General features: G+C 40.1%; 5 protein-coding genes across 7 annotated transcripts; 3 read left to right on the forward strand and 2 right to left on the reverse strand.

Annotated features, from left to right (window-relative positions):
* The first annotated feature begins 230 nt into the window (after nucleotides 1–230).
* On the forward strand, nucleotides 231–3,220 carry LOC107187853 (ribosome biogenesis protein WDR12 homolog). The gene is made up of 9 exons (XM_015576035.1): nucleotides 231–387; nucleotides 782–867; nucleotides 938–1,148; nucleotides 1,228–1,368; nucleotides 1,436–1,611; nucleotides 1,847–1,917; nucleotides 2,136–2,382; nucleotides 2,639–2,771; nucleotides 2,848–3,220. Exons 1-9 carry the CDS (start codon nucleotides 320–322, stop codon nucleotides 2,984–2,986), a joined length of 1,272 nt encoding a protein of 423 aa, XP_015431521.1. The 5' UTR covers nucleotides 231–319; the 3' UTR covers nucleotides 2,987–3,220.
* Nucleotides 3,221–9,470: 6,250 nt separating this feature from the next.
* Nucleotides 9,471–45,851, reverse strand: LOC107187910 (protein alan shepard-like). 3 transcript variants are annotated; one of them, XM_015576109.1, is made up of 12 exons: nucleotides 44,071–45,851; nucleotides 18,703–19,125; nucleotides 17,027–17,241; nucleotides 16,871–16,929; nucleotides 16,621–16,712; nucleotides 14,065–14,070; nucleotides 12,201–12,358; nucleotides 11,756–11,909; nucleotides 11,477–11,671; nucleotides 10,832–10,924; nucleotides 10,579–10,742; nucleotides 9,471–10,451 (listed from the first exon to the last, which is right to left on the reverse strand). In XM_015576109.1, exons 1-11 carry the CDS (start codon nucleotides 44,125–44,127, stop codon nucleotides 10,593–10,595), a joined length of 1,602 nt encoding a protein of 533 aa, XP_015431595.1. In that variant the 5' UTR covers nucleotides 44,128–45,851; the 3' UTR covers nucleotides 9,471–10,451; nucleotides 10,579–10,592. The 3 variants fall into 3 exon arrangements, with proteins under 3 accessions (XP_015431595.1, XP_015431596.1, XP_015431594.1); XM_015576110.1 differs by lacking the exon at nucleotides 14,065–14,070; XM_015576108.1 differs by lacking the exon at nucleotides 14,065–14,070 and having other exon boundaries at nucleotides 16,588–16,712.
* An 11,318-nt stretch (nucleotides 45,852–57,169) lies between these two features.
* LOC107187872 (methyltransferase-like protein 2) lies at nucleotides 57,170–58,583 on the forward strand. Its single transcript, XM_015576060.1, has 4 exons — nucleotides 57,170–57,279; nucleotides 57,619–57,771; nucleotides 57,857–58,285; nucleotides 58,368–58,583. The coding sequence occupies exons 1-4, from the start codon at nucleotides 57,170–57,172 to the stop codon at nucleotides 58,564–58,566; spliced, it is 891 nt and encodes a 296-aa protein (XP_015431546.1). The 3' UTR covers nucleotides 58,567–58,583.
* Nucleotides 58,584–59,182: 599 nt separating this feature from the next.
* Nucleotides 59,183–62,709, forward strand: LOC107187861 (protein HID1). Its single transcript, XM_015576047.1, has 12 exons — nucleotides 59,183–59,257; nucleotides 59,552–59,911; nucleotides 60,003–60,056; nucleotides 60,124–60,347; nucleotides 60,437–60,678; nucleotides 60,759–60,989; nucleotides 61,067–61,192; nucleotides 61,255–61,511; nucleotides 61,596–61,839; nucleotides 62,011–62,150; nucleotides 62,236–62,402; nucleotides 62,487–62,709. Exons 1-12 carry the CDS (start codon nucleotides 59,192–59,194, stop codon nucleotides 62,707–62,709), a joined length of 2,334 nt encoding a protein of 777 aa, XP_015431533.1. The 5' UTR covers nucleotides 59,183–59,191.
* Nucleotides 62,710–65,408: 2,699 nt separating this feature from the next.
* Nucleotides 65,409–67,682, reverse strand: LOC107187889. The gene is made up of 4 exons (XM_015576075.1): nucleotides 67,457–67,682; nucleotides 66,421–66,628; nucleotides 66,017–66,212; nucleotides 65,409–65,717 (listed from the first exon to the last, which is right to left on the reverse strand). The coding sequence occupies exons 1-4, from the start codon at nucleotides 67,545–67,547 to the stop codon at nucleotides 65,409–65,411; spliced, it is 804 nt and encodes a 267-aa protein (XP_015431561.1). The 5' UTR covers nucleotides 67,548–67,682.
* Between the last annotated feature and the right edge of the window lie 4,407 nt (nucleotides 67,683–72,089).

Consider the following 72,089-nt stretch of genomic DNA (forward strand, 5'->3'; position numbering starts at 1 on the left):
CAACTGTAGCAACTGAGCGCAGACCAGACTGACTAAAACTTCTGGGCTGAATAGATTTTATCCAAACGAGGTTCCGTTCATTGGCGTACGAATCGAATATCCCTAGATAAACTACGCTGCGCACATGTACTGTAGTGACACCGACTAGAATTTAAAATAAAACACGCTCTGAGTGTTACTAATCGATTGTAGTGTCGATTGTCGATTAGTTGCGATCAGTGTCGATCAAACTAAGTAGTTTAAATACACGTGTGATGATTGTAGCTTGTAGTTTACGTAAAAACAACGTAAATAGAGTGTAATTAATAAAATAGCTACGATGGCTAATACTATTGTAAACAACAATGCTCCACAAGTACAAATAAGATTCGTTACCAAGCAAGAACAGTAAGTACGTTTTTTGGTTATTTCTCATGACAAGGACCGCGAGGTTAAAGTATTTTACTAAACAGGCAATATACTTTATTATGAACATTACTTTTTCAAATAATCGTTTCTTGAATTACTCTTAAATTGTCATTCAATCTCTTAAATTGAATTTCTGATGGAGTTAAAATTATTCCCCTGTTTCACATGGACTTGTTATTTCACTGTACACCTATTTTTAAAACGCTTATTGTCTGTGGACCTGACAGGTTCTTCCCTCTTTCAAATACGTCATATGAACGTATTCCCTTTTAACTATCAAATGACACAAAAATCAGAAAATAAACAAAAATGGACTCATTATGTTTTTTCCATATGGTCTCCATACATATTCAATGTATTTCTTAAATTTCAGATATGCTGTTCCAGACTTTCCATTATCTGTACATACGGCTATTACACCAAATGAATTGAATACTCTAGTGAATGAGCTCTTAAAAGGTATACCAACATTGTCTAGAATATTAATTTCCATGTATCACCTGATTCATGCAAATTGTTTTAATTCTAGAATCGACTGATACAAAAAATGATGTAGAATTTGATTTTCTGGTGTGCTCTCAGTTTCTACGTACTTCATTATTGGATCACATAACAGAGAAGAATATTTCTACCGAGGAGGTTATAATAGTAGAATATGTAGAAAAGTATCCACCTCCAGAGCCACAGGACTGTCTTATACATGACGATTGGGTATCCACAGTTGCAGTTTGTGAAAAATGGTTATTTTTCATTTTGTTTGTTTGCTACAGACTATTTCATTTCTGAGTGATATTTTGTATTGAACAATGTATTTAATAGGATACTGACTGGATGTTACGACAATACGTTACATATCTGGACATCAAAAGGGAAACATCACCTTGTAATTCCTGGTCACACATCACCCGTTAAAGCAGTGGCATGGATATCCTTGAATGATGACACTGCAAGTTTTGTTAGGTAAATTATAAAAAATGACACATGACTTCTTTGGTGATCTCTACATATTGTTAAAATGTATCTACAGTGCATCTCAAGATCAAACAGCTATAATATGGGTCTGGAACATTTCGGAGAATTCTGTAGACTGCATACACGTATGCAGGGGTCATGAACGTGGACTCGAAGCTGTTAGTGTAAACTATGACCATACCATGATGGCAACTGGTGCTTGGGATACAATGCTTAAAATTTGGTCCACATGTGAGTACCAAACGGTACTGTAATACCTTGTAAAACGCGGTTGATTGGTATATCGAGAAAGTCTCACGGTAATCGATACGTTGTTTGCATACATTGGATTATTTTATTTTCAAATCATCAATGGATCATTGTGCCCAAGTCGACATTAATCAAATCCGCAATATGTGATGTATTCCCGTCTTTAAAGGAGTAAGTAACAATTAAAATATGCGTAATCTTTTGTTGGTCTTTGTAGCTAATCAAGACGAAAATGAAGATGGTGAATCTACGTCGAAAAGATTGAAGTCAGAGCATGGTAAAACAAGGGTAAGTTGAATACAGTATTACCTCCCTATAATTGCACCATGAGGTACCAGTGACGAGTTCATATCTAGAGAGCAGTGGATATAATTTTATGATTATTTCATTGGCTGGTGACTCGTCTCCGTCCGTGATTATAGGGAGGAAACACTGTATGTACAAATACGGAAAAAGTAAGTGTTATGTGATTCATGAATTTACTATAGTGTGTACAATTTACATAGACTCCCAAAAGAACGATGAAAGGTCATAAAGAAGCTATCAGCGGTATAGTCTGGTCAGATAAAACGGAAGTCATAACATGTGCATGGGACCACACGATAAAACTATGGGATACGGAATTAGGAGGCATTAAACATGAACTTGCTGGCAATAAAAGTTTCTTTGACATTGATTATTCTCCTTTGTCGCGTGCTGTTATAACAGCATCTGCTGATAGGCACATCAGGTTATATGATCCAAGATCTATAGGTATTTTTTAAGACTTCTATTCTGTATTACTACGAACCCTCTTAATACCCAGTATCGGTTTATAGGACATTATAGGGGACGCTAAAATTACCTCCACAATTCCAGACTGATGTCTAGATATTGTTTTTTTATTGAATATTTTTTACAGTTGAAAAATATATGATGATTTCTGTTCCCCAACAAGCCGATATATCGATTAATTTGTATTAAAAAGGTTAATTATTGTAAATCTTATAGTAATTGTAATTATTTTTAGAGGGAACGCTTGTGAAAACAATATTCACATCTCACACACAATGGGTACAATCTGTAAGATGGTCGACTATGGATGAAAATCTGTTTATTTCAGGGGCGTATGATAATAACATGAAACTTTGGGATACCAGAAGGTATAATAAATAAATCCAATCGTGTCTAAGTTGTGTAACAAAATACACAGTTTGTAAAAATAATGTTTGATTGCAGCCCCAAAGCGCCATTATTTGATCTATCCGGGCACGAAGACAAAGTATTATGCTGCAACTGGTCGAATCCTAAGTTCATAGTGTCTGGAGGTGCAGATAACACTGTAAGAATATTTAAATCGAAACATATTGTCCGTTAATGACAAACTAGCAGCATTGTAACAATTACATATAACAGGACAAACAAAATATCATCTAAATAGTGCAAATTTAATATTTATTTTACTCTAAATTAAACAATGTAATCGTCTAAATGAAATAGAGTTCAGTATTTTTGCCGCCATGACACGTACTGATCAGAAAATCTTGTAATCGATGTAAAACAAACGAATGATTCACGCTCGCGATTGCATCGTCGCGTTCCAAATAAACCATTAACTCAAAGGAAATGAACGATTGTACATATCTAAGCAGTTGCAGTTATTTTCGCATAAATAAACGAATTAACAAAGTTACTAAAAAAAAAAATGTAAAAACACGTATCCCTGACAAAAAGTATTTAATATGGCCTAAGAAAAAGCTCTTAGCGTCAAAATCAAAATTTCCACTTTTATTTCAATAAGTTCTTTCGCAATGTGTTCAAGTTTTTCATTTACCCTCGTATTTTACATCATTATAAAACCACCACTTAATTGACAAAATAGGAGATTTAGTAATCGTTCGTACATTGCCAGACCCTAGATGTTTTTCTTTTCTTTTTCTTTTTTTTCAAAGGATGTCCAATTTATTGCGCACAAATCAAGAACGTTTACTCAAAATAGTACAAATTCGCATCAGCGTAAGGTATGTTCAAAAGTACCTAAGAAAAAGACACGTTCTTTATGTTCTACCGTCGTGTTGCCAAAAATCGAACGTTGGCATGGTAATTCTCCGTGGTCTTCTGGGTCTCACAAAAAACAATCACTACCCGTCGGTTATAATAGAGGCGAACGCTGGATGTATTACACAATTCACGTTAGGATAATGTGGGGGGGACTTACGATTTTTAACATTTACTTACAAAGGACAATGTCGTTCAGTCTATTGCACATGTTCTGTACTGGTGCTACACGTTAGTATACACGAAAGTAACGGTTAGACTGCGGATGTATATGCAAACTCCCGTTTGTAAATACATACTTATTTCATTGAAATCAAGATCAATGAAAAATTAACATCTAGTTTATACGAATGTTTCAACAGTGTCAATATACAAGCATATTTACATAAATTTGTTTCAATAATAAAATATATAATCGTTCAATAGTGTACTTGATAATTTCATGCGTGAAAGTAATAGTAAAATAAGTACAGTAGTTTCACATACTTGCATATTCTATACGTGCATAAAATCCGCAGTCTAATAACCGTGTTTTCTTTTTTGCATAAACCGTTGCTTATTGAAGAAGAACCGTGTTTCTCTTTTCTCTCGTTTAATTCGTTAAGCTTTCTTTCTCTCGCTCTATCTCTCGCTCTCAGTCCTAAAGAATACCAGAGAAACGTGTTAGGGCTTCGTTATTTTCTGTTCCGAAAAGGCATATTTCAGTGTGAAGTCATGTATAAATACAGTCACTGATTTTTGTACGACAGTAAGATTTTATTTTACAGACTTTTACATTTTCATTTATCCCTTCCTCGCAGTCTATATTAGGTCCGAGTGTGGCAAAAAAATTTCAAGAGTAAACATAGAACTATCATTGGAAATTCGTTAAATGAAATCTCTGATACAGATGAAAGATGTGAGTCAAGAAAGAAAAAGAAATGTTATTGGGGACTCATCTTCGTGCACGAAGAGAAGTGTCAGGGGGCCCTCAAGCGGGTCACAGTGAAAACAGATCTGGACACGCATTATGTAATATGTAACACTTGTTCACCTGAAAGTCTATTAACCCCTGGACGTACCATTTAGCCCGACGAAATCCGGGCCAAAGTAATGTGCGGAAGTGTTAAGTTTTCTGTTTAGGTTCGTTACTGTCGAGGCTGTTTAGATTTCAGACCACGAGGACTGACTCGTGATATTCATATTTGGCCCAAAATTCTGATCCCGAGTCAGACTCGTCAAAGTACGACAAGGGTTTAATAGGCTTTTTGGCGGTAATGCTTACCGAGAAGGAAGTCTATCGATTTTCCGTTAAACAAGAATAAAAAACGAAATTATTATGTTATATACTTAAAAATAATATTAAATAACCCCCAGTAGGTACAGTGTTCATAATATCGAATTGAATTGTACATTATAAAAATGAATCGAAAGAAAGTGACTCTATATAACGAAATATTCTTCATATTCGAAATGAAATAATAAAAACGGAAAATTCTTTATCTGAGGTTCGGTGTTTCTGTAATACGAATAATTTTCATTCAACAATGCCCGGGATCTGACCGAAACTCAGGAAAGGAAAAGAAAATCATTCGAATAAATCCCCAAAACAGATCGTTTATTGATCAAAAAATAAGGGACGATAATAATTAAGAATTTGATTCTTTTTCACTTTGAAATATACCAAACCATACTTGTAAGTAACTCTAAAACTGTTCGGTGCACGCTCCTAGTACATACAAAGGTGTAGGCAGGAGGGGGGAGGGAGTGACGTTTTCGGAGCGTGCACACGCAGTGTGCAATTTATAGTAACAGTGTGTCTGCAGTCTGTGTCGTGTAATAGGCAGATGATTTCTTTTTTTTAAAGTACGCATTTATAAATTATGCATACACCTACACACAACATGCTCTATCTCTCACATTTTTTCTTTCTTTCTCTCTCTCATTGGTATCATACCATCATTTTCTCCCACTTTCGCGCGATTTCTCTCTCTCTCTCTCTCTCTCTCTCTCTCTCTCTCTCTCTCTCTCTTTCTCTCTCTCTTTTTTATCTGTTTTCATCTGTATCGTACGTTTTTGCTCTTTTTTTCCATTTTTATTTTTTAGAAGACCCTATCTAACCCCCACATTATCTCACACAAAGACTAGCGTTTTTAAACGATCCAAAATAAACTAAGGGCACTTTTAGTGGCGTATGCCCTGTTCTTACACGTCGAGTTTCATGAAAAATCTAATTCTGACCGTTGTTCAACTTTGTTGTTGGTTTTCTTCGTCGTTTCTTCATCGTGTTTTTTCCATTTTTTTTATTACAGCACCTATCGACTTCTAAGAGTCCCTATATCTTAACTAGCTATGACACACTTGCCTTAATCTAGAATTTTCATTACGTGCTATGCCTCGCCATCTTAAAGTATCCGAACCCTAGGTATTTTTTTCTTACTTCTTCGTCGCCATTTTCATTTTTTTTTCTCTCTCTCTCTCTCACACACACACAAACACACACACACACACACACATACTCTATCTTTCTCTCATTTTTAAATCAATCCTCGTTACGGGGATGCGGAACTCGACCTCACCTTGGTGTGACACATTTCGAGAACTCTTTGGCTCTCCTTTCGTATTCTCTCGATTGTTGGTCGCACACACCGCGTAACAATATTTGTGAGACGAAACGAAAAAAACAAAAAAATTAAGCAGACGGTACGGGTATTGTTTTTCTTATTTTTGTTTTTTTTTTGGAGAATTACGTGTTCTCTCGTCTCGAGACGCGAAAGAATACGAATCTATTTAGACCAGGGTGTAGTAGACTAAGGAGGGGAAGAGAAGTTCGCGCAAGAGCTGACGTTTGAAAAAAAAAACAGCAAAAATAAGAAGTGGTCAACGTGGAAAAAATCTCTCGTTACAGCTAGTAAGAAAGAAATAAAAAGAGAGAAAAACCTATCGCTTAACAATGTAAAACAACATGACTTAAGACTCGACGAACCTAGGGGGACTCTGTACACACAAGTCGAAGTATGATGATGTGTCGCGACATCATCAAAAGTCCAACTGGGGACTCGCTCTTCGCTTAAGCCGATTTTTTTCTCGACTAACAAGTTACTTTTTTTTCCTTTTACTTAAAAAACACCCTAAGTTTTTTTCATTTTATTCTCATCTTTCTACAATCAGCCTACAACTACGTGTCCTAATGTGTGTGTGTGTGTGTGTGTGTGTGTGTGTGGTGTGGTGTGGTGTCGTGTATGTATGGTGTGTGTGACTCTCTGTCCCGTGTATGTTTTTCTGTGTGTGTAATTCTATATCTAAAAAGAGGCTACCGCTAGAATTCTAGTTGAAAGCTTACGGAAAGCAGCATTGCTTTGGAAACAGAAGGTTTCCAAAATGGTATTTTATTTTTTTTTTCTTCGTAAATCCACGCCCGGTCAGCCCAAGCACCCGACCCGCGGTGCGCAGCAAGCAGTCCTTACTATTTATATTACAGTAGATAATATGTTGTAGAATAATATAATATTTATTATTAATATGAATAGCCAGTCAGTCTTGACGGGTGCGAGGTGCATAGGCTGAACGGTGCCTCTCGTCATTCGATGCGCGTTCAAACGCACGCGCGCACATACAGAGAGGCAGTTGTAACCTAACTATCGGCTAACTATCTACCTAAACTTAATCACTTAATCGATTACTTCCTATCCAAAATCGTGCCTAACCTATTTCTCATAGTCAACACTAACTACACAACATCTTCTCGCTGTGTCCTTCTTCACGTTCTATACAAATAGTTACGCGCGCTCGCTCGCTCTTATCTTCACTTTCACTTTTTTCTTTCTTTCTTCTCTTTCTCTCTCTTCCTTTAACCTCTCAGTCTATCCTTCATACATTTAGTTTTGCACCTTTCACTCTCTCACTTTCATTCGATCATTCTCTTTATTCCCTCTCAAATCGTTATCCACCTTAGATTCTTGATTCACTTCTCTCTTTCTCTTGCTTTCCTTTCGTTCTTTCTCCGTTCTCTGCCCGCTCTCCAGTGCGGCTCCGTATCTGCGGTGGGGAGCTGGCGTTTTCCTTTAGTCGGCCGAACCCGATTGTGTTCTTTCGCTCGGTCAGCAGCTATAAATGCTGCTCTCATTTCGTTTGGTCGTCACAATAATTAATTAGTTATTTAGTACAAGTCTATTAGTAAAATTCTTCAAAATTCACTATTAAATCACATGTGATTTTTGTTGTCAGTCGTGAGTGACAATCCGCTTGTGCAAACAATTTACACGCTCGCAAATAGGTTCTCCCTTTCGCCTCTATTTCTCTTTCTCTCTCTCTCTCTCTCTTTCTCTCTATCATCCTTTCTCTCTTTAAATCTCCCTCAATGCATGGACTCAAATCGAGTAATAATCGGTCTCTTAAAAAATAGCTCATACCACTTTTTTCATCTTTTATCTCTTGTCATCAAATCGTGATGTACCAAAATAAACTAAATATATTATTTACTTCAAGTCTCAACAGTGTAAAAATCTTTCATACTTTAGATGACGTCAATAATAGTAATCGTTAATTATAATAATACAGCATTATTATTGTAATATTATAATAATAGCTACGATCGCCTCTAACTCTATCTAACTACCTGCCCGCCACTTCGAGCCCGGAGCTCGCAATATTTGGTAGAAAGCTTTCTTGCTAATCGTTCCCCTTTTGACTCGATCTAAAAGTCAGACAACGGTGAAAAACTGTTGTGCCGGATGTAGAAAAAAAAACGGGCTTAGAGGAACGCCAGGAGAGGAGGGTTTTTTGTTCTCGTTTCCCTTCTTTTATACATCTCATTGCTCGTTTCGTTTCTCCCTAGAGACACCCCCGCACACGCGTGTGTAGATAGAAAATCCTCGATTTCATAAGTTTCGTCCTTTTATTTTTCGCTGTTCTTTCTCTCTCTTTTTTGTTCGTTCCTCTCGCTTATCGTTCTCCTCCAGTCCCATTGTCTACTCGTCGTTTTTCATTTTTCTTCCCTTTCCATTTAGTAACACGTTATTCGTTTCGTTTCGATATAATAAATTAATTTACACTCTATCTATTTCGTATCCCGTCGTGTAACAAGCTCCTACTCGTTTACTCGCTCCTTACGTTCTCTCTTTCTCTCTCTCTCTCTCTCTCTCTCGCTCATGCTCTTCCTTCTCGCGCGGGCGGTCTCTCTGTGTATGTGTGTGTGTGTGTGTTTTTTTTCTTTTTTATTAAATCTTGGTTTACAATGAACCCGCCGTTTGATTTCTTTTAATATTATTATTTTTTTTTCTTGTTCCTAAGACTCCGCACACGAGCCGCACAGTGTGGTTTTTTCGGCCCGTTTCCCAATCCCGTTAGTGGCAACTATACACATACAAAATCTATTCGAAATCCGAATAACCGAAAAACAAACGCAGTGATATTTAAACTGGCTACAACGCAAAAACAATTATATTTCTCTTAACTAGAAGATCAAAATTTGGCTCGAGTTTCGCAATATTACATACCGACGTAAAAATATATTATAATTATTTTTTCCAGCATATCCCTTGTCTAGTGGATTTGTCTGAAAAAGGCACAATTCTAAAAAAAATATCTGTATTCACTGTACAATTAAAACTGATATTCGATTCGTAGTAACTGTACTCATAAATATAAATCCTCTAAAAAGTACTATGTTCCTTTCGTTCATTGTTACAATAATTACATATTATCCTGAAAAGGTTTTGTTTCCTTTTTAGAAATAAAGCTTCTCATTTCTATTTTATTTTCACTTCTCAATTGTTTTTTTTTTTGTTCCTTTTGTTAATCTTGCTTCCTTTAATGTTCGCGTCTTTTTTGCGTTTACTTTTAAAATATTCGTCCGTGATTTAAAAAAAAAATAAAAAAAAAGGAAAAGAGAATCGCGAAGTGTACTCGTAAAAAGTAGATAAAAATCTCCGCGTGGCAATACATACATACAATATATGTGCCTGGCTTGGAATGTCTGAACAAAAACAGAAGAAAACAAAAAGAAATAATTATTGTGTGATGAGAGTGCAGTTCATGGATGGGGTGGTGTGCGCTGTTAAGGAAGAGTTTGTCCTCAGCATCTTCGCGGAGGGGTGGGGAAAAAAACACTGATCGATGCCCTCTTCTTTTGCAGCTCAGCCACCGGCCAGCCAGCTGGCACAAGTCCGGTAGGTACTGATTACAATCAACTGAATCTGAATGCTTTTTTTTTGTTTTCTTTATCAACTCTAGCATTTGGAAGTGCTTTTGTTTCTCTGTATATTATTATTATTATTATTTCTTGGGAAGAATTCTCCTTTGTATATTTCTGAGCAGCGTTTCTTTTATAGTTTACAGTATTTTTTTTTTGTTAAAATATTTATTCACACTCTCAAGCGTTCAGCTTCGACTTATCGTCTCCTTAGTAAATGTAATACCTAAAGTTAATCCTGGAAGCCTATCAGCTTGACACTAAACTGTCCGTCGCAGAATATCAATTTTTTTTTGTCACTGTCGTAATGATGTGTTGGCGGTTACAGCGTATGGAGCCGTGCTGGTGCCGAACAATGTAGATGACACGAGCACTCGTACCCCCTTTCTTATGACAACATTCATTCTCTAACCGTTGGAAAATATTAACTACTTTCACCTATTTATCTGGTGGATAAAATGTATAAAAGATGGCTGGCAAGTCAATTATCATGAGGAAGAATCTTATCTGACTTTATGTAATGTATTTAGTCTCATCTATTCTTCATTAATATAATCCTTCGTATCAACAGGTGTGGCTCTCCTAACTCACATAACCCTCGGTGTAATCGTATCTGAAATACCACAATTCCAAATTTATATAACATTTTTCCGAACGTTCGTATTCTTTTTTTTTTATCTCAGACTTATCGGTGTACAGGCGCACTGACACTTCGAATGGTTAATGAATATTGTTCATACCTAAAAACCATAGCCTACTTAGGCTGCTGAGCTTGGTATTGTTGATAGGAGTCATCAGGAGATGCCGCGTTACTTGTCTGTTCAGAATCACCCAATGGCATGGTATGAATAATGCTAGGAGGGTAAGTAGTGTAAGGATAGGGATGCGGGCTTGCTGCTATGTACTGGAAAACGCAATATTTAAAGAGATATTGATTTGAAGCGACAAATGACGTCTAGATGCAAAACACGTCGGAGAAAGGGTGATACTTACGGAACCAGTGCCAAGATGTAATGTAGACATTTGTGTAGTAAGTTGAGGAATCATACTGTACTGCGGGTTGCTAGGATCAGCTGATGGCATCATCTGTAAAATTGCGTTCACATTAAGTTCCTATGTTTGAATATGTTTGTCGTCCGTATTACTATCAGTATTAACCCTCTAGTCTCGGGGGACCATATTCGGGACGTAAAGTTCGTGGTGAAGTCTACGAGACTCCTGAACTTTTAGATTATATATATATATAGTGATTATATATATATAATCACAATATATACAACACATTATATACAAGATTCTTGACAATTCTCTTTCCTGTTTCAATTTAGGTATCCATTTTCTTAATAAATACCACAGAGTAAAGAGGTGCGTTGTATTAATTTCTTACATTTAATTGAAACTGATGCAACTACAGAAAAGAAAAGAGTAAGACAAATAGAACGTATACATTTACAAAATAAATCTTTGTAAAGAAAAGTTGCAAATGCAAACATAAAGTTTCTATAAAGGAAAACAGCATTTATGAAGTACGACGGAAGAATGATACACCGCTTCGAATAAATGAGAAATATAAAAATATGCTAACTAAGCAGATAGAGGAAAAAGAAAACAACAACAAAAATTTGTACAAAAACTCACGTCGACCTGTTGCATGTGTGGAGGGGCAGTCTGCACCAAATATGGAGTGACCCATGGGGTTCCTGGTACACTGTAGCCAGGTAAAGCTTGGCCATAATGACGACTATATTGTGTTAAAGTAGCTGCAGGTAGCATATGAGTCGTTGCAACCCCATTTTGACCAACGCCACTTGTATCGTAATTCAGTGTCATGTTCTATAAAAGTACACATTACAACTAGTAAGACTATGTAATATGTATTATATACGATCCTACATTTCCTGTAACAAAGTCAATTACCTCTCCAGTTTCTCTCCATATTGTACTTTTGTATAATGATTTTTTCTTGTTACCACCATCAGCAAATTTCACCAATAGAGGGTCTTTAGCCCCTTGCAGTGCTTTTCCATTAAACATCTGGATTATCTGTTCACATTTTTCTTTGGACTCCATTCTGGGGAGGAAATATAAGTTACTTGAAACGTCAAATATTCGAGATGTAACTGTGTCTAGACTGCGGATTTTATGCATTTATAGCACACACACACGAGTGTCAAATATAATAAAAAAAAACTGGTGAATATTTTATTAAATTTTAATACAAATCGACAATGTAAATATTCAGTCAGCTCTGGCGATATTATAAAAGGATCTTTAAAAAAATATCTCAATTCGCATAAACATCCGTAGCCTATTAATATCAGTAATCAGTGCAATACTAGTAACAAATGCAAACAATGCTAACCTTGCAAATCCAACACCTTTACTTTGTCCAGCAGTATCACGTAATATACGCGTTGAAATGACTTGCCCATACTGAGCGAGTAAAGTCTCAACATCACTTTCTTTGAAGCTCAGTGGTAGGTTTGCAATATATAAATTGGTGGGGTCCTGCTCCTGTTGCTGAGAAGAGAGTAAAAATACTATGCAACTTATTGTAATACATTCCCTCGATGTGTATATATGTATTCATATAAATATAAATTTCAAAAAAGTCATATCTATCATTTTAACATTCATGACTGAGATATAGATAATATTTGCATGTTTCTGCGTAACTATGAATGAAGACGAACGAATGCACAGACGATACCACTACAATGATAAATTAGTAAATATCACAAGAAGTTTTTTTAATGTTTCAATTACAAGATAAACCATCGGTATTATGTCACACTTTTATATGTTTATCATACGATTCAAACTAATTGGATTCGAATGTTAATTAGAGTCCCTTACGTGCCATAAATCCACTACGAATGTTAAAATGATAACTCAAAATTAAATTTTTAGACCAATACTATAAAATGCAAGAAATTTGGAAAACTAAAATTTACATAGTATTTAAAACAAATCTCTCATTAATACTTTCTGATTGTCAAAAAATTACGTATATCTCTACAAGGTACTACTCAAAGGACCATTGAACTATGACGATTATTTTAATCTAATTTTGAGTATACCAATGGACAAATATTGAAAAAGATTTATTATGAATCAAGATAATAATATTGTTCTTAATATTGAGAGGCGTCATGCTTCAGGGCATTACGTTACCACATACTGGTGGTTCTCCAAATCTGCTTTGTGGATGCTTGTGATTTAGTCAAATTTAAATGTATCCTGCGTTTATGTGCAAAGCATGCTCACACGTAAAATACACTGTGTTTTTCGTAAAACTTCTTTTACCAAATCAAACAAAATCATTAATTATGATCTACATGTGTCTATAACATTCACTATTCAACAGTACATGTTACTGATTCAAAAACAATAATTGACAAACAAGTAATAAATCTACAAAAAGTCATGGTAGTGAATATCGCCTGTGCAATCATTCCTTATTCAATGCGAATAATAAAATAAAAGATATATATTATAATAAGAGCGTCAGGTATAGACTTCTTTCTGTGGAGTGTAATTAAATATATTTGTAAGTTTAAATCTTCTTTCTCACAATTGACGTAATACAAAAATTTCAGGAAGGAACATTCACAATTTTTTGCACTTGTACTGTTTCTTTAGGATTCTCTGTGTTTATTTTAACGATCATATATATGCTTATGTCACAAATCACAAGTACGTAACGCAAACCATCTAATCACGTTTTACTAGACAATATCGAGAGTAACCATTCAAAGCGGTAATATAGTTCCAATCACATATGACACGTCATTGGATACAAGCATGATAAAAAGCACAGGCATGTTCACATATATACAGTTATATCATAAGACAGAAAATTAAAGTGAGCTACATTATCTCACAATATCGCAGAAAACACATTGTATGTAAGATATATGCACATACATATACATGTGTTCATGCTTAAGTTCTCTTTGCTTAATGATTCTCATACATAAAGAACAAAAAGGAAAAGATACATATATATATATACATACATACATACGTATATGTATATATATGTATATTATATATATATACATACATACATACGTATATGTATATATATATACACATTAAACTTAACTCTAACTTGAATTCAATATTTATGCACCCTCAAGCATATTTTGAGATCCACCATTTCTCTCAAAAAATCAATCAACTCTACAGTTACTTGAATATACTTATACTTTACGACAATTTACTTCAATCTTGCGAATGCATTAAAACAAAAACATAAATAATGAAAATATTATGATATAAGCCAAGCTGATGGCATTATATATGTATATATATATTTATTAAAATATTATATACATATGCACACATATATGTACACATATGAATATATATACATATGTGTGTGTGTGTCTTTTTCGTGTGATAAAACCATAATATATCTTAATGACTTTATATTCTTAATAAAATGATTCACATCTTGATCAAGTGCGAATGTGTATAAAGGATTTTACGTTGCATCTGTTTATGAATATTCTCAAATACGTTAACAAGTACATGACAGGAAATTGTAAAGTATAGTAGCAAATGAAATTATTTATAACTGTTCATATCTACCACTAAAGTGCTACAACCACTGCAAACTGAAAACTTTCCGAAACTCCCAAATACACATCCAACTTTGCTTTGGTGTGCTGGTTAAACTTTATTATTTAAGCCAAGTGTGTCAATCAGAGCCAACCAACACCCCACGAATAAGATAGCACCTGATCTTCACATAGCACCACTAACTGGTAAGTAAGTACCATGTACCCTGAGGACAGTTAATAACGGGTACATTATTTAGTTGTATCATATCACATGCGACTGACATCATCACAGCTGCTGATGGCACCCCGTGCTTTTACCGCGGCCAGATTAGAAGAACCATTCCAAGTTAGTTTTCTGGATAATAAATGTAGGCAGGAGCCAATCATTTCTTTTTGCAGTATGCGTATGTAGGTATAAAAAAAAAAAAAAAAAAAAAAAAAAAAAGTAACAGTCAAATGAGATTCCAACAAATAAAGGTAAGCCATCCTTTGTGATATTTATTATACCACGACATAGGGCACACAACCTATACTGTATTTATACGCGAACGTTTACTACTACTGTCATATCTCAAAGCGATCGATTTTAATAATATACTCTGCGGAATTTTGATAGTATGACAATGAACTGCCAAATTCTTTTACACAGGACATAGACACAGATATGTGAGTACATTAGATCGTTTGCTAAAGGCTTCAATTAGTGCTGAAATGAATGCATTTTTTTCAAACATGAATTATAAATGTGTTGACACAGCAGTATCAGCAATTTGTGGCCGAGGTATAGCAACAAGCGTCAATAGTTTGGTAGATACGTAAGACAGAATGATAGACAGAACTGGTGAATACTAGAGATTGTCAGACAAGTGAGACAGGTTCCAAAAGGAAAAGTTTCATATTGTTTCATTCAAAGAGGTCTTTCTTATTGTACCTATTTTAAACGGTGCATAATTGCCTGTCACTATATTTTCACTGTTAGTAAAATATTTCACTTAAGTGTAGTATAAATTCACGTCCGAAATGACACTTTAAAAATATAAATACTTACGTTATAAAACTATATCTGAGATATTAAATTCTAATCTATTTAATTTTTATTATCAATGAAAATATAGTTTCTACTCGAAACCACCCCTCTAGTAATAGTACTTTTCCTTTTTAAAGGGACTCTATTATTTAATTGGTTTATTACATTCGTAATTAGCCTTTCTCACTTGTCGTTACATCCAAATACTTCCAATTTTTTAAATAATCTTTACGAAACTGGTAATCTTGCTTTAATCAGATATCACTATACTAAAAACAGATTTCCTACATAACGCAATAGTTATGAAATACTAAGTTTTTGTCCAGATATAAATTCTAAGCATGTCTAGAGGGGCTGAGAGCAGAGCAATGATGCCATTGGGATGATGCCATGCTTGTCTTTTTTTAACTTTACTTGAAAGCGGATAATCTAACAGATTTTTTACGCTTTTTTATGGTAGCCTGATTTGTTGGAACTGACTTTTGTTTTTACAGTGATTACAGAATAATCATATGTAACTATATTTCGTTATGTAATTATTCAAGCTAATTGAAATTGTATATTATTACTTTCGTATTTAACATTTTATAAGATTCTATTCTACCATAAAATGCTATGAATTGCTACATTACTGTTTCGCCGAAAATATACTTGAGAAGTGAATTAAAGAAACTGGGGCAACACGACTGATAATTGTTCTTTTTCTTTAGAACTGCGAGTAGATAATAGAAGACAACCATGGCATCCACTGTGATTGAACTTTCAGTACTTTCTTATCCAACGTTGTATGATAAATAGTCTATCGAAATACTGTATATACGTCTGTATGTCACAGTAGTACTGGAATAAGAATTTCTCTCACATTAATGGCATTTAATAATCATGTATCGATGGGGGTGTAAAGGGTATGTGAAAGTATGCGAAAACAGGAGGAGCACAGATGGACACAGAACAGGGTTAGAAGACTTAAGAGAAGAGAAACGAAGTAAAAAAAAACAGAAAACAAAAGAATGTGGAAAGAAAGAAACAGAGAGAGAAACAGAGAGAAAGAGAAAGAGAGGAGAGACAGAAAGAAAGGGGAAACAGAAAGAGAAAGAGAAGAAAGGTTTACTGTTACTCTGGTATTACTGTACTTGCATGCACAACCAACGTACACTGGGCAGTCTACGGAGCAACCAGATACCCACTTTCGCCATCTGCGCTTGGATGCCCTTGGCGACCAGTGCTTTCACAGCACCCTCTGCCGCCACTGGTGACTCAAAGTCTACAAATCCATAACCTGCAACACACAATTGAAATGCACATTAAGAGACGTGATTATTACTTATTAGACGTGAAACATAAAGGTATAACTGACAGTTATATCCCTATGTAAAACTGTGTCATCGAACCTGAACTTTACAAAGCAAAAACACAGTGCAAAGTTTGAAAAAGTACCTTTACATTTATTCGTGTTTTTATCCAAAATTGCCTTTGTAGAGGTGATTGTTCCATATCTGCAAAAACACAATGTATTAGAAACATTATTCTCCCTCTATGTTGGAAAGAACTTGTAATTCCTCTTGTATGTTTTGTGTTACACGAGTGACTTACTGAGAACACATGTTAACGAGGTCCTTGTCAGTTGTATTTTGGTTGAGGCCACGGATATACAAATTTGTTTTCGACAGTTGTTCTGCCTGCTGTCCTTGTATAGCATTATTGCTAAGACTTGTGCTCATTGTCCCACTTTGGCTACCAGTAGCACTGCTACAACTACTGTTGGTGTTAGCTGGGGAAGAGGCTGCAGGCACCCGCTGTCCTCCATACTGTAAAATACAAAAAATATTAAATGTATACGTGACTTTACAATTGTTTATAATAAACATTGTATTTTTGTCAAGCCAGCTTTGATAGAAAATTTTCTTTAGTAGTAGTATTTACAATAAATAAACAATTACTAATTAACTTCAATTAATTGATAAGCAATTTTAAAGCATGGTTATTACATTTGTTAATTAATTAATATACTACAAAAATCGATAGGTTGGACTTCTGAAGGTAAAAACACACCCACCCATGTGTCACAAGATGTATAGTTAGTACTAGCCCCGCCCGAAAACAGGGGTTAAAATCATCATGGTATAATACGCGACGATCTCCCTTTATTTATCATTCCTTCTAAATGAGCATACTGTTATGATATGACATTACTATCAAAATAATATTCGACCAGTCAGCAATAATCTATCCTCTACGTTCGAGCCGGCCAATTCGAATAACGAAGATGAGCAAATGGATAAGTATGTTCTGTTTCGTTTCATTTAAAACAGACATGTACTCCCACAGATCAATAAGGAAGCTTCGTGTCAAATCAAGGGGACATAGAATCCTCCATAAAAGATCAAGTGGGAAGAGAACTTTAACAAGATCGCGCATCGTGCGTGAACAGTATGCCGCGTTGTCATGGCCCCACCCGATTCGCGAAGAAGGGGGGCTTAACCCTCTCGTTGCGCAAAATCTACCGAGCTTTTTCACTGATTATCTACTTCTAACAAAACTACAATTCTCCCGTCAAACCTGTAATCGTTCCCATCATAAATTACATAAACTCGAAAGAATAGGTACTTTAAAATGTCCTATTGTTTGTCTCCAGTATTTCATATGGGTATATTTCTCGTGCCTTTCAAAACAATAATTAATATGGTCCACGATTGTCTATACTGCAACGTACACATAGATAGTATAACAAATACAGTGACCTCCTTGAGACCCATTCGAGTGACCGGTTAACGCCACTACAATTCCCGGTATATTTCAACCAATCAAGCCCTCGTTGTCGTAAAAATATCTCCAACTTATAGAAACGTACATTTTCTAAACATATAAAGCAATAACCTCATTAGAGCCAACTCATTATATGCGTTCCATAGCTTTCAAAAATGGGTCCGCTGTCTAAACATAAAACTACCATCTATCGTCAGCCCATCAGGAATAGCCAAACCCACCACCAGATTAACCATAGTCGTTCAACTGTTGACATTCTAAAAAAAACACTCAAGATCTTTATCGCCCACCACCTTACGTTTCACAAATTCACGCACATTCGTCCCAGCGACAATACATTACCGGTATACGTACGTCACTTATGAGACAGTCATGGGACTTCAATGATGTTTCAGTTTTAAAAGGTTTAAACCGTTCGAAAGTACCAGACGAAACTGAATCTGAACCCCGCGGATTCGTTTCGCGGACCAACACGAAAAAACGAGATAGAAAAGACGACTTACCGACGCGTGTTGTGCGTAGGTGGCGGTGGCGTAAGGATTCGCCGCAGGCGGTAGTTGCTGTGCTCCGACGGGCATCTGGCCGGCCGCCGCAGCCGCGGCCGCTGCGCTTGGGTACCGCGTGTACGGCGGATATGCGGCTGCCGCCGCCGCCGCGGCCGCAGCCGCGTGAGAGGGTGGCCCCGCGCCCCAGGCGGCGGCACCGCTCGCACGATACTGTACCGGGTTCCCGCCTCGTGGACCGCCGCCGGTATTCCCCTTCAATCCGTGCCCGCCACCGCCGCCACCTCCGCCGCCGCCACTCGTTGGACCGACGCCGACGCCACCGCCACCGCCGCCGCCTCCGCCGCCGCCGCCGCCACCCCCGGCGCCACCGGCGTTACCATTGTTAGCACCCACGTACGTTGGTCTCGGACCGTTCGTACCCTGAAATATCAAAAGAGTAAACGTGTTATTTCATCGTTCGGATCGGCACGAAACGACGCGGTATTACGTTATACATGCTACATATTGAAAACGTTAATTCAGTAAATGTATATGTATATATTTCCTAGTAATGAATACATTTACTAGAAACAGTATACGTTCTTATATTCGGGTTAAACTTCTAAAATCGTACGTGACGTAATGCATACGTTCACTACTATGTGTATACATTTAATAAACTTCACGGTTTTACTGTGACATACACACACGCCAAACGAACAAATCACAGAAACGCGAAGGGGTGTTTTTAAAAAGTGTTCTACCACTTGGTAAATTTATTCCAAATAGTGAAATAAATGTTAAATCAAATGTTAATTTGGCATACATTTCAGTAATTCCAAATAACAAGTGGTAGAAGGCTCTTCTCCTACGCCACTTTTTCTCCTAGTGGAAGCCGAGTTTGCTCAATGAGGGAACATAGCCAAACGGACCTTTATTCCCTACTAATCAAACAATATTAGGAAAACAAAGTTACAATCTGGTTATATCGAGATTTCGATCGCAATACTATGTGTAAATCACTTTATGTAGCACAAATTAGGCAGTCTAAATTTAGCAAGTGTATACCGACTGCAGTGCAGTTAATTGAATGTGCAGTCACGCGAAGTACAACATTTCCCAACGCGACGGAGACCAGCGACGACGTGACGAGACGTATATATACAATTCGTCCAGAGGAACGATGAGTAACCAAGCGATAAACCGTATGAGGCGTTCGGGGACAATTTATATTGCCTTGAGAACTTCTGGGCCAGGACGAATGGCCGTACGGCCATGACAAAAGAAACGAAAACGATGACAGTTTCCAATGTTAATCATCACCTAATCTACAGGGTGATACGCATAACTTCCCCAGCACCGATAAATTCATAGAAATGTGATTGTACACTGACGAGCAAACTCGGCTTCCGCCAGTAATATAATTGAATATCGAACCACTTCCCGCCCTTTTTCAACGAGGACCAATATTATCGAATTACTTTTAATAAACATTGACAACAAATATCATTATTGCCACACCAAATATATTCGAAACATTAAATCCGTCTTACCCTTCACAAAAAATAATCAGAGTCCCCGAATACGAGATTGAGTAATCTGTTATGTCAAGTAAATAATCTTATCGGTAATTACCGAAAGTTCCACCAAGACTGACACTGAACTTCAAACGGAATTCAATATTATTTTTAGGCGAGACTTGCAAGATACCGAGTGTTCCCTTATCGAAAATTTCACCTTGATTGTATCGACGCCCGGATAAAAAGAGAGGGTCAATTCGTTATCAGGGGAGAGAATCATCGAAGTCTATCGCTCGACGTTCCTCGCGTTCTAATAATAATTATATTCATAAATCCACGGGAAGACGGCGTTCCGTTGCATCAACACGAAATATATTCTTGAAATAATAATCGTCCGGGGGAGACTCGACGCAGTTTATCGAACTTTTTTTCGTTGGCTATCTTCAAAGATACCTATATGTATGGTCCCGCGGAGAAGACGCAGCCAGTCGCTGAAATTATGATGCATAGACACGCGATATACGCGATATACGTAAGGGGATGGGGGTGGGGGGACAATAATTTTCTTGTCAGAATAATCAAAGAGTCACGGGACTCATCCTGTGGTCGGGTTGATTGCCGTGCAAAAAAAAGAATAAATCCGCGACGAACGCTTCCCTCGTGATCCCCGCGAAAGGACTTTCTCGTGTCGGCCGCCTCTGCATCGGACGTCGTGGCTCTCGCAGGACAAGACGCCTTTTCCAGGACTTTTCAGCGGTTGCACATTCCGTGCCACTTTAGAAAGGCCCGCCGCCGCCTTCCTCCCCACCCCTTTCGTCGATTTGCATTTTTGGCATAACTGTGATAACGCTGTTTACCGTTTGCCGAGAGAAAGAGAGAGACAGATGGCGTCCGAAGCGCAGAGGCAAAAGGAAGACAGAAAGAGAGAGTAGCCCTCCACCCCCCCACCACCCTATGGCGGCGGTTGATTCTGAAAGTCACGACTGTTAATCACGTATCACACGGATACTCGAACCTTGTCACTTCCTGCACACCAGTTTTCGATCTACTTCTTTCCTTGATAACCAGGGGAGAAGGAGGACTAAGAAGGATTTGGTTTTGTCGCCTGCATCGAATGTATACTACATTGAATTGTATAATATAGTAATAAACGTGATACCACAGACGAGGTATAGGAGTAGACATTTCATTTTCTGGGGTTACGTACCCCATTTCCATTTTAGTGTCACTACCCATCGCAGATTCACAAATTGATCCTCTATCGATCTATGATACAAAGAATAGGTCATTCCGTTAAAAAAAATCACGATGACCTTGAGATCTCAGAAATGCCTTTACCCACAAAAAAGCGCGTACCTTATAAGATGTGCCAAAATTTCCATAAAATGTACCCCGCTAAGTCATTATTCGAGGTGATCAAGTTAGTTGATACACCCTGTATATGTACTGAACGTTCATACAGAGGTGCATCAAAGTACGCAGCAGAAACCTTATCTCTGTATGCCCTTGAACTTGCAAACAGAAAATGATGAATAACACTAATTCTTACGGGCCTGGAACGTTATCAGTCCGAGGTCCCGTGACTCATAGGGCCAACAAGAATCGTGGCACGTCCAACAGAAACACGCAGCAAAACACGATCCGACACGGGGATTTCCACCCGAGGCTTTCGAATCGTCTTATTCCCATCGCTAGATACGGTGCACGTTACAATGATGCGCAGACGTGGTAAGCAGGAAGTGGCATCCGGTCGGTACATCACGATACCCATTTCACACGTCGTTCTCTATTTCGCAGTGACCAACGGCCATACGTTGTCTGCATGCCGTTCAATTGAACCGGCGCGGCGGCTGGCGGCGTCTACGGTCAAATCGTTCGACTCGTTATTGTGCCGTTAGGAGCTTCTGCGACACGTCAGCCCCCTTATTGTGCCTGACCGATGATGCCGATTCTCCTGTCTTAAGGAGGTAGGGGAGACCGGGGTAGATTGTAACAAAAAAAGTTTTCAAAAGTTTTGTACAGCTGGAATGACAATCCTAGGCTGTCTTTTACACCTTGGATGCTGAACACCTGACAACATTTATCTAAAGATAAATAGAATTGAATTTGGAAGCATGTATCTTTGGAGATATCTTAAAAGTTACCTTGTCCCAACCGTTGTTCCGTCAGGCTCGAAAAGGTTAAAGGACAAATGGCGCGATGAAGATAGAAACCCCTGTAATTTACATACAATTACAAAGCAGATCACGCCGTACCATCAGAGATTCAACGTGACCTTGATCCTGTAATCGTTGGACCAAACACCCGTTGTACACGTAATTATTAACGAGGCAAAAATACAGTACAGGTTACAAGAACCACCCACTGAGTCTCGATTTAATATCGAAGTACAGAGGAACTTCGTGACTGACGTAACGAGTCTATAAACAGACGAACTTACCGGAAATCTTAACGAGACTGCAATGTACCGAGGCGGATAATTACGTTCTAAGGTCCTGTGATTTTAGCGACCTCTATGTTATGAAAACGGTAAATCTACGGGGTGGGTAGTGACACTAAAATGGAAATGGAGCGCAGGGCCACCGAAAAGTGGGCCGAAAAAATACATTAAATTAAATGTCTACTCCTATACATCGTCTATGATTTTACCAACTGGTGAACAGAGACGTTACGACGTCCGTCGACGTCGGAACATCTCGTGGAGTTTTAGCCCGGGTCAAGGGAAATGGCTCGTTAGACGTTCCTACTAGTCGAGAGCGCACATTATCGTAAATTTTCCGTGGAGTTCGCGGGGACCACTTCGAGACGAGCCGCGCGCCGAGTGCTTTCTTCGACTCGAGGAGAGGGATTATGTAGTGGTTTCGTCCCAGAGTGCCGCCGCTTTTCCCCTGGCATCCGGCTACCGGCCATCCACTGGCCACGGGAATAGTCCGTAGCTACCTATACCTACAACGTTGACTAGCTTCACGTCGAAATCAAATGGCAGGGGTCATAGAACCATACATATACGATCGTAGTAAAACTGGTTCGGTAAAATAAGAATTATTACTGCCAATTTTTGCATCGATAAATCGCAAAATATCCGATAACAGGAGCTCATGAAAGTACGAATGTACCCTCACGAGTAAACTCGACTTCCGGTAGGGACAAAAGTGACGTAGAAGAAAAGTCTCCCAGCACTTACTAAATTTATATCAAGTACAGAAATAAATGTTAAACCTAATATTAATTTGGCATATGGTTCAGTAACTCCCAAAACTAAATGGTACGAGGTCTTTCCCTTAGATCACTTTTTCCCCTAGCGGAAGCCAAGTTTACTCGGGAGGGTATTTACCCCCGATGTTATCTCTTTTGAACACCGATGGTTACGTTACACAAGATGTTTCAATAACGGAAGAAGTTCGAAACATAAAGCTACGGGGTGGTATAAAGAAAAAAATAAGTATTCGTGAATTCAGGTATTCCCTAATAAATCATGTTGCATAAAATATGAATATGCAATGGGGAAAACATAAAATGTTCGGGATAAGAAAAGATAAAAATCTATTTCGTCGGTTTTTAATCGATTAAACGTGGATATTCCAATTAATAAAATAATATCTTCGTCTTGAATTAGTGGACCACTTGACAGACAATTATGTAATCTCACTAACTGTTTATAGATTAGGATGGCACGCTTTGAAATGCTGGTGCTTTACACTATGTACTATTTTCGAATAAAATTCTACTTAACTCTGAATGTACAGGTGAAATTACCCACCGTATGTCCCCTCGGCGTTATGCAACACTCTATGACACGAAATAAAATGTATTTCGAGAGTACATCTGAAGTTTATTCGAACTTTCACCGATGTGTAGAGCAACGGGTATCTTTTTTCGTATAAATTTACAGGAACGTAAGAGTTCTCTAGTGCACCGACGACCGGACAAAAATAAAGGGTGAAGAGGCATTACACGCGCGCGCAGGGATCGGTGTGATTCTTTCTTGTTATCAGAGAGGCGTGACCGCGCGAGGTCACTGATAAACGATAACGGTGGGGGGGCCCTCTTTATCGAGGCGTCCAGCATACGTAAAACTACCAGCCGACTCTCGTAATCGCTTTCTAAAATGGAGTATGTTTTACCTTTTTATTTTTCTTCGCAAGTTTTATCACGTCCGATTTTTTTTACCGATTCCTCTGGGGCGATCGAATTGCACTTAACGCGCCGAGAAACGTTTCAGGGAACCGTACACTATGGAGAGCAACTGATATACAGGGTGTCTCGAAACTGTACTTACGAATTTAATCGGAGGAATTGTAATCTACACTGACGAAAGGTATCCAGAATGATTGCTACTGACGATACACATATGCAATAATTAATTACGTACTTGTCGATGAAGAACTTCCGACTAATTAGAATTCGAAGGTTCATCGATCCAGCGATCTGCGAATCCGGAAACTGGTTAGACGTTTGCCCATGAAATACGCGTGTTTCTTTGTGGTAATTTTAACAGAAAAACTGATCGATCCGAGTTTCACCGTTCTGCGCGTAAACACACACCGTATGCTTTTCAAAAGATTTCCGCCACTTGGATTTCTCAACATTCTTCTGTAATAATATTTGTCGTGATTAGAATTCCCGAGAATTACTTGGAGAGCAACTTAAACATTTCTGAAGAACTCTCTCGATGCCACACGGCTGCAATTCGAGACAATTTGCAAGATACTCCTCTCCGGCTAACCAGCGTGTATCAATGTGTAGGCCACACATGTTCGCAATGTATCAATACTGTCTAATGATGCCTTGTTATTCGGAGTACCACTGGCGTGTCCAGTTTTCAAACCGGTGCGGTGGTTTGGATCACGCTAATATCGTGTTTCGTCGGGCGGACACGTTTCCATACGATTCTATGAGTTTCGCGAGTTCTTTCACCTTCTGGCGATACCTCGGACTGTAGATATGCACGTCTTGAGTACTGGAATAAAGCCCTGGAAATCCACAATATCAAGCACACTCGAGCAGAAAATCGAGTACTTTCAACGTTCCAGGATAAAACTAACCTCCCGTAAGTAACTACAACGTTGACTACTCGAAGCGATCATTGAAATTGTCGAGTACTGTGAGTACCAAAACGAGGGAGCGAATTTTAAAATACACACCGGTAATATCTAGTACCTTGAATTCTCGGCTATTTAGTATTTCGATAGAACGATGAATACAGAGTACTTTGAAAAGATCGACGAGAACGCTGAGTACTCGAAGACAGAAAACTCAGTTCATATTTCAAATACATAGGGGACACAGTCTGTACACTTCGAGAAGTGACTATTAGCCGCGCAGGATGCGGTTTGGACCGGCGAGCGCGCTTTCTTTTATGTTAATGCATCCTAAAGCAGGACCTGACAGGGATCAGAATGCCCCACATACCACGCCAGGCCAAACAGCGTCTCGGTCCGTACGATCTTGCCATGAATGTTATGCTCTATTAGCGCGGGCAGACTCGCGTTACAAATACGCTATCATTTCTCGTTTTTTTTTTGTTGAACGGGCGGGTGCCTACCATCCTATCAGGCGCCGAGATGTTTTCTCTCGGAAGCGCCCCGCCTGAACGAGAACAACCAATCGTGCAATTAATTAATACTTTCGTTATACTTTCGACACTTCTACGTGTACAGAACGACAACACTCGGCCAGAGAAGGTTAAGACACAGACACACACAGCGCTACATAAATAACAACTTTCGTGAATTCCGTGGGTTCTTTGACTTGGAACGTTTTTTTGTTTCCAGAAAGAACGAAACGAGTGAAATTCCAGGATATCGAGATTAACTTGGAACCCTCTAATCGAGAGAGCACTGAAACGGCCAATCCAATTTCAATCATGAATGTTGGACATTTACAAGGAACACTTTTAAGTTACCCTCGCGGCTGTTCACTGCCACGAAGGGATACACACCGAACGGATGATCAGTATAAAATATATACTGCGGAGAATTCCGAAGACTACTCTATTAAATCCGCCAGTAGTAATTTACACTTTCATAAACGTTAATTACACTTTGGTTTTACGTGCATGATGCTCCGTAGAATTAACCGTTTACGACGAGGCATTCAGTATGTAATATATATGTGTAAGTGCGCAATGTCCATAAATTAAAGTCGTACTGCGTTCTCGATATTCGATATCGAATATACACCGCAGATAACGTCGAAAGGCACCGTTACGGCGCTAAAATTCTCATATGTAAGCGAACGAGCGAGCGAACGCGCACAGTCGAGTCCCGATGAAGCGCGCAGATAAAGTTCACCCGTGCGTTAGAACTGCAACACGATTTGATCCCGTTTGCTACTTCACGGCCAAGAGACATGCAGTCAGCGAACACGGTGGTAACAGATATAGACCGTATACAGGTACTCGAACTACTCTCACGCAGTGGCGGGGTTTCCCACTTTGGAATTCAATTTTCGATCCCCGAACATCACCGACCGATTAGACACGCGTTAACGCGTCGACAGCATCCAGCTATTATGCGTACTCGTAAACCCGAATATTGCTTGTAGCTTGTATCATCGACGAAATATATGAATAGACCTTTCATCCAATGTATTTTTTCTGTCCACTTTTCTAAGGCAACGTTGCTCCATTTCCATTTTAGTGTCACTACCCACCGTAGATTTACAGTTCGCATAACGTAGATGTCACTAAAATCACAGGCTTTTTAAAGTGTCGGTACTACAGTTTAGGTGGACCACCAACTCCCATAAGATGAAAGGTCTATTCTTATACCTCGTCGATGCTTGGATTGAAAGAACGCTGGAACCTGCTCGTGTCCTCTGTATTATTATGTTACGGGAAACCGTTTCTATTACAATATTTAAAACACGTTAGACAACGAGGCAATTAACGTGAAAATATAATTCAAGGAAACGAGAAGCGACAGTTTCGAAGGTTGTCGATAGGACGAACCGAAAGTTCAAAAACGCGCTCGATATCTCCCATCGGGTGTCTCCCCCTCCCAACCGATACGCCGCCAATGGTTGTGTTTCACGCGACGCTGGCGTGCATGTGCCTAGCGATGGGACCAATACTCTCTCCGGCGTGTGGATGCATTCACACGACGGACACCGAGAGAGAAGAAAGTCGCCGTTTCTCACGCGAATGCCAAACAATACACACGCCTGTCAATTACGTGAACTAATGTTCCTATCCGCGCGAAAACCGTTATTTTTGAAAACGCGCTGAAATCGAGACAGAGAGAATGCGAAGTGAACTAACCTCAATGCAGGCCACTGTATATTCTCTATACATTTTATCCTCGAGTTGAACGATTCGTTGTTTACCGCAGAGACAATAAGGTGAACAGGCACAGGTCACCTCGATTTGGTGTGATCGGGCATACGCCAATAAAGAAGGAAATTGACGAACATCAATTATTCACCAGCATTCCTTCGTAAAGGATAAATTGGATCGGTCCCATCGCTGCGTAGCTGAACGTCAACGGACGTGTGTGGATACGCATGCGCATGCCGCCTTAATGGACGAGGGGAGAAAGGAGAGGGGGAAAAAGAAAAGTGGCGCGAGGGGGCAGGTAAGAGGGAACCAGTCGTCGGGCTCGCTCATCCCTCCGCAAAAGAGTTCCTCTTTGCCGGCGCATACCGGACATTCCGTTTCTTCACCTTGAGAAGATACGTACGTACGCCACGGCACTCACGCAACATACTGACACCGGCCGGTCTTTCGGTGGGATCATTTAGCGTTGGCGATACATTTGAATTGTATCGATTGTACTTCGAATCGATACGTATTGAAATCCAGGATATCGATACACATGTACAATATATAGGGAATATAAATATATCGATATTATCAGTACCTATACTTGTAATTGAATTAGAATAAAATCCAAAAATGAAAATAAATCATTTATTTAAGCAAATATTTACTAAGGCAGATTCTCAAGGTAACAGTGTGGAAAAAAAATCGACCAATCGCGAACTTTATGGGAAACTTGCGGATTGATCCATTTTGTATCGAAATTTCGATATTTATAGGTTAAGTATCGATACTGGTATATTCTACAACCGCCAATTTCACGACAGAGATAACCAAAGAAAAAATGTCCCCTCGCGAGCAAACTCGGCTTCCACTAGAGGAAAAAGTAACGTAGGAGAAAAGTCTCCTACCACTTGATAAATTTATTCCAGGTACTGAAATAAATGTTAAATTGAATGATAATTTGGCATAAATTTCAATAATTCCCAACACCAAGTGGTAGAAAGTCTTTTCCGTACATCACTTTTTCCCCTAGTGGAAGCAAAGTTTGCTCGTGAGTGTACATTTCTGTGATTCAAATCATGATGCCCGTAACACGTTTTGTCGACTCTGATCTTGAAGCATCCCAATTTTAGCGACGTATAAAGCCCTAGGAGGTTCTAAGCGTTTCGTCGCGTTTCTCAATAAACGGATTATCGATTTCGATTGTCGATTTTAGACTATCGCAGCTCGACAGAGAGTAGGTAATGCGAATAAGGGGAATCAACGCGAAAATTTGACGGGGGATGCCTGGAAAGTTCGCGAACAAAATTACAACGACGTGCACGCATCCTGTCAGAGGCCTTATGTTTTCGGGAACAGTCGTAGACTTGCTAATCGGGGACAATTTTTACGGTGGCGCACGAGATCGGCGAACCGCAGAATACTAAGCAGAATTTCACGCCGGGGAACACAATTAATTACTTTCAGATCGTTGTACCAGGCAAGGCCGACCTCGAGGCAAGCGAGTGCACGACACATGACGCGTTTACCTTCTGCTTGACCGTACACGCTCTGTTTTCAAGTACGGAACGAGATGCACGAGAGTAAAATTATTGGGACGATCGGATCTACGTTATACAGTGTGTCCCAGTTAAATTGACCCACTCGAATATATCCAAAAATATTGACGATATTAAAAAATGTTTCGGACAAAAGTTAAATGGTATCGGGGGGCACACTTTCTGATATGTAACGCTTTTCTGTCTGGACGCGAAGAGGTCATATGAAGGTCAAAACTTTTTTTTCTTAATGGAATCGTATATTTTTTAATGCACTAATTCGCCATAAGTGACTTGGTACTTTATACAAGGATTAACGAGTAGCATAAAGTATTGCATTAAAAAATATACGATCCCATAAAAAAACAAAGGTGGCGTTATAGGTACTACGCATCCACATAGAATAAAGTTACTTGCATCGGAAAGTGTGCCCCCTGGCACCATTTAACTTTTGTCCGAAACATTTTTTAATATCGTCAATATTTTCGGAGATATTCAGATGGGTCGATTTAAATGGGACACCCTGTCTGATGGGCACCATAATCCCCCATTAGTAATACTACATAAAATCGAATATGTAATCTCGCGAAAAGAATAATATTAGAAGGGCAATGACCTAACCTAGTATCTTAATGGAAGACCTACAAAAGCGAGCGTGTCTCTGGTGAAAATTTATCATCGCACGAAAATGTAATTGAAATGAAACAAATCACATTTACCTATCAATCCTGCAAAAATCAAAACACGATCGTTTTACACGCCAAAGTATGGACACGCGTTCCAGTTCGAATTCAAACAGTACGTGCTTTTAATAAGGCACTCGATCGAAAATATTTTCCCCTCGACATTCGCTGCTGTAGTCACGTATCGTGAATACTAATATGGCGGCACGATTTAAATACTTTGTTACACACAAGAATAGTGTATAGATAGGTAATGAAAGTCTGTATTCCGAGGACCGTTTCTCCTAATCGGTCTGTAGTTTGAAAGTAATTCGAAGGAATTAAACGAAGACACAGATGCGTACCTAGCGTAATGGACTCGATTAATTGCTTCCGGTGATGCGAATCGTGATGAACTTACCTGAAACAGAAAGATGGGAACAGGATTAGTAAGAGGTTCGATGGGAAGTAGTTGAATTTAGAAACATTATTAATACGAACTTAAATCTCCATTGTAAATTACAATTACATCTCTATGAAATTAAAAATATTAACACGATTAAACTACTGTATATTCAATTAATCCTAGATTTGCATTGCTCTTAGATTGAACATCTATATAACACTGTCATTATTATCGATCCGATAGAAATAGGCATCGGTTAACTGTTCGTAGTTCTAGTGTTTAACAGACTCACAGGTAGAATAAAAAGTGTTAAAATGATAGAATATTTCTTCTAATCTTAATTTGTGCTAGCAAATGCATCACATTTCGTTAGGTAAGCATTGGTCGAGACTTAAACGACGCTTACCCGATGCTTGCACGTTGTACCGACACGACAGGATATTTCTCTTTTCATTTAATACAAATCTGTTATTGTGATTATCATTGTCAACGGCAAAATGAGTAACTCTGGGCTGGTTACTGTTTCAACACGAGGCTGCGTTGCAGACGAAATTTCGGTGCCACGAAACCTGTTGATCTGGGAGTCGATCCAAAAAGTCGAAGGACATCGAAACGCGTCGCGGCATGCGTTTATCAGGTTTTTCCCTCGACCGGCTGGGAACAAGCATCGGCGGAGGGGGGAGGGAATTTTCGTTCGAAAGGCTTCCGACACGCGATAAATTTATCGTCAACTAATCAACGGGTCCTGTATTGCGGCAATTGTATCGGTTTGACGCTGTTATCGCCACTCGTGTAGTTCGCCGCAATTATAGTTCACGCGCGCACGCGAAATTACTGTCAACTCGCGATGTATTTAACGAGTCCACATTATATTCTTCTTAAATGGTCCAATTGAAGCGAAGAAACGGTAGAATGTGTATTAAAAACTGAAGACAAGGATAAAGGTTATAAGCATTCCCATGTAGCGAGCACTTAACGGGACCCAAATGATAGTTCGAAGTCGATTCGATCAGCACACATTACCCCCCATTATTCGTGATATGGGGCGGAAGCACTACGACGAGAAACGTTTTGGGAGCGCGAGCATTTAACGGAACACCCCACATTTCACTATCTTCACTTCGGTTCACGGGAGGGCTTTCTTCCGGTCGCAGCCACGAATTACAGGACACCAGCGTTGCCAGGAGAATTCCCTACCCGTAGGAACAAGGTGACGTCACACAGAGCTGCTATATACACACCAGTAATACAACTTGTGCACACCATGCTAATACTGCATGGAATACGAATGAAACCGTAACACCGTCGCGTCCTCGACACAAATATAACCCCCTCTACTATCCCTACTACGTCACGTTGTCCCTACGCGGCCATGTATTCCCTACGCCTGGCACAACCACGGTCGTATACACAGATCTGACACTCTTGTGGTAGGGGGTGATCCCTTAACACTAGAACTACCAAGCAAGTCAAAATGATTTGTCAACACACTCTTACAACAACGATTAAAATGTTATGACAATACATTTAGAAGAAATTAGTCATTTTATAAATTTCTTAATTTTCAAAAGTTTTTCACGTTTATCCACCGATCAAAAACAAATATGCATTTATCGTCGGTAGTTCTAGTGTTAAAGAAGACAAGCGGTGCTTTCAAAATTACCCATGAAGCGAGGGCACTAAGTACAGTCGTTGTATACAAAGTTCAGAAGGGGCGGCGTTTTCGTAGAACATAATGCTTCCCATAATACGTCGGTTCCAAGCCGGTAGATTCGCATAGTTTTCACGTTATTCGAGCGCCGTTAAAGCGTCTGGAAGGAAACCGGCAATGGTCGAGCAATGAATTTCGTATTAGTCATCGCGGGGCCGAAGTCACTGAACTTGTGTATCTCACCGCCGACAACACAACTGGAAGAGGGGCAGCCCCAATACTTGGTACTGGCGTTCTCTCGTTAATTCGGAACGGTTTCGCGAGATTGCTTGTATTTTCAACGCTGGCCCTGTGGTGGCACCTCCTGTACTCCCCACCAGAGGGCTTCTGAGTTAATGTCACTTTTCCCGCAACCACTCATGTCCATCGTTGGTTTCTACAGTCGCTTCAGAAAGTATATGTTAGCTCTTCCTCTAATTCGTTTCATTCAGGAGCAATTATGTGCGTCGTATTGCTATTTGAGACATTCCTTGCGTTTCTTTTGATATTTACTGGTAATTCAATAGGATTGGCCGTTAACCTTACTTTCTGAGGCGACGCAAAGACACACAAATACATCAGAGTACAGAATGTTGGCAAACGGCGTGACCAGTCCGCCGCCTTCGTATAGCAATGATCGAACCTATACACGCCAGTACTCGTCGATATCAATCTTCCACGTGTTTACATTTATTATTTATTATTTGCATTATTATTTGCGAGAGATAAAGAATAGAAAACGTGACGTATCATGTCAGTCCAATCGTTGACCCATTTTCAAATCTGTACTTTGTTGTTCACTGCATTCCAATCGCAATTTCGAACAAAACGATCCTCTAGGCTTCAGTGAGACGTATGCACAAATCAAGCGTACCGAAGAAAGAATTGCTTTCCACGCAAGCGGAGGCGAAGGCGGGAGCGGCCATTAGTGATGAGGGATACATATCGATATTTCGAATACATCTTCAATTCAAATATCGATATTTCGTATCGATATTTAATATGACGACATATTCAAGTATCGATATTTAACCCATAAATATGGAAATTTCGATACAATCGCTGCATTTCCCATAATGTAACAGGTCGTAAGAAACGTGGACCAATCGCGAGCGTCCCATGAAGTTTGCGATTGGTCGATTCCTTTCAACACACTGTTACCCGAGAATCTAGCTACGTAAATATCCGCGTAAATAAATGATTTATTTTCATTTTTGGATTTAATACTTCGTACTTAATTGCAAGTATCGATACACTGATAATATCGATATTTTCTTCCAGATACACATGTGTATCGATACTTTGGGTATCAATACGTATCCATACCAAAATATCGATAAAATTCAAATGTGTATCGGCGTCACTGTCGATGCACCCTCTTGGCCTCAGCACAACAAGCCGATATTTTGTGTCCGGTAGGTGTCACCCGACGGAAGAAGACGCGCGCCCGCCTGGGGATCGTCGGGGAAAAACGAAGAGGGGAGAAGAAAATAGAGAGAGGGCTGGCCGGTTGCCTGGTCGCCGCAGGTCTGACACCCTTTAGCCGAGTTTAGGCCGACTGGGAGTATTATTAGCCTCGGGGGTATCGCGTGCTTCCGTGTCCTTACCTCATGAAATAATGAGATCGTCCGCGAAAGATATTCGCGCACAAACAACACAGAAGGTAGACCACCGTTCCTCGCTCTACGGTCGTCGCAACGTGTATCGCGCGGCGCTCCGTCACACACGAGCGAGACCTTCGCTGTTGCTCGGATATCCAATCATCTTTCACGATTCCGTCCGCCTTTTTGCCGCGCGAAACGAACCCCCCCCCTCTTGCCGCCGTTACAATTCTCCTTGAACTTGCTGTGCCCGACTTGATGGATTATCTGCAACTCGACCGTGTTCTTAAAGAACACCAGGGATACATGCACACATTTTCCCATTGGCCGGTAGCCTCTGGCCGCGTCGCGATACATATCGGATTTCTGTCACGTGGGCGCCGAAATATGCGTCGAACTTCAGACGGGACAAATGTTTTCGTACGGCGTCTATTCGTGATATACATTTGAATTGTATCGATATTTTGGTATCGATACGTACTGATACCCCCAAAGTATCGCTATACATGTACATACAAAGTATCGATATTTAAATAGAAAAGTAACGATATTCGAAATATAGATACTGTATCGCTCATAATAACCTCGATCAGTGACCTCCCACTGTCAAGAGACGTACCCATGAATTCTGTCCCATTCCATTTAACGCAGCCACGGAACGAGTGTGCCTCGGCGACACGGAAAATGATACGTTTCAAGTTCAAGGTCTTTTGTCCCTAGTTGTTAATGTCAAGGTTTGTCGGACACTCTCGGCTGCACACACTGTCACAGTGAACTCATAAACTCAGCGTGGCGTTACTGTACCTCGCGCCACGGGTGCAGTATCACTGTTCCACATCTATGAATTCCAGGCGATTAATTAAATCCAATTTATTTGTCCTGACGCGGTACACCACCCCTCGAACTCGAGGGGATGGAACGTTGTTTAAAACTCTTAATAAGACTCCATCTCACAGTCCACGAGAGTACGATAACGACCTTGGCGTGGCCGGTGGCAACCGGAAGTCACATTCAAGTTCTCGCACCTGCACGCAAGCGGAGCGGGACCTACCTTCCTGGTCCGTCAGAAAACAAAATGGAATCGCTTCTAACGGACTCGTGACGCTACTGTTGATGCGATTGCAATACATCTTTTCCAATAAATACTTGCGAAGACGAAATTTTCACATTATTAAAATGGTTGTCTAAAACCGCAAAGTAAAAAAAACTAACCTGACAATCCCGTCTATTATATTATTGCAGTTTTTTACTGGAGCCTTCGAACACTCATCGAGGATTTACTGTAGCCAGAAATTGTACCACGAAAGTTGTAACTATTAGTAATATTTCTAAGGAAACCCCTCATTTTTCTTTAAAACATTTCAATAAAATCCACTGAAAAAAAAAGACTAAACATATTTTTTAACATTATACGAATCATGAAGTATTATTTTTAAAATTTGTTACTGTCGGTCCCCAAGAGGACATAACGTTTAACGTGTTAAATTTATTAAATTTCTGTAACTACGCGTTCTATTAAGTCACTAATAACAATTGTACAGCAAAGTCACGAGGTGTTATAGGTCAGGGTATAAAGCATGGTCATCGAACGACCTTGACTTCCCAGCAGACGTCCACGACCGTGCTGCTCTCGGGTCCAATCAATTTTTTCCCAGCGACGCGAAAGACACGCGCGGAGTAGACAATGACGGGGGATCATTACACCGTCTCTCTGCGTGGGTGGTATATATATATATATATATATATATATATATATATATATATATATATGCCTTCCGTTCGTAGCGCAACCACTTTTCTCTAACGGTCTGTATACGCACTAAACGCGACCAGTGCCACGCCAACAAATGAATATCGGACCTCGTCGTGTCTCTGGTCCCCCTCCCGGTGACTCATTCCGTTGATACACTCTCCGACTTTCCCTCTCGTTATTCCCGTCCTTACTTATCAATCACGGGACACAACGTTCAATGGTTTCCTGTTTTTCGTTTTATCGCGAACCACCCGATCGCCTGGCCGGGAGAAAGTCTCGCGACAAAGTGCATACATACACGATGATGGACAGAATCGTATTGAGTCAAAATAACTCTCCGTATCCGCTGGGTGATATTTGAACTAGGGTTGCCACAAATATTCAAAGTATTTTTTCACACTCTGTCGTGAATTTCTTTTCACATTGACCTTATAAATATTATCCGCAGCTCCTGGGGGAGGTGATCGCCGAACCCGACCACGTCTCTCCTTGAGGTCGGCTAGAACGGCCTCCCCATGTATCGCTGTCGGAGTCCCGGGACTCCCTCCCTGTCCTTGAAGGGAGGTGGTAATTTTGAGATGGGTAACCAGAGGAGGGGGGGCTCCTGAATTATTCGGGACATAGGCAGGTAACGGACTAGGGGGTTGAAATAGGCGATACAGCTCTCTCTCGATGATGGAACGTACGCAAGCACGATGATTCCACCCCTGGTACAGACTCGGTGTGTGGGTGAAGCAAAGAGTGAGCTGGTACTCACTTTGGAGACGAAGGATCGGTTGCCCCGACGACCATACTCCTTTAGCTAATTTTATTAGGTAGGGATGGGACGATTCTAGTGACTCTCCGCCCCCCGCGCGAGTACTTCCCCTGCCTCCATGTGGCCCGGGCCTAAAAAAGTTGGTCGGGAAGGAAAACTGGGGGAAACAGACTCCCCGGGTAATGCCCACCGCAGTCCTATAGCAGGGCTGTGCGAAATCTACCGGCTCTCATAGCCACTGATGGGCCTTGGGGGGGAGGATCGAAACTCCCTCCTTCCGGGAGAAAAGTTCCAAACTAAACTAAACTATAATTATTATCGTTATTTTTTGGGGGCCACTTGTCAGAACGAACGATGAATGACACGATGACGGTCACCGGTGACCGACCTCGTTTCAACACGAAATACTGTAACTGGCACGAACGTAAAGTCAAATATAAAACCCACCTGACGGTAAATTAGTCAACTGGACGAACATCAAAAGAAAATATCTTTCCTCCAGAAGAGATCGAGTAAATCGCGTCCGGTAAGTGCACATATCAATTCTGGCCGGACAGTGTCTTTTGCTTCGAAAATTTAATGGAACAATATCCACCACCGGCACGGTCATAATTATATAACTTTGGCCACCGTCCAATCGAAACGTCCCAGAGTATAAATTCAATATTAGATTCACGCCGGTCATTCGACACACACTATCACTCGGATAATGGGTTCGTTTGATAAATAAATTACATTCGACAAGCAAACAAATTTAAACGAATTACGAGCAATTTTATGTTTGACACAATTTTATGTTAATTCAACGTTAACCTCCAATCAGCCACCGAAAATCGAAGAATCTCCCAACGATCGCTACGAAATACATACGGGATTTTCATCGAACAACGGTGTAACAAGGATATTTACAAAAATTCATGACGGATGGCATTAAAGTCGTAATGTAATCGAACGATTCAACTATAAAAAATGTTCCCAACCGCACGCGAGATCGCCCTCGTGGGGCACAAGCGAATCTCGCTCTACGATCACATCGAGATATGCGAGAGGATGATCGTTCGATTCCTCGAAAAAGAACGTCGCTGTCGATAAATCAAGGCCTCGGTGCGACGGTGCCGTTCGGCTCGACGACCCTCCTCCCCCTTCTTTTTTTACCCACCGTCGCTCATGTAAACGCGCTTATACAGACCGGATTAACAGTATCACTGCGGCTGGTTATGACCGACAGAGAAATCACCATAATTACGTAATCATGAAATTGGCTTGCCCCGAAGGAACGATGCAGTACCGCGAATTGAGACAAATGGGAAGGAACCAGCCGACAAAGAGACACCGACACGCCGTGGCGACATTTCCTCGGTCGAATATCACGTTCCTCTATGCGCGTCCCGACGCGACGCGCTACGAGGCCGCGGCAATCAGTGGCCCAAGTCCGTGAATACCGGCTTGACACGCAATGACTTCACAATAAATCATGAAACGCATTAATTTGCCTAAATGAATCGGAAATGTTATCGGCGTTAGTATTTATTCTACGAACCGATAATCCTTTCTGACGTTAAAGTAACACAACGATGGAAATAATTCCGCCGCGTTCCTATTGCCGGGCCACCGACGATCCGGGTCGCGAAACTGGTACGACTGGGAAGCGAATGTCATCTCATAGAGATATATACGCGGTTTTTGAACTCTTGTTACGGATCACAATTCATCTGGACGACTCTGATGATCCGTATTTTATACAGGGTAAAACAAAAAACGGATTTACAACTTCTAGGATAGATAGTACCTGCCAAATGATGAATATAAGTTCTACTAAACACGGGTCGACAAATTCATATTATCAAAGTTCTAAACAATCTTATCGTTTCGGTTAAGACAATTATCTCGTCGTTTCTTCTTTTCCTGATTACAAAAGGTTTTCTGTCATTTTTATTCGTTTTTTTTACAATTTTCCTTGTTGTTCCCGTACGGTGCGGTAGCTGCCGAAACCAGAAAGTCGCTCGCTTTAACGGAAACGAAAAAATTGTCTGTAACTTTAAAAATATTAAGTTTTTGACTCATATTTATTAGGACTTTTTTTCCATCTATCTACCGCAGAAGTTATGAACCCTTTTTTTTTGTTTCACCCTGCATACTCAAAAACGGACCCCGTGTTAGGATAATTACGGGTATTATAATATAAATTCACATTTTTTCCTGTATCACCGTCTACAAGTTCAAAAATAAAGTCCGAAACGACCTCGACCTTTTGTTGCGTTGTAAATTGTTTACATTGTACTCTTCAATAATACTGTATGATTGAAAAGAAAAGTATAATTACCGAAACGAACAAAAACATTGTCGAGCCAGTTGACAGTATTACCGTTTACGACCTACCACCCCACCCCGTTCCCCTCCAACCGTCTGTCGAGCCCCCTCGTTCGTGTAACTCGATTGAGAAGTATTTCAAAACCGGAAGGAAAAAATGAGATTAATCTCGGTTCAGTGTATCATCGAGATTTCCGGGTGTTGGTCCTCGGCGACGGTGGGAGGGCCTTGCAGACGCTGCAACCACGAATAATCGATATCCTTGCTGCGTCTATTCTCTCTTCACCCTACCCCCTCGGTCCTTCCACCCTTTAGGCTCGTCGTCCTTCCCCCACTCTTTTTGTCTTTCTCTCTCTCACTCTTCCCTTTAATCGTCCACTCGGTTTGCAACGAACTCCGCCGCCGCCTCCGCCTCTTATCCACCTACAAACCGAACCGCCGAGCCCCCTTTTTCTCTATAGCTATTAAAACTTCTATCCGTGGCTTTTTTCCCGGTCCTAATCCTGCGAGATACATCTTCTCAATTTTAAAACATTGACAAGCACAGGAGAATGACGAGAGGAATAACCATATTTCGAGCACCCCTGGGAAAGAAACTAATTTTGTAAGATACACCATGTGACCCGTACCAAAGTGCCACCTAGTGGCTACTGAACAAGGTTCGCTGACTGAAAAATATGCTGTCAAGTATGGCGGAAATATGTTCAAGTGCAGAAAAGAAAACGATATTAACTAGTTTGAATTTTCCATACAAAATCACATCCAGTCAAGACACGCTAGGATGATCGATAAATAAAATTCCTAGAATATTTAACTTCGACAGCGGGCAAAAAGAGGATGGACAGAACGAAATTTAACGTTTCGAAGTGGCAAGTTGAATTGAAACATACCGTTAAATTTTTCAGTCCGACAGAACAAGTGGTATCGTTACATTCTGACAGTAGGTACCGAGTCTGCGACTATAAAGAAGTGCACCGGTTGGCGTCCCCGAGACACGTGACCGGTTCGGACATATACACTTAGGAGCAAACTCGGCATCCACTAGGGGAAAAAGTGATGTAAGGGAAAGACCTCCTACCACTTGATCTCGATTTTGATCTCGGAGTTACTAAAATTATGCCAAATTAATATTTAGTTTAACATTTATTTCAGTATTTGAAATAAATTTATCAAGCGGTAGGAGGCCCTTACCCCTACATTTTTTTTCCCCCTAGAGGAAGCCGAGTTTGCTCGTCGGTGTACCACGGGGCTTTTGTGTTTTAGCATCGCCGCAGAGAAGAGATACTGGTCTCGATCGTAAAACACTAATAATAGGTGGTGATCGTGCAGTTTTCAGCGAGCATTGAACGCAGCAACGACCGTTTGCAGGATCGCCACCTAACTGTAATTAAATGCTAAATCGGAAAAAATACTATGTTCCACGGAATGGTGATCACATTCCTCCGAGCTACGCGCGATTTTTCTAATCGCATTTCTGTAATATCATTCGGTGTGCCCCACTCCTCTCTGTCTTTCTCTGCCAAACGGGACATTTTCGTGCGCGCACACAGGTTAGGTTCAGGATGGATATACATACAGTGTGTGCTTAAAATAAAGGCTCAAACATCGAAAACACGTTATACTCGGCAACACGATAAAATAAAGTATTCGAGGACTTGTTGTTTAACAATTTTTGTTGTTACTGCGAATCTCAACACTGAGTAGGGAAAAAGTTTTTTTTTTGTAAGTTTCGTCCATTCTCGTGGAAACAGTCTGTACACAGCCGGCTGGACGGTTGGCGTGTGCGTTTCGTCGATTGACGCTCAGAATTCATAACAATAATTGGACTGATTTGTTTCAATCGTGATTACGTACGCGAGCTGCTCTTCTCTCGTCACTGCGACTTTGCCTTACCCGTCGTCAAGATAGATTGTTTACCATAAGACATTTAGCTCGTTATTGGCCAATGTTTACCACAGTTATAATTCGATACCGAGCATATGGAACCGAAAATATTGTGACACGATCGGGATAAAACAAACACGCATACGAAGAATCAGAGTCGTTCAAAAGTACTGTGATGATGAAAATTTTACCACAGAGAAAAACACTATCGTTCACGTTGTCAATTTTCCGATTTAATTACGGTATCGTGGGAATTGATATTCGTTAATAATTTCTCAATTTATAACCCCCCCGCGCATCTCACCGAAAACTGAGCACACAAAATCTTCAGGTTTTACAAATACTGTTCTGCAAGTACTGAACAGTACTCGAATCAGCGCTGGATCAAGAGAGGGGGCTAGGGGGGTCTACAGCACCACATTGCAGGAGTGCCCCGATGTAAACCTTCCATTTATGTTTCCTCTTTGAAATAATTAAAGATCACACTAAATGTAGAAATAAATCGGATTAAAGTTATTAAAATATAACGAACTATTGCATGTTTTATTACAAAACTTTTTACTCCACCCCTTCAACCAAGGGGACCCACGAAGGTTTGATAGCCCCGGGTCCCCAAAAATCTTAACCCGAACCTGACTCGAAACAATTTTAGTTGTGTAGAAAATTTTGAATTTTATTGTAACGATTATGTAATTATACGAAAGTGGTGTTCCGAGATACTTTGAACCACATCAAAGGACATTTAACGTCGTGAGATCAGGTTAACTGGGTGTAAGGACTGTGCGGACAACCTTTACGCCTACCGAATGTATAAAGATAAAGGCACGCGCACGTACACTATAAATTACACGGTCAACTTGAACTAGACGACAACTTTGCGCTAGGTATCGATGTGTTACGCGAAGCTCATTAATAATGGTACGGTAACTTTGTAAGACTCAACGTTCCTAATAAACTATGCTGTCGATGACGCCTCAAGTTCTAGACTGCGTTGTGTAAGGATATACCCGGAAGAATGGACGCTCGAGTACATACTACAAACACTTCTGGTCTTTGGTTTCTATGAAAAAAAAAAAAAAAATTCTCCGATTGTTCGTTGGTCGAGTATGTGCTTGACCTTTCTTCTGATTACTAAAAGGTCACATCGTGATATTTAAATTAGTACTACAATAACGTGTATCCTATTTGGAAAAGTAACCTTGAAAATTTCGGTACTCGATATTGATTAAATTGTACATTTTATTTGGTATTCTGAAAAGCAACATCATAATTATCACCATGGTACTTTATATCATTCTAAGTATTCAAATATACTTAAGTATAAACGTCCGAATAGTTTGTTCAGTTAATATCAGTAAATTGTTCAAAAATATTCATTTCACTACGTGAGTCAAAGTAGAGATAATAAAGTGATCGTGAGAATGCATCGAACGATGCAGAGAGTTCGCAGGCCATAAATGTAATACAGATAGGGTTTCGCAATCTTGATAAAATATTTGATTTGTTAATTAAACACTTTAGATTGGAGGGTTCAAAGTACGAGAATAATGAAAGGTTGGCTATTGAGCCGTAGTCCGCGATTTCGTTCATTCAGCAATGTGTATTTGAAAACGCCTGTCAGTTTAACGATTTCTCGAACTGAATGTAAAGCAACGAAAAGCAATGTCCTATTAACCAATGTAAATATGCCCATTCATTGTTTGAAAGTAGCATTACAGATTCTTCGTCGATACTTAACAATTTTTATTTCTATTAAAATTAATTACGCCAATGAATTCCAAATTACTGGCGTGCTGTTAATCAATTTAAAAAAACGGAATGTATAGATACTATTGCACTCAGCGTTGGCAACACTGAAAAGAACAGCTGTTTGCACGTGAGTCCGTTCGAACACATTTACCGTGCGATAACCTTTCCAATGGGCTATGTTAATAATAATCAGACTTCAGTGAAGAGTGGAACAACGAATAATTATCGAGTATCGCTGATAATAAATTTGCAAACAATATTATGCTTAACTGGACGTGTAAATTGTCAGAAGATTGTAAAGTAAAAGGAATAGAAGACATAAATTATATAATGTTACTATAGTTTTTCATGTCAATTATGTTAACGAGTATCGATTAACTGGCGAAAAAAAAATGTGATTGCACGTAGCTAAAAGCACCCGATGAAGTTGGCCACACTGACAAGCGTTAGGTCGAATTTCAATGTGCAGATTAAGAATGCTTCCGGATAGTGGCTCCACGTCGCTTTCACGAGCAACCGAATATCGCATTAATAAGCGGCGAGACAAGCAGCGTTAAATATTGACGAAAATCCTTTGTCGATTACACACTAAACAGACGTCAAATATTTTCCCTTGTGCGCGTGTACAAGTTTCTATTAAGACACATGAAACACATCATCCATGGAATAAAAAAAATAACTGAAATTTTCATCCAAAAATGATCATTTCGTCAAATAGACTGCTGTATATGTTTTTTCCATTTTGTGTTGCATTATTGATCGAACAATTAGTCAAAAAATAATTACTAATACCCGGCTATATTTTTTATCAAGTAGTTAAATGTTTATGCAATTTGATATATTCAATTCGCCGAAGTAAGAAATTAATATTAATACAAATTATTCTGCGAAAAGCGTACCAATTGAAAGTAGGCAGAGAACAGGACGACGAGACGGCAAGAGTCTGCGCAGAATGCCAGGACCGTACGAATAAGATTAAGAACCTGATTTCACAAATCCCGGATCGAAAAATCAAACATTCTCAAAGAGAGGAAAAACACGTTTGTTTTCTTTATCAACTTAGAACAATTCAATCAAAAGAGTATAATTTTGTAATAGTCATGAATATTTATAATTTCATTAGTCATGCGTTACACCATTTCTCATTTTATCAGTAAATGAAAATCAACCGGATATTTTTCTACTAATAGAACAAATGACTGAAAACCAGCTGAAGTCTATTACGTTTGAGTGCACATTATTCAATGAATTGTTATTAATTCAACCACCCTTCATGAATCGAACATATATCTGTCAAAAAATTATAACGATAGTATGGATTTTATACATTTATAGCATACACGATTGCAATAAAGTTCACTACAGTATAACGTAAATTAGAGAGCTTTACGTTATTTAATGTCCGATGACCCCCTTCACAGAATACACAATTTCTATCCAATTTCAATTTTTATGAATTCATCCATAAAATTGAACGCTTCTACCTGGCAGCTATAAAATTTCAAATTTCTATCAGATTGTAAGCAATGTTCTAGGAAAATATCCCAACATTTCGCCAGGATATCCAAGGGTTGAATGACACATTGCACAGTGTCCAATTATGAACACTGGGACAAATTTTCCAAACGGACACACTGCTTACATTCGAAAGCCTCGACATTAATAACTGTATGACGCCGGTTCGTGAAAGCTTCAAATCTCTAGAAAATTGTATATGTATTAACACATTCGCCGCCACGCTGCTACGAGAGACAGGGGGAGGGGGGCAGCAGTCAAGCAAAATATCGTGGCGCTGAATGTGCCGTTCGACTATTTGTCTTTGAAAAATAAATATTTAAAACGAATCCAGGGGTTGTAATACGGTCGAATAAATGATGAAGAAAAAAACGAAGGAAAGAAAGGAAGAAAGAAGTAAAGGGATACGTGAAGACGGTCCTCTCGACAAGAGAGGTTAAGGTGGGGGAGAGAAAGAGGAGATTGGGTGGGGCAGCAGACGCCCCGCGGCAAACTGTCAAACTACGCCGGTTCCGCAAGGTTCGTGGCCATCGGCCGCCCCCATGGTAATGCTACGTTTTCCAAGAGCGTGTATACACAAGTAACTATGCACGCACGCTCTCTCTGAACGGCATGGAGCGTTGAACGCACGATATCCCGGCCGGCGGCGCACGTTTCTCAGCCGGCGTCGAGAAAATAGTGAATCACGAACAGAGAGAGAAACACAACACTACGGTAGTTTTTTTTCGGGGGGTACTCACCATCATTTTATAGTTGAGCTTCCTCGGCGCGGCTACGTTTTCCATCCTCACGGACATGGTAGCGGTGTTATCGCTCGTGGCGCCCGAACGAAACGATACCGAATGCCGTCGGTTCTATTACTACGTACACGGACACAGAAACGCTGTCTCTCTCTATCTTTGTTGGGCCGCGCTTCTCTCTAATCGTACTTGTACGTCGTTGTTGCTCGTGGCTTTTGGTCCGGCGTTGCCAAGAGAGCGGCGTCAGCCGTGTTTTTTCGGTGTGTATATACCCTGCCCGAGACACTGGTTAGATGCAGAACCCACACACAGCACACGGTCACGAACGAATTTGCACTCTGATCGGCCGATAAACCAGGGTGGAGCGAAGGCAGAAAAAGAGCGAGGAATAAAGAGAGAGAGAGAGAGAGAGAGGGAGAGCGAAAGAGGATGAATAGAGGTGTGGGTGAGACGCTTCGTAAAACGAGGGGGGAGTTGCCGGGAGGGGGTAGAGCTAGGACGAAGTACAGTACGTATGGTTACGGGACGCAAAAGGGACACACGATTATAGAGCCCGGTCGGTATATGATTGTTAAAATCACCGACAACGAAATCCGATGCGACCAGCCGCAACGATAAATCCACTTTTTCGTTTTCTTTACACCGTGTACACGTAAAGACGAACGCACGAACGAAGATGATACAGGACACGATGGATCGCGAGAGAGTAACGAAGGAAGAGAGAAAACGGGAGAGATGGGGTCGCTGCGACGGGAGGAATGATCAGAGGAGAAAGAGAGACAGAGAGAGAGAGAGAGAGAGAGAGAGAGGGACGGATAGGGATGTAATGCGGCTTTTCTGTAGCACTGACCGAAATGTACACGCGTGTACCACACACGCGCGTTAAATGTAGCGAACACCGTGGAGCGAGAAAGATAATGGAATGAAACGGGGGGTTAGAGAGCTGAAACCGATGCCGATAAAATCGAGAGACGGATGTCGAGTGTCAAGAGGGTGTGTCGGCTATACACTTCACTACCGCTATCAGTCGTACAACACACTTTTCTCCACGTCGTATATGAACACGTTATTAAAAACCACGCACAACACCGAGCGAGAATTCGGCAAGCTTCGAACACACCGTGAGCCGAGTGAACGATCGACGAGACCCGTACGCGAAGATTATCACCTACTTCGCTGTCGTTTTCAGCCTGAGTGGCGGCCCACTGTTGCGGTACGATCGTCCTTATCCACCTCGTTGCCGTCTTCGTCGGGATTGTCCCCCTTTTTATCGTTGTCCTCGTCGATTCGGTCGCTGTCTTCCTTCCCCCGGTCCCCTCGCCGCGCGATTTTTCGCGTTCCGTTCGAAGAATATCACCTTATATATATCCACCTTTCGCCTCTTCTTTCTTCGTTTCTGTTCACGGCGCACGGTACTCCCGGTTATCGCGAGCAAAACCTTCCTGTCGTTTTCGGTGATGCTTCCCGTTGTCGTCGTCGTCGTCGTCGTCCCGTCGTCCCGTCGTCTTTCGTGTCCCCCGTTTCTCTGTGTGTGAGTGTGTGTGTCTCTCGCGCGTGGCCTCGCACCTTTTTTTTTTACCTGCTCTTTCTCACTCTACTATCGTACAAATTCCACGGAGCACTACTAATACAGCATGTTACAAAAATAGAGTTTGTGTTCCCTTAAATAAAATAAATGTACAATTAATTGTTACTTGTGGTTAGGAAACATTTAGTGTATGTGTTGTCTTGTAGGTAGAGTCTAAGCTACTGCCCGGCGAGGTTCGCCCATCTTGCCCGAAACTAAGGAGAGTCGCCGTTTGGCGGCGCTGCAGTGCTACCACCAACGGTGGGGCTCCAGCGGCCGCACCTGCTGCACGACCGCCACTCAACACACGCGCATCCGCATCACCGTGTGTGTGTGTACACGAGTATGATCTTACGAGCTCGTCGAACAGGACGAGGATACGCGAACGTTTCTTTCACGGGATCGAAAAGGACAGAACGATTCTGTCTATACGAATGACGCAGAGGAGAGAGGGCCGCCGGTTGGTGATCACCGCGGTTTTCTCAACGAGTATTCGGCGTCGCGCGGTTGGCAGGCCTGCGAACGAACGAACCAGCCGCCGATAGGCAGGAACCCCAGGAACCGAGACCGCCGCGACAAACAGCGCCCTCGTGTGACAGACGAGGACCGCGAATGAAGGACGATACGAGGGAATAGAATGAAAAAAAGAGAGAAAACACACCGGTACGACAGCAGCAGACAGTGGCGGGTGGTGGTGGTGTACTCACCCCCGTGTACGCGACCTTTCGCGATACGGCAATAAACGTGTAGCGCCGTATGCCCTCTCTCATTTAGAAATTTATCTGAGGATAGGTAACCGAAACACAGTCTCTCCTCTCCTCTCTCGTTCGTCCGAGCATGCCCGCTAGAGAAGACAAACCGGTAGGCATTAAACGTCTCTCTTTTTCGCTCTTGCTCGCTGTCTGATTCGCTCTTCTTCTTTTCATATAGGACGAGATCGATTCTGTCGGCCCTTTCGTTGGTATCCAACGAAGAGGTTCTTTCGCACCTTCTCGCGAAAGAGAGAGAGAGAGAAAGACTCGCGTTATCGATCGTGGAACGACCTCACTCACTTCTCCTACACTCCCTCGAGGTCAGGAGACGAGATTTTCCTGTCGCTTTTTTCTTTTCTCGCCTCCCCTGTTATTTCTTTTTCAACGGTGAATCTTGGTAATTTTCTTTCACGGTCATCGACATTTCTCATTCACAGGATGCTGTTAGAGAAACGGTACCGATCTCCGATCAATATCGATCGAACAGCAACCCTCCGCAAAACAGGTAGGTTTTCCGTTGAATCGATCTTTTACATAAAGTACCAAGTCACTTATGGTAAATTAGTGCATTAAAAAATATACGATTCCATTGAAAAAAAACAAAGTATGCCTCCTGATACCATTTAACTATTGTCTGAAACATTTTTTTATGTCGTCAACAGTTTCGGAGATATTCGAATGGATCGATTTAAACGGGATACTCTGTACACTATATCTACTGATACTCATCTGTTGCAGATGAATGTATTTGTCTTAGATAAGTGTATTATAATTACGTATAATAACATCAGTACCAACTTCATCATGCGCAATTATAGTCAGGATCAGGTAAGTATTATCAATCCACTAACTATTGACAACCAGACTGTTGACTTTACAGCGAACAGATGTCCGGACACATGCCTTTGCTTTGCGAAAACCTTGAGGCGTATTGCGAAAATAAATCATTATGTATGTTGTAAAATTCCAATTCACGCTCTTTAGATCACTTTTCACAGAAGGTAAAGAAGTACATAATCACTTCGCCTGAAGTGCTTTTACTTATTTCTAAATTTTAAACATTAAATTCTATGGACCACGAAACGTGAACAGCTTATATTATTATATTATTCTACTGCTAGCTGTTCGATCGAAAATTTTGTTGTCCAGTATAACATGATTCAATGAGAGCAAGATGATTGTACCAAATTTTTTTGTCAACCCTGTTTTTCTTCCCCAGAGCTTCCAAGATCACCTTCAGTTTTTTCTAAATAAATCTATAAATTTCTTACGCCCATCTTTTGGCGAATAATGAGACGAATACGGCAAGTATCGCAACAATAATTGTTTTTCTTCTAAACCAAAGAAACATTAATAAAATATCATTTACCTTAATTAAAGCAAGTTAACATTGACCTCAATTAAACATTGAACATGTTCAGAATTGATGTGCCACAATATATTCTCGTAAACGGTCAACAAACGACTGCTTGGTGCTATTTATGACGTAGAATAATCTTATAAATAGTTACCTTACAAAACTAGTTCTATTCATGACTGTAGAATAATGTAAGCTGTTCACGGTTTCGTGGTCCACCCTGATTTCCCGTTTAATTAATATTTACCGTACGATACTCGAGCTTATAAATGCTTGTATTGTTATGTACATGTATACTCCGATGTATATCGAGACATCCAACAAGAATAGGTTTTCCCAAAGCTCGCGATAAGGTTAGGTCCCCGTTCACGAAATCGCTGTTTCCACAGCGACGTTGGACTGACGCATGCTTCCGTTATGATGACGTGTATGTACCTATCCCGTCTGATAAGTTCCGTCATTATCCAAATAACTGGAGAGAGTCTGAATCAGTGAGCATTCTTTTTACTGGCGGATGCACAATCGTCTCCGTCTGAATCATTCTGTTCCTCTCCCCTCCCCCACCGTTCGTCCAGTGGAGCGTCCATTTTGATGGAACCGTGGCGTGGACAATCGACGACGGCTTATTATAGTCATTAACATCGGCTGGCCGTTTACCTGGATGTGTCTGATGCGCCCTGACCACGTAGCCAGGTGAGACGCTGGGCAAGAAAGCAAGCCACTTTGTTTTGACCGATGTGTCTTTTCTTGTATCACTCCGTCCCTCTTTCTCTCTCTCCCCCCCTCTCTCTCTGTCCCTCTCATTCACCACGAAGTCACGGACAAGGTCAAGGCCGTTGGCCTTCATTTCTCGACATCCTCCACAACCTCCTACGAGTTGTCTATCTCTCTCTCTCTCTCCCTCTTTCTGTCCCCATCGGGCTCCTCTTTTTCGTAGCGTTCTTCCCTTCTGTCTAATCGTATTTGTTTACCCAACGGGACCAATTAATAGTCGATACCAAAGGTCACTCGCAATTCAACGGGAAAAGTAACGTTGCCTTTTCGATATTGTGTACTACACTATCCGTAGACAGATGATTTAGGGACAATGTAGCTCAGCTACAGTAGCTGCCTCGACGGTCGAACAGTCATAATACATACTTGACGCATAGGGCCTACAGCTGGTTAATTACCCAACAAAATGGCCGATCATAAATCACTTCAGTCAAAATGGCGACGAGTACCAGAGATGGGCAAAGTCGTTATCTAGATGAAGAGGTTCGAGTAACGAATAAAACATAAGAAAAACAGTATTACACCATGTTTCATCGATTAAATATGGAAATTATAATTCTCATAATAAAATATTTCTTCCTACCCAGATAGTCATTTGCGTGCAGATTGGCAGCAAATAGCGACGAAAGCTGTCTAAAGATCCAGAGCCTTCACTGAGCCCCTCTTCGTTACAAGTTCTCCAAAGAAACGGAGTGGCATGACCCTTTTTTCCACTAAGAATTTGTTTGCTTTCCAATATCAAGGAATGTTAATATGTCTGTAGGTTTCGTTTACCAATAAAATTACATAATTACAGAAACTAATGTTTTCACTGTTTCCATTTCTGTTACCAGTGTGTATTATACAGAATTCTTATGTTCATATGCATAATTCCAGTGCCCCCCTCTCTTATTCACCCCCTTCCGGTTTCCTACTCTCCTTGTTCTCCATCCTCGATTTCGCAGTTTCTCCAGCAGCCAGAGGGGGGTACCTTCCTCCTCCTCCTCCTCCTCCGGATGGGAGGGGGAGGGGGGGCTGAAACAAAAATGTCCCTTGCAGAATGAACGATCTCACCTGGTCGACTCGTTTCTACGCTACGCGTGGAATTGCACGGGGAGAGAGATGAGAGGATGGCAGAGGCCACTCAGACATTCCGTTGCTCGTACGAACAGGTTTCCTACCGATTGCACACGGAAAGAAAAAACCACGGTAGACCCGTAGTAGTAAGCTAAACATAGTTATTCCCGGAGAATCGACGCGAGGCCCACGATTTTCGGTAACACAGACCTATTACGTACGTGGTTCTGCATCGCGAATGTAACAACGCGAACGGTGACATTTATACGGCTCATGGAAAGTCGGTCGATCGTTTCCGTTCGATGCGTATTGGGACCTCCTTTTTTTTATCTTTTTTTGGTCTGATCTTTAAATAGGGGACTTCCTATTCTATGATGAATTGAGAATGACGAATGAACATGGTCAGCTCGAATTCGCGGTTGACGACGTTCCGTTGTACGAACAGAACCCGATCTGGGGGGGAGGGGAGGCGCATGCAGGGTAATTGGGCAATTTTGGATGGCGGCAAAATTTTTGTAGAAAAAGTAAGTAATAGTTTATAATGAAATATAAAGGGCGGCAAAAATCACTTTTGGTAGATATTCAGATGGCCTGTTTTATTTGCCTCACCCTGTGTACGACAATCCCACATAAGATATTAGAGCTTAAGAACCGAGCAATCCGAAAGGACGGATAGAATCGATCAATTTTTCCCTTCATTCAATTCCTACAACAGCGCGCAGATCATTGACTAACTTGAACAAAAAAAGAAAAAACAAAAAAAATGTATTCGAAGTCTCTACGTTTGAGCCCTGTGTGATATCAATTTTTCTGGCACACCGTTATAAATGACTGGCTATAAACATGCCACACCGCCCGTGGACCCGTCAATCCCACGCGGATAGGAAGGTCGAAAGCGATATTTTTCAGAGGCAATGTATCGACGTTGATTAAAAAAATGCAGATAGTTGTTATTTATCGGCTGCAGAGTCTGGGGTACAGGGGTCAGAAAAAAGAATGACAATTATTATTCTACATGATTCTCCTTCAAGTCCCCCCCCCGGTTGTATCTGTGCGAGGGTAAAACGCTCGGCTGTCTTTGTTTTTTGTCGCGATGCATCGACGATATCCATTTTCATCAGTGGGATCACGCGGTCGAGAGGTTCACGGTACCATACGTGTGGTTCTTGAATGTCCCCGGCGTGAAATTCTACGAAAGGTACACGCCGAAAATTCCCTAGGGGCACTAGGGGTCAACAGGAAGTCAAGGCCACGCGGTCAATTGCCCCGCGATCCGTCCCGCCGTTATAAATAGATACGAGCCGCAGGCCGGTATCTACGCATCTATTTGCAAGCGCGCTGTAAAATCCGAATCGGAGTTATCACGAATGAGGACTGTACACTTTGCGCGATTCTGCGCGCTTTCTCGGACATTTCCCCCCTCCCCCAATCCAAATCCTTCCATTGACGAGTGGTTCTAACATCGGAACGGCATCGATCGTTCAATTCCTTGACTCTTGGAGCTATTCATATCATATCTCCATAACAGTGTCCCGGATCGTTGCCTTCCTAAGGGGCTAATTAACGGGAAAAAAGGGGAAAAGTAATCATTCGATTATTGGCCCCTCACGTGCAATGTAACTCCCTCCCTCCCCCCACGGTAATACTGTCTACTTACTGATCAACTGCCGAGCTCCCTCTGACAAGATGTTTTCAACAATTCTTTCTTACGTATAAAATACTTTCTGCGTTTTCACGATTGTAACAAGATATTCGGGGGATCACGCTAAAACCCTGTACATACAGGGTGATCAACAAAAGGGTTCGTACTTCTAGGGTAGACAGTCCTCGCCAAACGATGAGTATAAGCCCTGATAAATATGGGTCGAAGAATTTATATTTTCAAAGTTATAAACAATTTATAATAATAATACCAAATACTTATGAGCGGTATTGTACGGTTTTTTCCCCAGACAGACAGATTTCGAAATCCTTATTGCGAATGTAAACGCGCCCATACGATTATCGGGGTGCCCCCATCCGTTCGATTTCTCAAAAAGAAAAAAGGAACGATCGAATAACGCAAGGGTTCATCAAACGTGGCTGAAGATCGTGCAGGAGGAAACGGACGGCTTCCTATGTGAACAAGAAGAGTACTTATTGATCCGGTAGGTGGTGTGTGGATGCAGGCGAGCACGTCGCTTATAAACGAATATACCGCTACGCGCCCGTCGTCGCGCAAAACTATAACCGATACACACCGATTACATTTAACTCTCGTGTGTTCCCGACCGTCTGTAATCGTTGCGGAAATTCTACTAGCGGGACCGTTTGTTCGTGCGAATCGAGGACTTCGTCCTGAACGTTTCTCAACGCTGAAACGGATCCAACGTGGACGAATAATACTCTGTTTTAATGTTCCCTTCGAGCCGTGGAAACGGGTCGTAGTTTTAATGGAATCTGGTTCGTTGCGAACGAACCTTTAGGATGTAAATCTCTGGATTGAGAGAAAGGGGAGCAAAAAGGTCAACTTTTTCTGCTTGAACCTAATTGCTCAAAGACAATTTGCGTCTTGTCATTTGTATCTTGTTACCTTTTTATGATCCCCCCCCCCCTCTACCCTTCAGTTTTTTCTGGTTTTGTTACGGCCTTCGATCGCGGTACAAGTGACAAGATACAAGTTTTCGCGGGACAAAATCAGGGGGCGGGGGATATAACCCTGTCCACCACCACTCTATACCGAGCGCAGAATGTATAATGTCGGGGTCATTGCCCGAACGATCTTTGGGGGTTCCACCATGCCTGGAACGAGGGTGAGGCACCTCGGAATACTGGGCAGAGATATCGACCACTTTCCCCCGAAAGCTGAAATTGTGCAACGATGGAAATTAAACATCCGTTGTGTACGCGCGCGTGCCACGATGGATATTTAATTCGTGAAACGGAAAATCGGAGAAGGAGAAGATGGAAAGACCCGACTACTCACGTGTCTTTCCATTTTCGCATGTATATCTTATTCCGTTTTAGATATCAATGTGACCTTGAGTTTTTTCAAGGTCAATGTATCTTTTTTTATAATACCACGTTGTTGCTAGTAGAAGGCCGAATTCAACCACCTATAGCATGATGGTATTAAAAGAAAGATGCAAGGACCTTGAAAACACTCAAGGTCACCTTGATATTTAAAAAAAATAAGATATAATGAAATCAAATTGTATCCACCAGGATACAACGGTAAAAATGTTCTCGACCAGTTGACGAATGTCAATGATTCGCTAACTGTTCCCCCGAAAATATTCAAAATTTCCCTCTCGTCGAGGCACACGCCTCACGTTGGGAAGCACTGGTCCAGATATAATGAATTTGCCCGTGTCTGCTCGTAGATCCCGCTAAAAACAAGACCAATAAAAAGCACGAGACGCGTTACTACCTGTCAACGATGTACAGACAAGAAATTACCTCGTCAGACATGCACTGTCGTTTACGACTATTAGAACACCCTGGTCTGTACAAAGAAAACATGATTTTCCATAAATATTATACACTTTGGGCTACGTCAACTACTTTTACATTAACACAACACACTTATCCATCGGGCATGAACATTTCTCAGACAATATTTCTTCCAGACCTACAACAATATCGCAATTTCAGTTTACTTCATTTACAGATAAACGTCCTAATACCTACGAACGGAAGTGTATAAATACCCTAACTTTCACATCCCCCTAAACGGACATACATATATATTCACCGGGATTCAATCAACAAGGCCGCCCCATCCGATCTATTTAATTTATCGTTCATTGTTTTTCCATTCGAAAAGAAGGGGGCGGTGCATCATGCGCTCTTTCCACGTGATCCCATCCAAAGAGTCCCACCGGTCTCCGTCAACAAATCCTCCGCAGATCGCAAGATTAATCGATGCAGGTCCGCGTCCATCGGCCCTGTCTGCGGACACACGGAGGCCGAGGATGAGGTATATAAGGACAAGGTTCGATCCTTTCGTCATGGGCAGGGGGGTGGGGGGCGACGGAAGGAGTAGGAGGAAGAGGATGATTCGAGGAGTGTCTTCTCTCTTCGGTTGAGGGGAGGGTAGAGAGCACACACACACACACAGGGAGGGATAAGGGTTGTTCGACGGGTGGCTATGCCTTTTGGGGCAGTGGCCCTTGCTGCGATGCCTCCGAGGGTGAGTGAGAGGGAGGGGGGGCAGACGAGAGAGGACCTACGCGTTATTGAGCGGGCATTTCCCACAAAGCGCAGACGAGGGCAACCACCCCGTGTAGCGCGCTGCGGCGCGCAGAGTTCTATGCTCTCTCTCTCTTCTTCCTCTCCTTCTCTTGCGTCACTCTTTCTCCCTACCTCTCTTGCTCTCGCACTCTCTCTCTCTCTCTCTCTCTCTCTCTCTCTCTCTTCAACCCTCTCCAATTTCTCCCTTTTCCACCCTTTGCCACGATCTCTGTCTACCTCTGCAACTCGCCTCCCCTTCCGATTTTTTATCTTTTTCTGTCGCCTTCCTTTTCCCGTGGACCCTCTTTCTCCCAGAGTCTCGTTCTCCACATCATTTCTGCATCCTCTTTCCGCCCCAGCGTAGACACACATAGAGGAAGTGAGAGAGAGAGACACGAGTTCGAGTATATATTTCTCATTTTTGTTGAACCCCCCCCCCCCTATTTGTCCCTGAGAGAATTTCTCAACGCCAATAGGACACACACGCTTTTGAGCGTTGCTTAGCGTGGCCGTGGTGAAATTTATGCGAACGGCTACGTGTTCGATTTTGACTTTGGAGGGAAAAAGGTTAGGGAGGAGCCTCGATCTAGTGACTTCCCTCACCCTTTTCTTCTTCTGGATCTTAAGCTACCTTTCCGTGGTCCTGCTCACGATCTTTTTTGTTTTTTTTTGTTCGCTTTTTTTGCATTTGTTCAAGAGAGATTGATGATTCTGGAAACACACGTGGACGAATGTCATGATTAAACGGCGGATGTTTATGGAAATTCAGAATTTTAGACGTTGATTTTGTAAAATTGCAAATCAGATGGAAATTATGTTTCCGTACTAAATGCCTGTTATGTTGATCGTAATACACAGGGTGAGTCAATATGTTTTATTCTATCATGTTAAAATTTCCTGTAAATCTATAAACACATCAACAGCCTAGCCATGACGCAAATGGGGGACACAGATGGGGGATGATCGGGATTGAATCGAGTTTTCGAGGTTGTGCATTTCCAATTTCGTTTTCTCGCGTCGACCTTCCGGGTGAGTATCGATCTGATGTCTTCTTGGTCGGTTTCGCGGTGTGTAATTCTTTTCTTGAAATAATTCCGCGCCACGGTCCTGGTACAGAAAAAAAGTTTCTTTTTCCGTCTCCCTGCTGTAAACCCCGACGACGCTTAATTCTTTTGTCCTAGCCGCGTGCCTTCCCCGCCTGGTGCGCGCATGTTCCAAGTCCCCCCGCCCCCCGCCGCTTTTGTCGTTGCGCCGAACCCTTCCACTTTTCCGCGAAATTCCTCGCCGAGAATTGTACACGAACTTCGCGACGAAGGGTTTGATACTGAACAATCTGAAACGAATTTCCAGCATGTTCATGTTCGTAATCTTCTTTTTCTTCGATAGTCCTATCGTTCTTAATTCGCGCTACTATCGTGAAATTGGGGGGGGGGGGGGGGTTTATTTTGCTTTAAGGTTTTTTTACCCAAACGTCTGAAAACAAAAGTTACCCCCAATTTACGGTACTCGTTCGAAATTTTCAAGAGATTTATTCCATCCGTGTGCAGAGATTTCTGGTCAAATGGAATTTTTTTTATCCCGAAATAAATTATACAAAGACAGTGTACTGCACCACTGAAGCTGAGCATTTTTAGAAAAAAATATCGTCGGATCGAAATTAAGTGATGCTCCCGATTCTTATTTCTCCTTTATGCCCATTTTTTCCGCGTTCTCCGCTGAAAGCGATTTTTTCGCATTTTCTCTGACAATGTAATTGTGTTCGGCGACAAAAGAAAATGCATGAAAGAATATGAAGCGATTTGAAGACACACTGTTCGGCTGAATCACGTGGAACAGCCTGTATATAATTTTCTGTACAAAAACAAAGTGCCTACGAGCGTTTATTTATTCATGTATTTTGTATAAATTAAATGTATACAAAATATACACATACGTGTGTATTTTTGTTACTATGTTTTTCGCGAAGAAATCGTAAATGAATTTATACGCGTCTATTAAAAAAAAAAATTATTTTTCGAAGCGTCGGCGGAAATCGATGCGTACTAACCCCCGTGAAAACATCAGGTAAAGAGAAATGGATGTATCGATCTCACCCCTAGGGACTTAGTGGGATTAGGACATCACGGTAGCCACCCACGACGAGCCATGAAGCACCATGCAGTAGCGGAAGAAGAAGCTTGTAGCCCTTAGCAACGTGTTGCCACGGAAAATCTATATCTAGGACCTTCGGGTTGTATCTTATCGCGTTTCTCGGATAAGATAATTGCGCCAGATAATGTTCTACATCCCTGCAGTTCTTTTCAACCATTGTTGAACTAATTAACATTCAAACTGATCTACAAAAAATTAAAAAAAAAAAAACTCCAACTACTTTATATTTTAAATTAATTATTCATATAATTTCGTTGATATCATATAGTTCCGACCACGTGACATCTATAATAAAAATCTGTATAATGACTATCTGAATTCTCGATTCCTCTTACGTACTGTTCATCTAATATGGATTATTTTTGGATAACTAGAATCGACTGGAACGGACTATTTATCGGTAACTAGAATCGAACAGATATTTATGCAAACTAAAAGGATTGTATCTGATTGTAAATAGCATAAAAACTTATTAACGAACATCACTAGACTTTCTGTAAGTCCATAAATATCTGTAGTCTACAGATTGTATATCTATTTCTGTCTTGCCAGTCCTATTGTTATGGGGATTGATTTAATAACATTTTCAGCGGGTTCGGGGATTGTATCGATTCGGAGGTGAAAAGAGAGAAAAAAATGTCATACTATACTCGTTCCTGTGGTACCAATCATCCAATGACGCAACGTACCACCCTCAACCTGCACCCTCTGCGTCACACCCATCCTGCTTCCGTATACTACGCGCCCTCAACCCATATCTGTCTCCTAGGTCATTGATCTGGGAGAGTCCTGCTGCAGGATGATCTGCAACAGATTAAATTTTTTATGAAGAACAAAAATTTTTTTGATAGGCATTGAATAAAAAAATATTAATGAATAAAAATTTGTATATTTTTCTTAAACCGAAAAAAAGAGAAAAACACTGCTTCTTAAATACTTCATGTATTTTTTAGGCGCAATAATTTTCTGAAAAAAATAGTAGTGTCAATTAGTCAGCTGTGAATTAATTTACAAGCGACAATATTATTGTCCTGTACATGCGAATAGAAATTAAATTTTATTTTTTTGTAAGTTAAAATTTAAAATTGTTAATTTATACGATCAACAATCTCATCATTGTCAATGTTTTTTATAATAATCTTTCTTATTTTCCATACTTGATAAAGTTTTAACATTATAATAGGTATCCGTAGAAACCACGAGTACTTTTATTCTCCAAATCGCGGGAAGATGGAAGAGGGCACATCGGAAGTAAAGCCAGACGAATCGATCGAAAAAAGACCTCAATTTGGCAATAGAACCCTCTCTAACAATGACAATGTATTTCAACATAATGCGTGGTAGAAATCTGTTACTTCTTAATATTTTATTAGTAAAATTGCGGTGCCTGGGTTTGCATATCTTAACCTAAAAATACAATCGTTTGAACTAAAGATATTGGGTGAATGCAAATTATCTGTTCGTTTTAAGTAATGAAACCAAACAGCTGTATTTCATGTGCTTGCTTATTGTCTACACGGCACATGGAGAAAACATACGATTATAATTTACTATTGTGAATGAAGAACATTTAAAATAGTTCTTATATATTATTCAAAGCCCATAGTATTTTTGCATTCATCTGATTATTTAGCTTTTTCATTTATAAAGAATTAATTCTTTATTATTATTATTTAAAGGGACAATGTTGCATGGAATGAGGAACAAGAGAATTTGGCTCAACAGAAGGTGAATGAAAATTCAACTGTAACTTTATCAGATGAAAAAATCTGGGAATATGAACAAGAAGCTAATAAATATTGGGACAAATTTTATGAGATTCATGAGAATAAGTATGCAGAAAAATATCATACACAGTCAATCATATTGTTCATTTTGATAAATATTTACCCTGGATATTTTCACAAATTCTTTCAGGTTTTTCAAAGACAGACACTGGTTGTTTACTGAATTTCCAGAGCTAGCTGCAACTACTGTAAAACAAAATATGAAGCAACCCTTGAGGTCTGCAACAGAAAGTGAAGATAAAAGCAGCACAGAAACTCATATAAAAATTCTTGAACTTCCTAATCACAGTGGTAGTAAAATTTTGGAAATTGGTTGTGGGGTTGGAAATACTATATTTCCAATACTTTTGTACAACACAGATCCAAATTTGTTTGTCTATTGTTGTGACTTTTCTGCAAAAGCAATAGATATACTGAAGCAAAACCCTGCATATGATGCATCCAGGTGTACAGCATTTGTTCTGGATGCAACACAAGAGAAATGGGAGACACCTTTTGAACCTGAAAGTTTAGATATCATAGTTTTGATATTTGTTCTTTCTGCAATTAATCCTGACAAGTATATGTTTTCCTTGGTTATATTTATATAATTATGTGATCAAAATTGAAAATAAAGTTATAAATTGGAATTTAATTTACAGAATGGAGCATGTTATACAACAAGTGTATAAATATTTAAAACCTGGTGGATTAGTTTTATTTAGGGATTATGGAAGGTATGACTTAGCACAACTGCGATTTAAAAAAGGTAGATGTCTTGCGGACAACTTTTATGCTCGAGGTGATGGAACTAGAGTATATTTTTTTACACAAGGTATTACATTTAACTGTTTATATTAGTAAGAGATTTTAGACTTTCACGGCTTGTCGTCATACTTGACTTGTGACAAAGCTTACTGTAATACTAGCAAAATGTTGGAATAATTGTTTTGAAAGGACACAACTTACATTTGACAGCCCCAGCAGGAAAAGCGGTTGCAAGTTAATAGAGGGAAACAACTTAAAATGTACAGAGTATGGATTCAAGGAAAATACAGAAAATAAATAATTGTACATATTCTATTGTATATATGTGTAATATATATTGTCCCACGTTTCGAATTCTGTAATTATAAAAAAATGATTTATTCTACTACAAACAATAAATTTGTAGTTTTACTTTTTTGAGTACACATTTTTTTTTACCTGGAAAGAATTACAAGAAAAATAAAATTTACCACATTAATGACATTGGCGTTAAAAATCCTTCGAGAAGATGTTGCATTATTTAAAATGATTTATGCAATTCGTATACATTAATAAATTTACCACTTAAGTAGAAAAACAAGTTATTGGCAACACTGCGCCGTTGTTCAGGGTGTAAACATGGCGGTGAGCGTGAGTGTTCTTGTTTAACGCGAGACAAGTCATTTTTCTAATATAATATTGAAACAATTAATTGTAAGCTAATAAAAAGTACATCAACATGGGAAATGCTGACACAAAGTTAAACTTTCGAAAAGCGGTTGTTCAATTGACATCGAAAACACAGGTACAAATTGTTGTTTATTATCGTAATCCACTAGCATATGATATGTTTGACGTTTCAATATACTCGAGTTATACACGGTGTCTCGTAATAAGTGGTATAATCTAAACTGTAAAATAACATTCTTTAGCGTTTTCAATGTTTCAGTGTATTTTTATGCTATGTAATTTGTGTATGTATTCGTTACTGATTTTTGTTAACATTCATAAACATTACTAAATTGTTTATCAAATTTTCTTTTGTTTAAGTAAATTAAATTTCATCTATTACACAATGTGTCTCCTTTTCTTACTGTAGGTGATTGAGGCTGCAGATGACACCTTTTGGGATCAATTTTGGTCTGAAAATGTGACTAATGTTCAAGATATATTTACTTTAATCCCTGCTCCTGAGATTCGTATATTGAGAGAAGAAGCACCATCCAATTTAGCTACATTATGTTACAAGGCTGTTGAAAAATTAGTCAAGGCAGTAGATAACAGCTGTAGAACACAAAGAGAACAGCAGACTGTTCTTAATTGTTGCCGCTTGTTAACAAGATTATTGCCTTATATTTTTGAGGATCCCGATTGGAAGGGATTTTTCTGGTCCAGTTTACCTGGTAAAGAGGATGAAGAAAGTGCTCCATTAGCACATTCTTTATTAAATGCTCTCTGTGTAAGATTATTTATTCATAAAAGTTACGTGGAACCAAATTATTTTGTTTTTCTTTCGGGAGGATACTTCATGTTTCATATTTCTATTTCAGGATTTGTTGTTTTGTCCTGATTTTACAGTAGCACCAAATAGAAAGTCTGGCCCTGTAAGTACTTTCCTCCATTTACATGCCTAAGTAAGCTTCAAAATATTGATTGTGTTTCACTTCTCAGGATAAAGCAGAGGAACTACAATCTATAGATAGTTGTGAATATATCTGGGAATCTGGAGTGGGATTTGCCCACTCGCCGCCAAGATATCCAATTCTGGATTCGAACAGGACTGAGTTATTAAAATTGTTACTCACATGCTTCAGTGAAACCATGTACAATCCCCCCATGGATCTTTCTATTACTCCAAACAGATGGATTCAACATTTAACTAGTGCCGAAAATAGGTGAATTGGGACAGCTTCTATTATGAATTCATTGTACAAGTCAATATACATAAACAAAGTATTCGAAAAAATATTTATATCGATTCTAGGCATGCTTTACCTATGTTCACATCACTATTGAATACAGTGTGTGCATACGATCCTGTTGGACTTGGAGTACCATATAATCATTTATTATTCACTGACTCATTGGAGCCCTTAGTTGATGTTGCATTGCAAATCCTCATAGTAACATTAGATCATGACACAAGTGGTGGTGCTCCATTAGAAGAAGGAACTCTGGGAGACAATTTATTCATTAATTATCTGAGCCGTATCCATAGAGACGAAGGTAAAATTTGTTTCCACATTTGATTAAACAATTACTTAATGCTCATATGTAATGGTGAATGATAACTATTATGGTTTCAGATTTTCAGTTTGTATTAAAGGGTATCACAAGATTATTAAATAATCCATTGATGCAAACGTATCTACCGAACTCAACTAAAAAAGTACACTTTCACCAAGAGTTATTGGTATTCTTTTGGAAGATGTGTGACTATAATAAAAAGTTTTTATATTACGTACTGAAAAGCTCAGACGTCCTCGAAGTATTGGTACCTATACTGTATCATCTAAATGACTCGCGTGCAGATCAATGTGAGCATTCGTCTTCTTGTAAATTACGTACATAAATTTCTGACGAATAAGAATAATAATGGGAACTAATATTGCAGCTCGAGTTGGATTAATGCATATTGGTGTATTCATCTTGCTCCTGTTGAGCGGAGAGCGTAATTTTGGTGTTAGACTAAATAAACCATACACGGCCACAGTACCGATGGATATTCCCGTCTTTACAGGTATTACAATACCAGCTTAATTACTTGAACCTTTAACTAAATTGTTTATAATGCTTGCACAGGTACGCACGCCGACTTATTGGTTACTGTGTTCTACAAGATAATCACAACTGGACACCAAAGATTGCAGCCGCTATTCGACTGTCTATTAACAATTCTAGTCAATGTTTCTCCATACCTTAAAACACTGTCAATGGTGGCTAGTACGAAATTATTGCATTTACTCGAAGCATTTAGTACCCCGTGGTTCTTATTCTCAGCGCCTACTAATCATCATTTGGTATTCTTCCTCCTTGAAATTTTTAATAATATCATTCAGGTAATTTATAGATTTCCCGGAGAAATTCATGTTCCTTGTTTTTTTTATTTGAATAAATCTAATGGAAACGTTATATGTTATTAGTACCAATTCGATGGTAACAGTAACTTGGTGTACACGATAATACGTAAGAGACAAGTGTTCCACGCATTGGCGAATTTACCAAGTGATTGTAATACAATTGCTAAGTCCCTTAGTAAGAGACAACGTCGACATGTGCCTGCTAGTACGTCTAGTGAAAATGTTAACGAAGCTGCTATGGAAGGATCTCATCCTGCTCAACCTGCAGAGCCTGGAACTCTGAAAGCATCTTTATTGGAAACTCCCGGTGAATTTGTATTACTGTGTTAACTGCTTGCGTTGGAATTTAACTAGCGATGACGCGAAAATACTTTTATCGTATGATAGTTGTCGCAGTGGGAGACGTGATTCGAATGCATCGAGTTAAACTGACTAATTCTACGGAAATTTTAATTAATAGAAATATACTTGATAACAGGGATTGAGAAGATGACTGAGAAGGAGTCCGCGCATCCATTGAGTCCTTCAGTGAACGTTGAAGTAGGAAAGTCAATTCATCGGAATAATACAGATAATGCGGACGAGTTAACGGTTTCTACCAAAAGTTCTGTTATACCAGTAAGGCAACAAATTATTACTAGCTAATTAATGATTTCTTTAGTGGAAGGTAATTTCACATTTGTTATTTCAATTAATTTGACAGAAGGGAGGCATCAGAGTCGCAGAACATACGAGTTCCTCCAACAATATAAATCAATGGGTTCCTTCTAGTGATTGGGTGTACCAATGGAAAAGTAAACTACCACTACAAACTATTATGAGATTACTACAGGTTCTTGTACCACAAGTTGAAAAAATATGCATTGATAAGTAAGCAGAACTTGTTTTTTTTTAAACTTTTCGAGGTGAATATTATTGTAATAATGTATATTACGCTTATTGTTTGATTCTTAGGGGTTTAACCGACGAAAGTGAAATTTTAAAGTTTCTGCAACACGGTACCTTAGTTGGTCTGCTACCAGTACCACATCCGATCCTTATTAGGCGGTACCAGGCGAACGCAGGAACAACTGCTTGGTTCCGAACATACATGTGGGGCGTTATATACTTGAGAAATGTTGAGCCACCGATCTGGTATGATACCGACGTAAAGTTGTTTGAAATCCAAAGAGTCTAAATATTGTGCGACCTAGTAAGCGAATCATGATTAATATTAGCACTGGAATTTCTATACTACTCTGTCATACTGTATTGTACCTATAAATATGAAAAAGTACGTGTTACTGATCAATGATTACCATACGTCGCACCGAGGTGATGATAAAGTTTACTATTTTTGTTAGTAATGCAAAACGATTTTTACAAGCATAGCCTTTTTTATGAATCTATTACACAGAGTTACAGAACTGATTTTACAAAGGTTGCTTTCCGAGAAATATAATAAAATTGCATTATCATTCAGTACTGTCAATGATTAGCGTGTAAATATTTACGACTATGTAAGTGCCTTTACAGATGTAAATGTGATTAATCGTGAAACCGAATTCAACAGCATCATTTAATTAATAATTAATTCCTTTTTATACCTAAACTTGCTTGTGTTTGGCTACTTTTAGGGTTGTATTAAGAAGTTTTGACAGTTTGTCACAGTGTCCATGAAGTATAACATTCTGTTCATATTTATTACGAATATATAGATTTGTAAAATACTAGTTTTGTATGTCTGTGTAGTAGCAATTCAATTTTCGTAAGACAATTTTAAATTAACGAGTATCGTGCAATTCAAATACCTTTTATCTCACGGTGACACGAAGATCACTGTACCATTTACAATCACTGAAACAATATAGATTACTCTTTCCAGAGTAGAAAGTAATTTATTATTAACTTTTCGCACTGCATGAAAAGATTTACAGTTACATATCTCCTTGAGTACAGGAAAAGGATATTAATCTGCTCGAATATTGTAAATGCACCAATGATTTTTTTAACTTTTTGCCTTATAACAGATATCAAATTACAGCTAAACCATAGAATTATTGTTGCATTTATGTTGTTTTCCTCGTGTAATATATATTTCCACGTTGTGAACTCTCATTACATTTTATTAATATAATTTCAAGTATTTGTACATATAGTATGTATAGTTTTAAACTGTCCAGACTTTATAAATTTTTAAAATAGAATGGAATTAATTGATAAAGTATTAAACATACAAAAGAAATTAAATATTTGCAACAATATAGCATCCTTTATACCTACATCGATATACTCAATTAATGAATCTTCATTCGAATGCAGTTCTGAATAGTTTTATTTATTTATTTTATTTATGTATTGGTGCAGTTACTTCATTTCTTACATACTTTTAACAAAGTGTGTTATTCTTTTTAAATACGTAAATCTCGTAATGAAATGATATTGAAGCACGTTATCTATACAAAAATAAACACCTACACGTAATTATCGCGTGACAAAGCTATACAAGCATAGTATAGCATAGAAATTTCTAACGAGTTTGGTATACCGAATTGTAATGGTAACGAAATACAGACGCGACACGACACTCGTTTTATTTCAAGCTGTATTTTGATATGCAAATGTGTAGCTTGAAGTGTATTATTAGTCAGAACTATTAAAATGTTCTATACGATGATATATATTATATAAATTTGTTTTAAATACAAAAAAACAAAGTTACTATGTAAGCAATTAGTTTACCTGCGCGTATATACTTTTGGCATTGTCGAATGAAATTGTATACAATCATACATATAAGTTCGGTTTCATGTCATAGCAAAAAATTACCAGAGACTGTGGCAAATATGTATGTGTGCTTGTGCGCCCGGTATGTCTGTACACACTTACCCATACTATGTACATGTGCATAATTAAATATTATAAAATACATACATATAATACGTAATCTACATTTTTACTGGTTGTCATACGATAAAAGTTATTTTATTCGCTTTACAGCACAGCATATTTCAGGGAGCTAGAATGATTAGTTCATACACTAAGCATGACTATAACGTTTGTCTGTTAATGTAAATCTTGCCCAATGTTGTCAAACAATGTTTTTATTCTTCAAACGAAAAAACATATTAACTTAGTGTAAGTTACAATTGCATAACTTGCATCTTTCTGGGCAAAACAGTTCGTTGACCTTACAAAAAAAAAGGAAAAGAACGTTACTTCGCGTGAATATTCTGTCTTGTGTACGGTTTTCCTTCATTAAATAAATCACAAGTAAATAGTCGAGCACAAAAAAGTAAAGTATGTATATATTCCCCCCCTCCTAATTATAATTTGGCTCAGACATTGTATAATGCCCACAATAATGTCTTTCGTGCTTCGTTTTAATCATAGATAGTATCCAAGGATGATGTCACATTACTATTTTGTATCACAGATGTAAAGTTTGCCTATCCTAGGAAATTTGTTGAAGCTTTTACCTACTTGTTTTTTCTTTTTCCTTTAAGTAAATTAAAAGCTCGGTTATGGAACATTTATATGTAATAATTCGACTGCGGACTTCTCGAGTTCGTAGCACACGGCATATAAACATGTAAAACACAGTGAAGCAAAATACATTTAACAAGGATTAATATAGTTTTATACTTTAATCTTCAGATCGACAGATTCCTAAATTAATGAAGTGTATTTTGCTCTTTGATCCTGGCCTTCGTAAAATGATCTAAAGAAATAGAAATTCGCGTAAATATATCTGCAGTCTATTTATATATTAATAGTAATAGATTAATAATGTATCACCAATACTGGTAAGTATGAATGTTTTCATCTTTAAAAAATTTAATACATGAAAAAATAGTCCTATACATTATGACTTAATATCGACTTAGTAATATTAATTCATCGCATGACTTTGTCGTATGATGGGGGCGGAGCTTCCTCCGATGGGTTAGGTGGTGGAATTAAAATGGCAATATGATAGGGCGGCGGTGGATTCTGTCTCACTACAGAAATGGGTCCAATGGTTTCATTGGGCATTGCGTTTGCAGCGGTTACTGAGGCAATGTGCTCCTCTGGGACGTGCTCTTCATGAATATGATGCTCGTGACGATTGTTGCGTTGATTTCGGAGACACAGAATAGAATAGAAACACGTAAACAATGTTAACGTTGACAAGCCCCAGACCACAAATATTTCTATGCCCTGACCCTGTGCAATAAATGCCAGTATTAAGTATAAAACGACTATATACGAAAGAATGTGAAATACATAACGTACTCCACAGGGGGTGTGTAAAAACCCGAAATCACGAGTACACGACACTCGAGTCAGGTCGGGATGAAATTCTTTCATACAAGAATTCATTAATAAGAAAAGTCTAAAGAAGAAACAGATAATTTAGATATACAAAAATGAGAGTTTACGAATTGCGTATAATGGATCCCGATATACCCCGAGCTTAATATTCTCGGATTCTCGTACACCCCTAATATTCATTACTAACTCACTTCATCTCTAAAGTAAAATTTTGCAGCAGCAATGAATCCTGCTGCCAGTACAAAAGTTATCCAGACACCGCATCTTAATCTGTAGCTAGCTAGTTCTGCGTCATTGAATTCTGAGAAATCCAAGAGGCTCCTATTCGTTCCATTTGGAGTAGTATTGGACAATATTAACTGATTATTCCCAGCTGTTGTTACATTACTGTAAACATACAAGTCGGGCCCTTAACGTTACAATTGTTGTCATTGGAATACTCAAAATATTCATATCCTTGTGTACAAAAGATTATAATCAAGGGCGAATCATTTATAAGTACTTTCTCCCAATAGACATGTATAAGTGAGTCACCCTGTATATAAGAAGAACATGTTCCTCAGAATCCTCTTAGTAGACCTTTGTCTTTAATTACTTGGAGATGTTGTTTAGCTGAGTATGTTGAGTAGAGCCAACTGGAAAACTATTTCGACTTTCACTATTACTAGGTCTTATCGTCGTACGTATCAATCTGCAATGATTCACATTGCTAGGACCAGCCACACTTCCTGTAGCATTCAGGTTTTGGAACCGATGAAGTGGAGTCACCATTTGTCTTAAATCCGCATTGTATCGACATTGATCTACAAAATTAATAATTACAAATTGAAACTGCTTCTGTCCAAAGTGATTTAACATAACTTATAAGTTATATTATCTCAAATGAGGACCATACACAGCTAATATAATTCTACCAGTTCTATATTTATTCATATAATACATTTTATTTATTGATATTGACTATGAATTAATTAATTAGTATTCTGTTAACACATTCGAGACCGACGTATGACTACAAAACTATCCCCAGTAGTCGGCAATATTTACGTACAATTTGTACGTGACCCAAATGCTGAGTCATCCGCTAAACGGATGAGATAGTATGACTCATATGCTGGGTCATCGGTCTCAAATGCGTTAACACATTATCAGGCGGTCAACTAAAGTTAGTTGTATGGAAACTACCATAAACAGCTGGTCATCTAAAAAGAGATTTCCCAACTCACGGACCCGACATGAACGTTCTGAAATTTATTCCAAGTATTCAACATTTTACGCGATTATGTTTTGTACATACGTAATACTGTTGTAACATTTTTCCCTAAAATGGAAAGTGATGACGCCGTCTGTAGGCAGCAGTCTGCGCAGAAAGTTGCCGCCCAATAATGTGTTAATATTAATAAATGATAATACCTAACACTGATTGCGTCTGAGCATTAGACATGGATTGACAATTGACAGTGCTGAATATCAATACATACTACGCTCAAATACACAACTAATGACACACAAGTAGTCAGTCTTATTACTCGTGTGAGATCCGCTGAAAGTTTATGTCTAAAAAATTCATGGAGAAAGTTTGAAATACACGGTGGTGGCTAAGTAAAACGAGAAATTTCGAATTATCTTACTGATGCGTGTCTTTGGCAGAGGTGTAGCGGGGTATCGGCGGCCAGTAAAACCGTAGTACCTGCCCGCCGGTTTATTAATCCAGAAATGCATGCTCCGTCCGATCCTTCTCAGAGATCCATCGCTATTCACTGTGTCCTCGAAAAATCAAGAACTTCGAAAAGCCTGACGTATACGGATACGATTAGGGAAACACGTTCATAAGCGCGTTCACAGCGAGTTCACGGACGGTCCTAGCTCAAGTTCCATTTCCCGTACATTTCAAACCGATGCATTGCATCGGCACAATTCTGGTGTTCATCGTTTAAGGAAACAATCAGTAAGAGGATTCGCAACGCTCCGTCACGGTTTTTTGCTCCCAAAAAATCACGTGATGAGCTTTACGGGACGACTTCGATCTTCGATGCGCACCGTATGCAAGGATCTGCATTCAAACAGACGTCAATACGGGGCACCGATAAGCGACTTGAATTCTGCAATTGTCAATTTAAAACCAGGTATACCAACACTTGCGAAATTTATGCGAAGATCTATAGTCAGAGTCAGTAACGTTTCAATAACAGTTCTGTCCCTAGGTCTACGGACGAGTTACTGGAGTTACTGTAGGGTGGCAGGGGCACAGATATATGATAGTAGGATTTAAGTAAAATAAGTATCTAAGGGCACTTTTAAAGAATTTATACAAATATTATTATAAATATATTGTAAAATCATGTATGTAAGTAGTACTTAAGGTAATTGTTGTTAAATTTATAGAAATACTATTGTAAATTGTATATTTTCGTACGATTTTTTCAATAAAAAATAGTCAAATCATACATATGCGTTATTCATTAATCCCGGCACTATCTCCACTCCTATTCCTAATATCAATTAACCAAAAAAGTAATAAGAAATAATAAATACTAACAGTGGAGGCGCCAGAGACCCCGTGTAGTGAGAACGTGGGGTCACAGAACCCCCAGTGGAGGCGCCAAAGATCCCGTGTGGTGAGAACGCGGGGTCATAGAACCCCCCGGCGGAGGCGCCAAAGATCCCGTGTGGTGAGAACGCGGGGTCATAGAACCCCCCGGCGGAGGCGCCAGAGACCCCGTGTGGTGAGAACGCGGGGTCATAGAACCCCTCGGTGGAGGCGCCAGAGACTCCGTGTGGTGAGACGTGGGGTCATGGAACCCCCGGTGGAGGCGCCAGAGACCCCGTGCGGTTAGAACGTGGGGCCATGGAACCCCCGGTGGAGGCGCCAGAGACCCCGTGTGGTGAGAACGTGGGGTATACCATTTAATTTATTTTTTATATTTCAGTTTCGAATGTCCGTCGGTAGGTGTCGCTTCCCAAAGCGTTGCCGAAATTGGCGGGATTGAATTCAACCGCCGTAACACCGTCAAACGAAGAACAACCCGAATTGTAACCGTTAATCGCGAACGTTTTCAGGTGTCGAACAGATAACCAGGGGCCGTTGGTTGGTATTATAACATCGTTTTATTAGATTTAAATTGAAATCGGTTATAAATTATGGTGATGAGTTTGAATACTAGGACTAGGACAAATGGTTCTCGCTGTTCTGCTCTGTATACTCAATTTCATATTGCGTATTAGTTGGTAAAGGGTAAACGCCATCGTTCGAAACCTATTTCTCTCTCTGCATTCGCAGTTATTCGTGCTACGGTTCTCTCGCATCCTCGCTTTCATTAGCACACCCACACACACCGTCGCCCTGTGTGGCTCTCTCGATGACGTTCTGATATATCTGCACCGAACTCGAGCAGTTTACTTGTGCACGGAACACGATAGAAAAGATATTCCTCCCCAAAAAAGCATCAGTCTAATCGTTACGTGGCCACACGTTGCGTAGTGCAATCACAACGTAACCGTGTAATGTATGAAACCGATCCAATCATCACACACACTCGCGGAATTGATGCATTCGGTCGTCTGCACATTTCTACTGCGCAGTACAGGGGTCACGTGACCAGTGGCGTAACATCGACTACGGGAGACCGCCTCTAACCCTGTTTCATTGCATTCCTAAACCGCTCGAGATTGACGCATTTTTATGAATCGGTTACAGACAAGAAACAATCTATGGACCTGTTCCGTGGACAACGGCCCGACACCATCCTGCCGCGACGTACACCCACGAGCAAAACTCGGCTTCCACTAGGGGAAAAAGCGGCGTAAGAGAAAGGCCCCCTACCACTTGGTAAATTTATTTCAAGTACTGAAATAAATCTTAAATCGAATGTTAATTTGGCATAAATTTTAATAATTCCCGATACCAAATTTTAGGAGGTCCTTCTCCTACGTCACTTTTTCCTCTAGCGGAAGCCGAGTTGGCTCGTGGATGTACAAGTAAACCGGAAGGGAATATTCGGCGGCTCTACACGGTTCCCTAAGTTGCCAGCAACTCGTTTTTTTTTTTAAACACCGGTAACCGAACCACTATCCACGGGCACAGCGCGCGTCCGTTGTGGGTAGTCCTCACCAGAAGTGTCTCGTTTCGAGCCACTATTTCGTGACGATCTCGCGCGGTCGCTTCGCGGTAAACATTAACAAATCGTTCCTACTCCGAATATCGTTGTCGTTCATCGACCCTGTATCGGTAAAAATGGCAGTGATTACAGATAGATCGGGAGTCGATCGTTCACGACTGCACGAGCTGAAACGGCCTCGCCATCAAAGACATTCAACTAGGTCGGCGCGAAAGCAATTGGCTCGGCGGATCGTTCCCCCTAGCCACTGTGGTCACTCTTGTAGTGCTCGCTGCTTTTATTCCGATAGTGCTCGTCGGTTTTTTTTTATGACTTTTACTGTCACGTGAAAACGCACCTTTACAGTACTGCTTTTATTTTACTGTCAATCTAAATATAATCTTGGAACCTTTAACGGATAACTTATGTCTCTGTTTAATTCTTCGTATAGAAAAATTCTCCACAAGAATCTGTTTTAATAATGCGTGGTTACAAGAAACTTCGATTCGGAGAAACAAAGCAAAAATTGAAAATCAATATTTTACACGTTACTCGTTGCACCAGTGCTGTCCAACTTGGCTCCCGGGAGGGGCCCCTCGCGCGCCTGCTTCCCCTTCCAAGCGTTCTTTCGCCTTGTGTGCCATCGTACAGACTCCAAACAACCAAGTTGGACAGCACTTTACGCTTTGACTTTCAATAAAACAATGGAACTTCAGAGACCCGTGAAAAGTGGTCGAATTCACTTTCCAAGAAATAAAGAATCTGGAAGTGAGCACTATCTGAATAAATACTGTACACGGTCTCATATCACTCGCATCACTCTCCACCCATCACTACCTTAAATACAGGAATAAAGCGAGCCAATCGTCGGGGGAGGGGCACCTTAATCGTGGGCGTCACAGTAGTGGGAGTGACCCTGGCCGGCCAATCGAGTTCGTTCCCAATTGCGACTAATTATATAAGATACCAGCGCGATACTCGCGCCACTTGGAAGCGACCGCGACGGTATACGGGCCGCATATCGTGTAAAATACCGTCGAAAATCAATTGAACTCACTTGGGGTGGTCTTGAGTAAATCGTGATTTATTTACAAATTAAATAAGTCGAGACACCGACGAGGATTGTCCCAGGGCGTCCGTAAAACAGCGAACGGGAGGCTCGTCAATTACACATGATAAGAATCGGGGGGTCCCGGCTCCACCATCGAACGATTCACGTTCTCAGCGGTATTTCCAGCGATATGCAACAGCATCCGACGATTCCCGCCGCTTTGGAATCGGTAAATCGGATCGGTCGATTCGACTCGAACGTAATTCTCTCTCTCTCGTTTTTCTCTCATTGAGCACACACGCACACGCCTTAAGGTAACACTAATCGGGCCATGATATAATATGGAGAAGAGGATGATTCTGGTGCTTCTTCGCGCGTCTGATCGATCGTCCTTCAAACCCAGCGTTCTACAGAGTTTCACGTTAAAAGATCGCCGTTTGTCGGTTACGAGTTTTTTTTTTACGTAAAAGATAGGTCCAAGAGATCCTGCTTTTGTTTCTCGAGAGCAGTTTCGTATAAGGGTTCCTTTGGCAACAGTCACGATTCGTACTATCTTGTCTAGAAAAATGAAAAACGCGTGGAAGGAACCGCTATACGTTCTGTACGAGTGCGCGCGACACTACGGCGACCTCTCCAGTGGTTTTCATTCAGAAAACACTGTCCGTTCATTCGTACTTTCGATTTTTCGGGTCTAGTTCGTGGGGTTAAATCCTGCGGGATAGGACTGGGGCGGGACACGTTGGCTGTTCAGGCTCACAGAGGCACTATCCCCTCCCACGAGTGTCTTTGCTCCGCCCACGAGTCTCTTTGCTCCGCCCACTGGGCCCCGAAGTAGAGAGGGCATAGGTCCGCGATGTGAAAGTGAGAGGCGTGGCACGACTCCTGGTGGGGGAAGCGACCCTGAGGAGCCAACGTTACCAGCATAGAGTCTAGTGATCCTTGCGAATACAACTCAGGGCCAATCAAACCCTTCCATATATTTTTCTGGAATAACGATCGATCCTGCGACGATATCGCCGGCGAAGAAGCAACGATATCGAAAGGAAGATAAAGGTTCATGAAACAATGATCATGGAAGGAGAAAATGGCGCGGGTGGGCGGGGCGAACAGAGGAAA

This window comes from Dufourea novaeangliae, unplaced genomic scaffold (genome assembly GCF_001272555.1).
Source record: "Dufourea novaeangliae isolate 0120121106 unplaced genomic scaffold, ASM127255v1 scaffold112, whole genome shotgun sequence".
NCBI lineage: Eukaryota > Metazoa > Arthropoda > Insecta > Hymenoptera > Halictidae > Dufourea > Dufourea novaeangliae.

Coding starts and splice junctions, on each gene's coding strand:
- LOC107187872 (XM_015576060.1), top strand. CDS start 57,170: ATGGAAGAGGGCACATCGGAAGTAAAGCCAGACGAATCGATCGAAAAA. Junction 57,280..57,618: donor GTATTTCAACATAATGCGTG/GTAGAAATCTGT, acceptor TATTATTTAAAG/GGACAATGTTGCATGGAATG. Junction 57,772..57,856: donor TATGAGATTCATGAGAATAA/GTATGCAGAAAA, acceptor AAATTCTTTCAG/GTTTTTCAAAGACAGACACT.
- LOC107187861 (XM_015576047.1), top strand. CDS start 59,192: ATGGGAAATGCTGACACAAAGTTAAACTTTCGAAAAGCGGTTGTTCAA. Junction 60,679..60,758: donor CCGTATCCATAGAGACGAAG/GTAAAATTTGTT, acceptor TTATGGTTTCAG/ATTTTCAGTTTGTATTAAAG. Junction 61,840..62,010: donor ATCTTTATTGGAAACTCCCG/GTGAATTTGTAT, acceptor ACTTGATAACAG/GGATTGAGAAGATGACTGAG.
- LOC107187853 (XM_015576035.1), top strand. CDS start 320: ATGGCTAATACTATTGTAAACAACAATGCTCCACAAGTACAAATAAGA. Junction 1,369..1,435: donor GACACTGCAAGTTTTGTTAG/GTAAATTATAAA, acceptor ATGTATCTACAG/TGCATCTCAAGATCAAACAG. Junction 2,772..2,847: donor AAACTTTGGGATACCAGAAG/GTATAATAAATA, acceptor GTTTGATTGCAG/CCCCAAAGCGCCATTATTTG.
- LOC107187889 (XM_015576075.1), bottom strand. CDS start 67,547: ATGCATTTCTGGATTAATAAACCGGCGGGCAGGTACTACGGTTTTACT. Junction 66,629..67,456: donor TCTGCCAAAGACACGCATCA/GTAAGATAATTC, acceptor TTAATTTTGTAG/ATCAATGTCGATACAATGCG. Junction 65,718..66,016: donor AATTTTACTTTAGAGATGAA/GTGAGTTAGTAA, acceptor TTTATTGCACAG/GGTCAGGGCATAGAAATATT.
- LOC107187910 (XM_015576108.1), bottom strand. CDS start 44,127: ATGTCCGTGAGGATGGAAAACGTAGCCGCGCCGAGGAAGCTCAACTAT. Junction 16,930..17,026: donor CTCGTTAACATGTGTTCTCA/GTAAGTCACTCG, acceptor GTGTTTTTGCAG/ATATGGAACAATCACCTCTA. Junction 16,713..16,870: donor AAACACGAATAAATGTAAAG/GTACTTTTTCAA, acceptor TGTGTGTTGCAG/GTTATGGATTTGTAGACTTT.